Below are 60,948 nucleotides of genomic sequence, written 5' to 3' on the forward strand. Positions count from 1 at the left end.
CAAAGGTGTCCAGTGCCTTTAACCCGACTCTGTGTGTACTTGATTTCTCCCGTTGAGGCCTAAAATATTAAAGAGCATTGATGAAAAGGCCTTGATTAAAACAAGCGTATAAACACTGCGGCTAGATTAATTTACGAGTGGCAGTTAGGCGTGTAACATATATTATACAACGGGACTTGAGACTTAGCCCATATAACCAATGCACACAAATTATAATAAAATTTGAACGAAGGAATAATATTCTGTCTCCAAAAAACGAAAACAATCTATATTTTTGATATTTATGTGTTAATTCATTTTCATTTCAGTTTCATTGTTTGCTCACCAAGAATATTGTTTTAAAATTTATACTTCGTATTGTAAGCCATGTGTACGTCTCATACATGTTCACAATATCTGTCACTCTAAATATCAAACTCCGTTTTTCCAAGAGAAGTTGATGAAATAATATCACGTCGACTAAACGAACATAGCCACGAGTGCTAAACATAACATCAATAATTGTCACATTTTAGCATCAGAGTCCGTCAATTTTGACGCTCTTTGCACATGAACATTTTAACCCTCTGGCTCCCGGTCTTTGTTTTCACTCTTTTTTTTAGAGGCACTTTACACCTTTGGTAATTTTTCAAAGACCATTATTCTCACTTTGTGTATCCCAACATATATAGGCCTACATATTATACAAATATTGACTGCTTCGAGTGCTATGGTTAAAACTATGACTCCCGAGGTGATCCCCGGAGCGTTCTATTTTCCCGAGGCGAAGCCGAGGGAAAATAGAACGCTCCGGGGATCACCGAGGAAGTCATAGTTTTTAACCATTGCACGAGTAAAAGCAGTCAATATTTGTTTTATAACACCTCAAACATTTCTAAATACTGTACTATTATTATTAAGTTACAGACCTGAATGCTACAATCCACGGACGACGCGAATACAGATTGCAAACACTTTTACTTACTGTGTTCAATGTAGTGTAGTGCAGTCCGAAATGGTTACAGACTATTAATTTATCATCCTCGTACATGCAACGGACGTCTGGGTACTGCACGCCGTGTGCTAGTCTGTCGGACTAGCGCAAGGCGCCGTGTGCTAGTCTTCGGACTAGCGCATGGCAAACCGACGCATTATCACACGGCCGTCGTCTAGCAAAACTAAGACATGTCATGTGACGCGCTCTAAACCAATGAGCAGGCAGAATACTTGCAAGGGGTGTTATAAAACATTATATGCATAAGCCTACAATACCAAATTGTGAAAATTTGAACTCAATTGGTCGTCGAAGTTGCAAGAGAACAATGAAAAAAAAACACCAATGTTGCAGTAATTTGTGTGCTTTCAGATGCCTAAAAGGGGGCTCAGGCCTGAAGTTTTTTTTTTATCAAGGGGTTTACGCCAAACTGCTACCGCTAAATTAATCAACAGTATTCGCAAGGTTTAATCAAAGCTTTTTCATCAATACTTTAAAGCTCATTCATTATTTAAGCCTTATTGAGATCAGTCAAGTACATACAGAGTCGGGTTAAAGGCACATACGTATGGTAACTGTCAAAGACCATGGTGCATTCCAACACTATGCATAAAACATCATTGAATAGAGGTGTGTTCATTTAGTCATTGAAGTTGCAAGAAAATTATAAAAGAAAAAACACCCTTACACGTAGCTGTTACAGACGTTTTGTGTGTTTTCAGATGCTTAACAAAAGGCTTCCAGGCTGTTATTATTTGAGTGAGAAATTACCCCTTTCCCCCAAAAACGACCTTAATCTCAGTCAGAGGAGAAGCCGTACCTTACAATGTTTTATCCCATACCAACAGCTCTCCATTGCTCCTTAACAAGTACATTTTAATGCTGACAATTATTTTGAGTATTTTAACCAATGTCAAGTGTCTTTAAGCAATCCCAACTCCCCAGGCAGGGGGAATGCAATATACGCGGTTCAATATGCACGGCATCAAACTAAATCAGTGCACAATCTCTGCTCCCACAGGTATTTTGTTACTCCTCATGAATCCATACCGTCAATAATGAGCACAAACGGATAAATTGCGCAAAGGTTTTTAAGTTTAAAGTCACTGGACTCAAAGACCCCAGTCAACTCACTTGGTGTATTCAACATATGCATAGAATAACAAACCTGTGAAAATTTAAGCTCAATTGGTCGTCGAAGTTGTGAGAGAATAACGGAAGAAAAAACGCCATTGTTGCACGACCGTACAAGTTGTCTGCTTTCAGATGCTTGATTTTGGGACCTCGAAATCTAATTCTGAGGTCTAGAAATCAAATTCAAATAATTTAGTGAGAAGTTACTCCATTACTCGTTACCAAGTAAGGTTTTATGTTAATAATTACTGTGAGTAGTTACCAATAGTGTCCAGTAAAGACACTGGACACTATTGGTAATATTGTCAAAGACCAGTCTTCTCACTTGGTGTATCCATGGAGGAAGAACATAGACTTCATCCATGGTGTATCTCAACATACGCATAAAATAACATGTGAACTCAACGTTAACCTGTGAACTCAACTGGAAATTTTAACTCAATATTGGTCGTCGAAGTTGCGAGATAATATACTAAAAGAAATACACCCCCTTGTCACACAAAGTTGTGTGCTTTCAGATGCTTGATTTCGAGACCTCAAAATCTAAATCTGAGGTCGCGAAATCAAATTCGTGGAAAATTACTTCTTTCTCGAAAACTACGAGGGAGCCGTTTCTCACAATGTTTTATACTAACAACCTCTCCCCATTACTCATTACCAAGTTAGGTTTTATGCTAATAATTTGTTTGAGTAATTACCAAAATCCTTGAGAGTTATAGCCAATTCTATCTTTAGAGAGCACACTGCACCCCTTTTCAAGCAATTTAAAACACTCGATATTTTTAAACTGTATAAATATCATCTTGGGGTCCTTATGTTTAAGTTTGAATTTAACTTGTTACCAGGTAACATAGGACTCCTCTTTACACGAAATATTGACATCCATTCACATAACACTAGATCAGCTACTAAAATTCATATTGGAAAGGCTCGGACCACTTTATTTATGAAAACAGTCAGACATCAAGGCCCCCTACTCTGGAATCAGCTCACCCCAATACCTTCATTTAGAACTGTGCACAGCTTCAAAAAATACATGAAAAACCTACTTATAACCAGTATCGTCTAAAATGACACCACCTGTAACTACACGCGTACCATGATTATCCATTCCAAATTATCAAGTTTTTGTAATTTCCTAAATAATGTTCTGTTAATTTTCCTTTTTGTTATCAACTCTCAATATGTATTTATGACTGCATAGCAAACAAATTTTTTTCAAAACAGTTTAATTACAAACAATCATTGTTTTGTGTTATTTTTGCTGTATGCACTATACCTTTCACCGTACCTTAATTTCAATAATCAATATTGTTATTGGTATAAACTAAAACCTATTAATTTATATTTTAAAGGGTCCAGGCTCTGTACAAGCCTAGGCTTTTTCCTGGTGCCCTCCTCTTATCACTCGTTGTTCTTATTTCTTGTATGTTTCATGATTATTTATTGTGATATTTGGAAATAAAAAACAAACAAACAAACCAGCGATGCCCGGGCCCAACAAAAATAACAAGTTATATTGTAGAATATGTTTTTCGGTTTTAATACTGGCTACATACCGGTGGGGCAGCGGAGGGTTTTATAGAGCACCGTCCTGACCAGCTACTGGCTGACCATGGTTTATACGGAACTTCATGCAGAAAAGCTTTCAACGCACAAAATAAGAATGTTTTACTCTTCAAAACTTGATGATAATCTTCCTTAAAAATACCTGAATGGCAGCGGGAATTCAACTGGAAATAATACCGGGCAAATTATAGTATTTTGCAAGTTCGTCTGTCGACCACCACTGGCCCTAGAATCTGCCGTCCACTGATCTCTTCTTGTGTTTCTCCGACAGCAAATGATTTTCGAAAAGGCTTTCCTAAAGGACGAGTTAGTAAATGCGTATATGAATGGGTTTATGGCGCTGTTGATGTAACCTAGCCAGTAGGATAAATATCTGATGGCCCTGAGTGAGTTATACTCTCCGTTGAACAATGAAAGGATGATGTTGAGGGCGAAAAATGGCAACCAGCACAGCAAGAATGCTGCGATGACGAGCCCTAAAGTCTTTGCTACTTTGTACTCCGAATGCATGGCAGTGGCTCCCCCAGATGCACCGGGGGTAGCTGTGCTTCCGCCCCGGTGTATCCGCATAGCGTCTTGGCCACCGCCGTTACCACTTATCGCCATCCTACCTCGTTGTATTCTCCTGATATGTGCACGAGCTGTGAGGAACGTCTTCGTGTAAAATATCATCATCAAGATAGCAGGGAGGAAAAAGGAAACGCATGATGAAATAATACTGAAGAGCGGTGAGAAAGAGCCTGTGCATGTGTTCGTATTATTTTGGCCGAATCCCACCTCTGAGCCAACCCACAGGCCGGATACACCTAAAGCAAGACACCAAGCCGTTCCGATGAGGACCAGTGATACCTTCCGGGTCATCTTCGCTGGGTATGTCATTGAATGAACAATAGCCATGTATCGATCACCAGCTATAACACACAGGTGAAAAATGGAGGATGATGAACTAAAAATATCTACTATTTGAAAAAAGTAGCAAAGAGTCGCATCATCACCGGACCGTTGCTCATTATCACGGCCATAGTTTCCCAGTGTAAAGATTGGAATGACGATTGCTCCAACGAGCAAATCAGCAATTGCGAGGGACACCAGGTAGTTGTTGGTGATATTCCGTAGGCTTTTGTCTCTAACGAAAGCAGCTATAACCAGGAGATTCCCAGAGACTATGGTGAAAGAAAGCAATGCAGCACCCACTGTGGTAATTAACTGCACCGCTGACAATGGTTGACCAATGTTCATTGCATGATGAGAATTGTTTCCAACGGTTAAATCCATTGCTGATGAGGTAAATCCAAATCAGAACAACTAACGCACCACAACATCATCAAAGTTATTCGTCATCATGTCGACTCTCGTCGGACTGCAACAAAAGCACGCTACACACTTCAATTTCCTGCCCCTGATCTCAGCTGCAGTGAGGTGTAAGCTCAGTATCACGACGCAACTGCTCCACGTAGGTTGCGTCTGCCCACCTCAAGTGGCTACTTCTTGTGTGGGTTCCCAGAGAATGAGCTGGCTTTCACCGCTAGCTATACAGGCTGCATCGAAGACTACGATGACGTTTCCCTCATCGGTGTTTCCTCACTACATTTCAATGGTACAAACACAAGAACGAAGCAGACAGGTCGGTTGCCCAGGAACTGGTTCAAGGCACTGGACACTATTATTAATAACAACTGCATTTCTATAGCGCCCTAACAACACCTCCGAAAGAAAGTCTCCAAGTGCTCGGAGGAACAAATAAAGAATAATTATGTTTACGATGAATTAAATAAAAATGCTTTGAAAAGAGTCTTGAAACTTGAGATCGTTGTGGCTTGTTTGATGTGTAGAGTGAGAGATTGTTCCATAATGAGGTGCAGCAAACTGAAAACCACATTGACCGTTCGCTATTGGTAACTGTTCAAAATAACTGTTAGCATAAAAACTTATTGGAATCTATGAGTCCATTAGACTGGATTGTAATGCGCGAGTGAAGCGGAACGATTTTAATTAGTTTGAAGAGAAACAGGCGCGATAACCATGGGCAGCTGTGCACCGTATACATTTTGTTTATTGTGTTTATTAGAAAACATATCAGGCAACACTACAGCAAGCATAAACAAAAACCAAGTCGGGTACGAATGTTAGCAACAATTAAAAGAAAGAAAACATGAGGGGAACATCCTGACATAAAATCACTAAATCAATCAATCAATCAAAAACAAAGCGCCGACTTCAAAAATTTGCTTAAAGGCTGGGGACACTATTGGTAATTACTCAAAATAATTATTATTATAAAACCTCAAATGGTAACGAGTAATGGGGAGAGGTTGGTAGTATAAAACATTGTGAGAAACGGCTCCCTCTGAAATGACATGGTTTTCGAGAAAGAAGTAATTTTCCACGAATTTGATTTCGAGACCTCAGATTTAGAATTTGAGGTATCGAAATCAGCGTCTGAAAGAACACAACTTCGTGTGACAAGGGTGTTTTTTTCTTTCATTGTTATCTCACAACTTCGATGACCGATTGAGCTCAAATTTTCACAGGTTAGTTATTTTATGCATATGTTGAGATACACCAAGTGAGAAGACTGGTCTTTGACCAATAGTGTCCAGTGTATTTAAAGGCGCTGAGGTACAGATGCAATAAATAAGTCATAGAGAAAACTGACAGTAGAAATGAGACATAAATTACTCAGACAAGCAGAGCAGTATAGACGCACTACTGAGATAGATTTGCTATGTACAGTGGCTATATAAAAGGACTAGATCTCACAATTCAAACGTAGTCCCTCATACCTTTCAGGAAAATTACTGTGAGCCCTTTATGTTTGAATAGCAAAAAACAATTATGTAAGATTCCCTTTAAGACATAGTTCTCGTAAATGGATGGTTCGATACCTCTCGATACTCAGATGGTCGAGCAAGGCCCAATATCTGGGAGAAACGGGTTGGAAGAGAACATTTTTTAGAGCCAGTGGCTCGATTTCATAAAGACCTTAGATTTATCTTAAATGCAAATCACTCTTAGTTGCTAAGGAAAGTGTGATGTCACATCACAAAGCAGTATTGTGATAGCGAAAACTCTTGCACCTTAAAATATAGTGATGTGAAATCGGTCTGAACGATTATTAGTTAAACGTGCGTGCCTGCTGATCCGCTAGAGTCTTGCTGAGAAACACAATATGTGTTTTGGAACACTGATGGCACTTTTGTATCGCGGTTTTTATATGGTACACTGATTATCCTGGCAGCCTTACACTTTCGTATACATGTAATTATAATACATACATCACAGAGGAAGAGTCCTCATGGGGCCGATTTCACAAAGAGTTATAGGACTTTTCCTAACCTAGTACTAGTCCTATGAGATATTAGAAACGTCTGGCTAGTCCTAGTAACTCGTCCTAACCCCAGATAAGACTAGTCTTAACTCTTTGTAAAATCGACCCTGTTGGTAATGGTATCTATACACTATGGGTGCGTTCGTTTAGCTTCCCTGGGTCGACCCCGGTGTGTGGCGGTGTTTTTTTTTCAGGACGAACGTGAGTTATTATCTGCACACGTTTGTCCTGGAAAAAAACCACGCCACACACCGGGGTCGACCCAGGGAAGCTAAACGAACGCACCCAAAGCCTTAACCTGCGCCATCTTGGATTGAAATAAGAAGGTATGGCATCCTGGTAGAATTCAACACGAGTAAGTCGTTTCAGACGTCAATTTGCCAGACTTCAAAAAGCCTCTTCTGAACTCACTCTTACGACTCGTCTGGTTTTCTTGCTGAGACCATTGAGACGAGCCTTCTGGTTTGGTCAGAGGCAGAGCGATATCTCTTAACATTCTGGTCATTGTATTGTGCGTGGTGTAGTTGTCTGGTTTTGAGACGGGCTACCTGTTGCTTGGTCGAAGGAGGTCGTCGTAGGCTGACAGTTTCCTTTGTGTTTACTAATTGGTATGAGCTAAATTATTTCATCGTCATTAGCTTCGATGAAACTGTATTTATTCATCATTAATGATGATATTGTCGAAAACTAACGCCTTCGCATTTAATTAGTATGAGCATTGAGCCAGATAAAAGCCTTGAAAAGCTATTGTGTCCATTTTATCCTTACAAAAAAATATTCGAGAGCCGATTATTGTTCCCAATGGGAGCTTGTACTTTTATACAATCATTACCAAAAGGGTAAAAAAATGTGCACAAATATTAAGCTATCTTTTAAAAATTGAACTACGATTCCAGTTGTTTACTGCAAGAATCTTGAAAAATTGGTTTTCAGAAACTCGGGCAGTGCAGTGACTAGAGGGTTAGCTTACAACGGAGTTTGCACGTAGCCTGGAACTTTTGTCGAAGCCGGGAATAAAGACAACCATTTTTAAAATTTATGTTTTGGTTATGTAGGCCCAACCAAGTCTTAAAAATCACACATTGGAGGAAATGGATTTGGTTACACATCCACCCTTACTTTGCTTTTTAATCTGCAAAGGTAAAACCATTGTTAACCACCTACTTTCCTCCGCGGTTCCGCCGGTCAGCTCATAAGCTGGACCTTACAATGGCCGACCGGTCGCTCCGCGGAGCCCCCGTAATATTCATGTCTATTGACATGTAAATGAGCCGTCGTGGCCGTGGACATGCCCGGTTGCTACGGGTTCTTTTGGTACAAAAATCCGCGGACTCCCGCAGAATGCACGCGGAATGGAACAGCTTGGAGGTTTTGACAAGGCTTTTGACAAAAATTGCTGGCAGTGTATTGGCACTTGAATCAAGTGCCAATACACTGCCAGCAATTTTTGTTTTCATGAAAAACTAATTCTGTAGTGATTCTTTAAATAAAAGGTGTTCCGGGAAATTTTCACAGCTCTCAGTTGCTCGTTACAAGTAAGTGTTTATACTAACATTTTGAATAATACGCCGATTTCACGAAACGCCGTCCTATCTCGAGTTATATATAGGACGAGTAACTCATCTCAATTGCGATGAGTTACTCCTAAGGATGAGTTCAATACAAATGCGTCCTAACGTCTATGGCTACGGAACTTAAGTCGTCCAAGTCCTAACGATAAATCCTTAAGTTAGGAAGAATTTTGTGAGCTCGACTGCCCGTTGTGCCTTTGAAGCAAATTCGATCACTGATAATTATTGTGCATAGCCTACCGGAAATAAGTTGATGTATGTACTGTGAATTGAGCTGCAAAACGATCACCCTGTAAGTGGAGATTGAAATTGAGTGATAATGGGCCTAATAGGCTGAAATCCATCAGTCCCATTATTTTAGCGGGGTATGCACTATCTCTACATTACTTGCTAAGTGAACTGAAAATCGTTTTCATTAAAGGCAGTGGACACTATTGGTAACTACTCGAAATAATTCTTAGCATAAAACCTTACTTGGTAACGAGTATTGGGGAGAGGTTGATAGTATAAAACATTATGAGAAACGGCTCCCTCTGAAGTGATGTAGTTTTCGAGAAAGAAGTAATTTTCCACGTGTTTGATTTCGAGACCTCAGATTTAGAACTTGAGGTCTCGAAATCAACCATCTAAACGCACACAACTTCGTGTGACAAGGGTTATTTTTATTTCATTATTATCTTGCAACTTCGTTGACCGATTGAGCTCAAATTTGCACATGTTTGTTATTTTATGCATATGTTGAGATACACCAACTGTGAAGGCTAGTCTTTGACAATTACCAATAGTGTCCACTGCCTTTAATGTTTTAACTCTATTGGGTTAGCAATGCCAGAAGAGATGCCGTGAGACCTAGTCATAGCCTATAGTGCCTACTTGTGTTTAGTCCAATAAGGTGATTTGCTCTTTCGTTGCAACACACAATTTTATTTACCCTTTTTCTGTGAAAGCATTAATACACTTTAGGGCTGTAGTGACTCTGAATATAACCACCAAAACCCAAAATAAAACAGATACCCCCCCCCCCCCCTCAACAGAATTTAAAACAAAATAAAAAGGAAAAATAAATACTAATAATAATAATAATAACAAAAATAAAGAAAACAAAAACAACAAACGAACGGACGTCGTACGGACAGACAGACAGACAGACAAACATACAACACAGGTTTGCTTGTCATTTAAACCGAGGACATCCCTTTGTTCTCCTATTGTTTGGACTAAAAGTTTTGCTTTATTTTAGAATCGAAAAAGATACAATTTAGGTCACACAGAGAGAGCTACTTGGGGCAGTTCTGACGATTTTATCACCGAGGATAGCTAGCTCCATGGATATCATGCGAACGTCTAACGTGATCGTAGGCTGCGCTAATGACGGAGGTTAATACAAGAGGGCGCTATGTCGGGCAATAATGAATGGGAGACTTTCTGGGACGATAGAGGGCAGCAGACTTACCGGGTAAATCCATTGTTCTCAGAATTATGCGCATGTTCAGAACTACGTAAACAATGGAAATTTACCCGGTATGTATGCTGCCACCTAGCGTTGGAAAGTCTCCTATTGACTATCGGGTTGACTAAAAAAAACGATCACGGACCAAGTCTAACGTTTTTAAAGGGGCCGCTCAATCGGTTGACCTCGTGTGCGACGGCAAACTATGCAAGCGTTGTATAACACAACACCAAGTCATGTGTTACAGTATGTTCAATTACAAACTAAACCCAAAAGTTATACCAGTTTTAGTATCTCTCATAGAGTTCAATTTTAATAATTTCCCATAGAGATTTTTCCATAATATACAAGCTATTTTAATTTGTCATTAATTTGTTTTAGTTGTTCAAAACACCTAGAAGATCACCTGGAAGATTTGTAATAATTTTGAAGTGAAATACATTACTCATAAAATAACTAGCATTATTGTAAATAAACTACAACTTAATAAATGAATCTCCATAATCTTTTGATACGTTGGACAAAAAAATACACAAACTATGTCATTTTGTTTTCTGGGTAAATTTCAGCAAAAAAAGGTCAAAACATTTTTTAGTCAAATTTCCTTTAAAACTCAATCATTCAAACTATAGAGTTCCTATCTCAGTAAAACACCAAACTGTTTCGGTGCAAAATTTTAACTGTTAACTATAAGCAATCATTTCCAGTCGAAATTGACTGAGCCGTTTGTTGTTGAAATTGGTCCAGAAAACCTACATAAACTATCGCAAGAATTTGTACATCTAAGTCTAATTTCACAGCGCTGCTTAAAGGCAGCGGACACTATTGGTAAATTTGATTTTTGAGACCTCGGATTAAGAATTTGAGGTCTCGAAATCAAGCATCAGAAAGCACACAGTTTCGTGTGACAAGGGTGTTTTTCTTTCATTATTATCTCGCAACTTCAACGACCGACTGAGCTCAAATTTTCACAGGTTTATTTTATGCATATGTTAAGATACACCAACTGTTAGGACTAGTCTTTGACAATTACCAATAGTGTCCACTGCCTTTAAAGACCCTGAACACTATTGGTAAATGCCAAAGACCAGTCTTATCACTTGGTGTTTCTCAACATATGCATAAAATAACAAACCTGAGAGAAGTTGAACTCAATCAGTCATCGGAGTTGGGAGATCATAACGAAAGAAAAAAAACATGTGTCACACGAAGTTGTGTGCTTTCAGATGCTTTATTTCAAGACCACAAATTCTTAATCCGAGGTCTCAAAAATCAAATTTTTTGAAAAATTCAAATTTTTTCGACAAATCTAATACTTCAGAGAGAGCAGCTTCTCAAAATTTGGTATACTATCAACAGCTCCACATTACTCGTTACCAAGTAAGGTTTTATGCTAATAACTACCAATAGTGTCCACTGCAGCGTTGTGAAATTTAAACTCGCAAACAATGACCAGGCAGATCTAAACTGGGCCCTGTTTAAAGAGAAGGCAAGAATACAGAAATTTTAATAATTGTCTCAATTTAACGTTCAAATACATAATTATACAATTAGCAGCTATTTATTTAAATTTTCCCAAAAGAAATTATATACCATATAGAAAGATATAAACATTTTTATTACAATATGGAAGTTTCATTAAAATCTGTTTTCAGATTTGCGCAAAATTCCCCCCCCCCCACACATGCTAAGGTTTAAACATGCTTGTACATGCTCATTGCAAATAATAAATCTTAATTTTAACCAACTTGAAGAAAAAAAATTGATATAGAATATTATTACTGAAAATTTACAACATACACCTAAATAAACCATAATCGTCACTTTCATTTCTCCGAAATGAAAATTAAAAAATAAAATCAAATTGGCAAAATTAGAGAATAAACAGACGCAAAGAACAACTCTTTCAACCCTAACATAAATGTAGAAATATAGAAAGAAAAATTCACAAATAAAAGGAAATTAGATCAAGTCATGAAAAGGAAAAAATAGACTGTAATGGTGGAGCACTTGCAAAAGAAGGACAAGTTCAATAAATTTGCAAAAAAGATTGATGTCCCAAGACTATTTTCTGTTTTAAAATAATAATATGCGAAAAATATACAAATCAATATTCGTTGAGCTCAATTAAGCATTGTAAGCATAAAAACTCACTTGTTATTGTAAGACCATTATCCTTGCTCTATGGTAAGACATTGTGATAAATGTTTTTGAGAAAGAGGTTGTCTCACGACGATATTAAAAGACTTCGGCTGAAGCCTTTTACTAGCCATCTGAAAGCACACAAACTTGTGCTACAAGTTTTTTTTTCTTTTCACTATTTCCTTCCAACTACAATGACCATTAGTCAAAATGTTCACAGGTTTGTTATTTAACGCATATTTTTTTTTATGTTGGGATACACCAAGTGAGAACACTGGTCTTCTTTGGCAAATACCAAAGGTGTCCAGCAGCCGATTTTATGAAACGCTCGTCCTAACTTACGCTGTCAGCCATTTTATGGAGTCAAAATATTGACTCCACAAAATGGACGACCATGTTTCTTGGCGACACAAAAGTAAAAACCGTGCAATTTTGAGGCAATCTATCTAACCAATTGCATTTTTTTACGAACAGCTTCAAACATTTTTCAACATACAACTCGACCAATCCAACGCGTGTTCCTTCAAATCCACCAAGAACATATTAAATCCACCAAAGTGTATGAATTGCAAGGCAAAGCTAAACATCAACCTCATGTATCCCCAAAAGTAAAGACCAAAAGGAAAAATTATAATGACTAAGGCATAATTATTATAAACAATAAACATAGCCCATTAAGACCATTCAAAGTGAGGCACTATCAGAGATGCCATCATATGCATCTGGCAATCAGGGAGATTGTGTCCAACCATCGGGGAGATATTTAGAATTATATGAACATTCAAGGACAAAGTTTCTATTGACCCCTTGCACGCGTATCACACGCGGCGACTGATGCCACGCTCACCATGTTGGTGGGCAGTTAGGTTTACGTGTATTAACGCTGCGTCGCCTAAAATGCACACTTTACTGCATAACGCGCAGCATAGAGTTACCTATAAAAACGCACAGTGAAATTGCCCACCAGTATGGCGCATTCAAGATTTTCTGCTGCTGACGTCAGGTGAAATGGGTCAATAGTCAGATGGACTTTCAAGTTTGTTCATCAGAACTCGGAAAGATTGGTTTAACTTCAGGGCACTTTCTGCAGAATCAGAGAGTTGACAGCTCTGCATTATGCAACCAAAAGTTCTAATCAAACAGTATCAAACCAGAAGCAAATTGAATGCAACAAGTTCAAATGTTTACCGTTGTGCTAAGGTTTTAGAATTCCAAAGCTAACTCTAGTCTAAGTATTAATATAAACATTCACAAACAATTCTGCTTAAGATAGGATACCTAGCCCTGTTTACAGGTATTATCTGCCATGCAGATCTGAGTGAAAACATGTGCAAATACATTGGCCTTTTAAATTACTGAAGCCAGGCACTCATATCATGTACTGACATCTCATTAAGGCACACGTGGGCATACAGATACAGCATTACTGAACAAACCTAATTATTATTATTATTATTATTAAGCATTTACTGTGTCCTTGTGAGGGCAAGGCAGCTTTACTGTAACAAAGGGTTTGTCAATGGACAAAATGTAAATCTGTACCCGGGACATTTCAAGAGAAAACAAGGTGGTGGAGGTAATTGCCTCCTGATGTCTGTGAAGGATCAGGTCTGAACAACCCAGCTGACTCATGCCACGAAATACCCCAGAAGACTGGTGAAACAGAGAAAGCCCATGCACCACATTCCAGCATTATAAGCATAGAAGGTGTGGTACTTTGTGATAGTCTGTGGTATTAGTTTCCGCTATAGATCTATGTACAACTGAAGAGGCCCATGTACCCAATGCTAGCCTAGTAGGTATGGTACTCTGTGGCAGTCTGTGGTACCAGTACCAGTCATGCAAACGAGAAATCAATGAACCCAATGCTAACCTTGAAGGTGTGGTACTTGTTGCAGTCAATGAGTGGTACCAAGGTCAGCTGTGCAAACAATGCTGTCTGCAAGTACATTTATATCTCAAGTGGTTATTTTGCATCAATTGGTAAAAACATATTTTTCGTCATGTTAGGTTTGTCGAAATTGAAAACATACAGTGCATGTTCATCAACTGTAGAAATGTCTGAACCATTTTTAAAAGTTCCTAGTTAAAGCACAGACCTTATGCAAATGACACCATTTGAGTAGGGCGCCCTCTTTCATCATCACTGCACATCCAAGATGGCGCCTCAATGACTTCAATGCATAAGGTCTATAGGCAGCAACTGAACATTCTATCATTACATCATCAAGAAAAATATAAATCTATTTATTAATATATATTACTTGATCCATATATAATAACACATGCGCAACAAGATATTCCTTATATCATTTCCGGAAAAAGTACGAGATATGAGAAAATCAAGAAGTTGTGAAGAGAGAGACACCATGTGAATAACATTTCCTTTTGAGGTGTGGTGGTCCAGGGGTGGATTTCACAAAGGTAGTCCTAACTTAGGACTAGTCCTAGGCAATGCTAAGAGATAGGACCAGTCCTAACTTAGGACTTAGGCAATGCTATCTACACAATCATGACCCCTTGCACATGACGCGTCTTCCATTTTGGGAGTCAATTCCTTTGCGTACATTTTGCCTCCCTTGATGGCGGACAGGATAGCAGCGTGTGAGGACCCCTCCACCTTGAAATGGTTCAAGACATGAAGTTAGTTTTCATCTCCAAGGAATATTACAACGTGATTACAATTCAATGAGTCAGATGACAAATTTCACTAACAAGTAGCAATTGCTTTCCTTTTTTCCCAATTTAAAAGCTCTGATGACAAATCATCAAAAGCTGCGTTGCTGTTATTATTTGGACCCAACAAATCATGGAGCTAGGTTCTAATAAACTTCCCTGTTTGTGCTTCCCCAACACCCACAGACCCATGTTGTACCCTTCCTTAGCGAAGATTATGATACTTATCCGAAGACGGCACCGCAGTTTTGACATCGACGTTGTCTCATGGCCAGACAGCACAGAATGCCCAGAGGGAAGAACAACACAGCACAGCAAACACCAAGCAACGTGAAGTCATCTTCCAATATGCCGATACGACACGCCGGACAACCTCCGACCAACACCACGTTGGTTGTTGAGAGGGTGATGGGTTGAGCGGGGACGTAGCTGCCTTGTGGTGGTGGGGCACCGGTTGCTTGCTGGTAGCCCGGGGGTGCACCTGCCTGGTATCCTCCTAACAGAAATGAACAATAGATGTTAAATTTGCATCAGGGAAAAAGAATTATAATTTTGGTTTCAACCTTACTTTTTTTTATTATTATTATTATTTTATTCGCCATAACAGTACAAAACAAAATACATTGACAACATTATACCCCAAGATGGGCAAGGGACAACAAAAGCAAATACATACTATGATCCGTAGATCTGTTGCCCCACATCTGGGGTACACAATAAAATTAATATAGATTTAACATAATATAGTACACAAAGCAATAATAAAAGCAGAAATTTAAAAATCAATAGAAAATGCTAAATATATATTAAGAATAAAAAATAAATTAAATTATAAATTAAATTAAAAATAAATAAATAAGTAAAAATAACAGATGGGGTAAGGATAAACAATAAAGGGAAATAAATAAATAACAAAAACCTAAACTTGTAGATAAATTAAAACGACTTAAAATATTGCACAAGTGATAGGGCTAAAGCTACTATTCAGTAGATTCATGAGGTTGACAGACAGAAAATCTAAGTGATTTGAGAAAGCTGTGGAAGGGCAAGAGCAGTAGTGAATTACGAATGTTTTCTGGCAAACTAGACCAAAGTCTGGGAAAAAGATGAGGAGCAGATAAGTGCAGAGCATCGGTTCTAGCATACAGGTGTTTGAAGGTGAGAACATTAGGATATCTATGGTTGACAGAAATGATGTCTGCCACATCACAGTGAATAAGGTTAAACTTACACTTAATGATAAAATACAAAACAGAAAAATTACGACGAATTGACAGAGACGACCAGTTGAGGGACTTAAGTCTATCGGGGTAGGACATCTCACCCATCCTCTGCCCAAGAATAAACCGAGTAGCACGTTTTTGTACCCGTTCGAGGGCCTGAGTCTGGAGAGATGTATGAGGGAGCCAAGCTGGCATGCCATATTCTAAAATTGGGAGAACTAGGGATTTATAAAGACAGAACTTAGCTGAAACAGAAGAATTGAAAGCAATGGTCTTAATAAGGCCCAATGTTCTGTTGGCACTTGAAACAACATTTTTTACATGGTTATTCCAAGAGAGCTGAGCATTCAGAGTGACTCCAAGGTATTTGACAGAGGATGTGGGTTGCACAGGAAAACCTGAAAGAGTGTAAACAGGGGGGTCGAGAGAGTGTTTACGGGAAATATGCATGATTTTGGACTTTGTAGGGTTGAACGTCATACCATTGGAAACACTCCAAGTGCTTAGCTCATCGAGGTCATGCTGGAGGGAACTTACATCTAAACAGGAACGGATTGGACGATAAATTAATACATCATCAGCGAAAAGAACACAGTTAGAACTGAGGTTGTAAGATATATCATTGATGAATAAATTGAATAACAGAGGCCCAAGAACACTTCCTTGAGGAACACCAGAGCTAACTACGGACCATGAGGAGTTCATACCAACAAATGTGACTCTTTGTTGACGATCAACCAGAAAATCTTTTATCCAGCTCCAGAGAGATCCACGGATGTTAAAGTTACTGGCAAGTTTACGAACAAGTATATGGTGGGGCATACGATCAAAGGCTTTGCTCATATCCAAGAAAACTGCATCAATCCTTGGGGGACTACGCTTATCTAAAGTTGTAGCCCATGAATGATACACATTCATAAGTTGGGTGACACAAGATTTGTTAGGAACAAAACCATGCTGCTTATCAGACAATAAACAATTAGAATTTAAATGATCTTTAACAGCATTAGCTAACAGTCTCTCCATGATCTTGCTAACGAGAGAAGTGAGAGCAATAGGCCTATAGTTACTAAGAAGGGAACGGTCACCAGATTTAAACACAGGGGTGATGTTGGCAAGCTTCCAACCACGGGGAAGGCGTCCACAGGCAATGGAATCATTGAAGATTCTACAGAGAACCGGAGAGATTGTAGAAACTGTGTTACGCAAGAATTTAGCGTTGATTCCATCTGGCCCAGGAGCCTTCCCCAGAGGTAAGGAAGATAAGGTACGCTGAATATCATCAACTGAGAAGTTAATACTAGACAGAGCTGGAATGGGAAAATCACATGTGGGAGGGTCTTGACAAACGGGGACATCAGCAGAAAAAACTGAAGCAAAATAAGTATTAAAAGCACAAGCTATTTCATGGGGGTTGACTAGTGTTTGGGCTCCATGTTTAAAAGACAATGGGGTAGGTGATCGTTTTCTACTACGAACAAAGGACCAAAACCGTTTTTTGTTATCCTTAGATGAAAACATGTTATCAACAAAGTGTTTATAAGCCTTGCGGGAGCAATATTTTAGCTGATTACGTACAAGTTTGTAAGTGTTCCAATCAACAAGAGATCCAGAGCGCTTAGCCTTGGAAAACAGTTTACGCTTTACAGAGCACAAATGTTTCAGGTCAGCATCAACCCATGGAGAATTGTTTCTTTTCCTTGTCCGCTTCCTAGAACCAGGAATGGCGTCTTTGACAGCAGCATTAATCAGATCCAAAACACCTTCCCATGAAGAGTTGATGTCATCTTTGTCAAAAACAAGATCCCAGGGTGCATATTGGAGGAGAGCGTTGAGATGAGAGATAGAATCAGGATTGTAAGACAAAAACTGTCTAACAACAGAGGGATGCGGAGGAGAAGTGTTCAGACGAGTGACGAACTGAACGGCAAGGTGATCGCTGGTAACAGGGTTGGGAACAGTCTCAACGGATACAAAGTTATGTGGAGAACTACTGAAGACCAAGTCGATAGTGGACCCAGAAGAAATGGTATCATCACTACAAGGGGGATGAGTGATGTCGGTGACAAGCTGAAATAGGTTCAACGAGTCGGCAAGTTCAAACAAACGAGAACGGTTCGGGGAGTCGGCTACCGCAGGATTACAGTCAATGTTGAAATCTCCCATGAAAATAATACAGTCAAATTTGGGAAGAAAGTGATCCATACTTGAGACCACGGCGTTGAGATCATCCCAAAACGAAGTAGTGGCACAGGGAGGGCGATATAATGTGCCAAGAAGACATCTACCTCGCTGGCAGGATAACGACACCCACAAGAGTTCAAGATCGGGGGAGTCAAACTCGGCATGGTGGACAGGATGAAGGTTTGCTTTGACTGCAGTCAAGATGCCACCACCGCGAGAGGGACGGTCCTTACGGAAGATCAAGTAGTCGTCAGGGAGTCCCAAGATGGCGTCTGAATCATGTTCCTTGAGCCAAGTCTCCGTCAGAGCCAGGATGTCAGGTGGGGTCGAAGAGGCGATTGAAGTGGCAAGATCCAAACCCTTGTTTCGGACACTGCGAGCATTAAATAACAGCCCAGATAGGTGACTACGGGATGCGGTTGGGGCTGATAGGGTGCTATCGGATACACTTGGAAGTCTTCTGATGTCAACTGATGGATGAGAGGAGTTTGGCAAGTCGGCAAAAGCTTCTTGGAATGAAGTGTCACTGCATGAAGAAAATGGCAGTGATGCACTCAAACAGTTGGGACAAAACCAGTCAATTGTACTTGAGATGAGCAGGGTGTACTGGGTAATGTTCATCTCAGGAATACACTTCTGATGCCAATACAGGCTGCAATCTTCACATAGGAGAGATCTTTGGTTGGATTTGACTGGGCGATTACAATTACCACAGGGGTCCTTAACAGGACCAGGATTGACTTCAATGTCTCCAGACATTGCAAGGGGTAGATTAAATGTAGCTGTAGAGTTTGGATAATAGTTAATTGAAGCTTTGCCAAACTTACTTCTAGAGCTGTGGTATCCAATAGATAGTTTGATGGTCAGCCATATTGGATGCACACAGGCAGGTACATGTACATGTAGCTTGGTGTAGTCCATTGAATGCAGGAGTGGACAAAGGGTGGCATGGTCGTGACAATGGAATCGGCCAGGTGTGGACTGCATGATGCAACTGCCTTTGAAGACTGGTAGAAGTTGAGGAAATTCTGATGGGAAAACACGACATAACCCATCTTTCTCAGCAGCAAATCCATCAGGAAAGCAACCATTCTGATCAGCAACCACTAACCTTTCATCTGGTATAAAATTTACACTGCATAGAGGGCTGTGGACAGCAAAATTTATCAATAATGGGAGAGCCAAACACAGAGCATGCAAGCAAGTAGCCATCTTGTACTCACCGATGTGTGTTAGCAATACCACACATTTTGAAATATATTAAAATCGTTGCGGTACCCACTGCTAAAACTGTGGAAGTGTGGTGGCGGAGCGGTTAAGAGCACTGAATTCAAACTCTGGTGGTTTTGATCAGCAGAGTTTGGGTTCGAATCCCCAGTCGTGATACTGTGTCCTTAAGCAAGACACTTTACCATTGTATTCATCCTTCTGATGGGCAAAAAGGTGTTGGTCCCATGTGTTGTGTAACGCATGTAAAAGAACCCAGTGCACTTATCGAAAAGAGAAGGGGTTCGCCTCCTGGTTGTGGCTGCTTACTGCTCCATAACACCTTGTAAACCCTTACAAGGTGCTAAATAATTGGGTCTCAGAATTCATCACTGCAATAACCTATCTTTCTGAAAGTTTGTACTCAGCGCCTTGAGTACCTTGTTTGGTAGATACGTGCGCTGTATAAAACGTTGATATTATTATAATTTATAGGATGTGAACCACCTCTAGCTACCGGGCAATCTCGGTGGTTTAGTTGGTACAAGACACTGCTCTAGAATTGCAAGGGTCATGGATTTGAGTATAATGCTTGTGATTTTTTTCACAGGACTCGGGAAATTATCGAGTACATGAAGGATGGTGCCGTTGTATTGCGACACGGTTTTGCGTGCTCTCATTATTTTACTCTTAGGCCTATCGTTTTTTATGAACACATCCTTTGGAATTTACGCTTATGGGACTGAGAGAACGACGAAGATTAAGCTGTCAAAAGAGGTACTTTCACATCTCCATATCTCTCTCGAGTAAAAAAGCGCTCTCTATAGTAGATGACAAGTTTCACACAGCACATGACCTCTTAAAGCCCATGCGGTCAAAGAATCGATTCCATTCAATTATATCTGGATCCAATAGTACTTTACAGTTTTAATCCCACAGCTGTTTGTGTTCTTAATGAAGGATTTTAATCAAATGTCTATTTCTGATTTTAATTCAATCCTGCTGTTTTTATCTTTCATATAATAATCATTGTAATACTTTTTAGATTAGCAAAACCAAAACGCATTTCACTGTACAATTTTGTTTTACATGCGACAATAAAACATTAAAAGCATTAGTATATCACTTTTTTTTTAAATGCGTTCCCATTCTCAATTACATATTTTTTATCTCTCTGTAAATTGTTGGTCCCATTTTATAGTTATAATTATAACAATAATAATATTTGATGGATAGAACAAAACATTATGATGGACTTATATGGAATCAATAAGAGTTGATCAAAATTTAAGCTTCAAATTTATGTTTTCCTGTGGCATAGGCCCAAGCCCTATATATATTCTTTAAAAATATTACATCGCATTTGATCACCATGTGTTAAAGGCAGTGGACACTATTGGTAATTACTCAAAATAATTATTATCATAAAACCTTATTTGAATACGAGTAATGGCAATGAATGGGGAGAGCTCGATAGTATAAAACATTGTGAGAAATGGCTCCCTCCGAAGTAATTTAGTTTTCCAGAAAGAAGTAATTTTCCACGAATTTGATTTTGAGACCTCAGATTTAGAATTTGAGGTCTCGAAATCAAGCATCTGAAAGTACACAACTTTGTGTGACAAGGGTGTTTTTTTTCTTTCATTCTTATCTCGCAACTTTGACGACCGATTGAGCTCAAATTTTCACAGGTTTGTTGTTTTATGCATATGTTAAGATACACCAACTGTGAAGACTAGTCTTTGACAATTACCAATAGTGTCCACTGTCTTTAACTAACTCAAAATATTACCTTGGTATGGTGTCCCTGCTGGATAGTTCACAGGTTGGGGCTGTCCATAAGGTTGTTGGCCACTCGGAGGAGGTTCTCCGTAAGCCTGACCACTTGGTGGACTGTAAGCGGGAGGTTTGTCTCCGCTTGAGTTGATTGGGTGAGACATCGGGGGAGGAGAGGAGGGCTGAACTTGACAGTAAAATTACTAGTTCTTGCTGCAGTCGCTCATCTAAATGTATGCAATCAACAAAAGAGAATGAGTGTGTTTTCATGAACTCTCTGAGGTATTTATAAATGTGTGTTGTACTTTTTCGAGCTGAGTACTGTACATAGTAATATAGGCCTCTTAAGAAGCATGTTACTACAATTAGTGGTATACCATACATAGGTAGGCCTACTTTTCACATCCCCTGCTGGTAATTACTCAAAATAATTATCAGCATAAAACCTCACTTGCTAACGAGTAATGGGGAGAGGTTGATAGTTTAAAACATTGTGATAAACGGCTCCCTCTGAAGTGATGTAGTTTTCGAGAATTAATTTTCCACAAATCTGATTTAGAGACTTCAAGTTTAGAATTTGAGGTCTCGAATTCAGGCATCTGAAAGCACACAACTTCGTGCGACAAGGGTGCTTTTTCTTTCATAGTTGTCTCGCAACTCCGACGACCAATCGATCTCAAATGTTCACAGGTTTGTTATTTTATGTGCATATGTTGAGATACACCAAGTTAGAAGACTGGTCTTTGACAATTATCAAAGGTGTCCAGAAAAATTACAAGCTAACAAAACAAATATACCCAACACTTGAAAACTAAGTGAAACTACCACAGCAGCTTAGCCCAACCAATAAATCATTGAATGTAATGTCGTCGTCGTCCTATGAGTCATGGCTGACCCTTTGTGACCCTGGTTATGATGGAGTTCCACTTCTGTCTATCCAATGCAGATTGATATGCAATGTTTATTGTAGACCCGGTGACTGGGGCGCTAGATTCCTTTTTTCGAAATTTTGACATTATCAGTCATGCGAAAATGTCAATTTTCTTTCAAAATTTTGACATTATCGGTCATGCAATAATGTCAAAATTTCGAAAAAAGGAATCTAGCGCCCCAGTCACTGGGTCTACGTTTATTGATAAGCCTCTGAGTGATTCACAGAATGTATTTGAATAACCACAAAATGGCAATTTCCCCCAACTGTCTCAGGTACAAGTACAAACTTTACTACGCAGTTCGGTATCCCTCACACTTACAGTCACAATGATTTAATATTTAATAATTAATACATCATGATCAATACATTATTTATACAACAATGGTTATTTCGTGACAATAAAATCAGGATATTTATTAACAAGTATTAAACAGCACGACAGTTAAAAACAGCAGCCAAAATGGTGGAAAAGTTTTCGTATGGCGCCACCACTTTTTCATTCGATATGAAATAATATAGTATCTAATTTACCTCAATGAGATATCCTTTTTGTAAAAATTAGTGAAAAGTGGTGGCGCCATACGGAATGTTATCCCAATATCATGACTACCCGATCTAATTCTACCTCCATGCCCGACCCAACCATTTCATTTCCATAAATAATGACAGAAAAATGACAAGTTGCTTTACCATACCTGCATCAAACTTTTGCCTGGTTCGGGCTGTACGTCAGAAGAATACCACGTTCCCAAGTTTGCACAGTCTTTGTGTAGATTAAATTAATAACAAAGGTTGATAATTTCACGAACGTAAGCACACTCTATCAACGAATAAAAATGGCCACTGTTTACGATGTTGTCATATGACAATGGTGTTTTGGCGAAAATAATGGTATGACATTGACACACAGTTGGTGCGATGAATCAGTGTCACACGACGTCTCACACGTTCTTCCCCAACTGCAGAACCTGCCTAACTACAGTTGGGCATGACCCGATTACGTATTCGAGACGGGCGCTGCCAGTGGACGTCTCGAAAGAGTAGACACGTGCTCTTTCTCGCCTCAGAGAGTCGATGACGTAATAAACGAAAGTTCCAAATGGTCGCTGACAAAAACTTTAAAGCTATGTGACAAGGTTGCTTTGGTCCTAACTTTTTAGAAACCCCTTTTGAGAGTCACGCGTCTGAAAAAATAATGAGAAAACAAAACAAAACAAAACAAAGTACTGAGTATACAGTGCTAACACACATCGGTGTATGGGTAAAAACCAAAATTAATATTCTTTATCCCCGATGCAAATTTAACATCTATTAAAACAAAACAACAAACCAATCCTTTTTACAGTCATTTCTGCGGCCCGCGCGGTTTTACGCTCTACTGATGAACATGCCGGGGGTACGTAGCCGCTGCCTGGAGCTAGCTGCAGCAGCACAATTTCAATTCATTCATTCATATTTGTTTATAAACACGTTCACGTTACATATGAAGCCGTAAGTGGTCTTTTAAAAATTTGTTTTATGTGAATGAGTGTTTTCCCCTATCATCGCACATTTACAAAATGGTATTGAACATATTGAATATTTTAAACTTTTAGTTTTAAATAGAAATTCTGCCGGAAAAAACTCCAGGCTGTTGTTGATGTCACCACCTCCCGGCCGGATGATGTCACTGGGCATATTTAATGCAGTTTCCATGAAATCACACTTTAATAATTTTCTGCGCCGTTTTCGGTTCGGGCCTATATGCAAAGTGCATGGCGATTGAGATTTTCGGGATCCACTGGATGTCAATTTTACGCGACGCAGCTATAGAGCTCAATAATAATTGTTAGCATAAAAACTTGGTATCATGGTAATAACGAGCACTGGATAGCTGTTGAAACATTTCTGAAGTCATAGTTTTTGAGGAAAACAAAGTTTCGAATAATAAACCACGCACTTAGCCTTTTCATCGACACACATTATTTGGTGGAACAAGGGTGTGCTTTCTTTTTATTTTGTTTTTTGGGGTTGAACAAAGAATTGACTAGAGTGCGATGGGATTCGAACCAACGACCTCCGGATTAACGTGCCGGCGCTCTACCAATTGCTATCTATTATTGTCGGTATCCCTATTTTGTCAATATGTTTTCTTGCAACTTCGATGACTTATTGTGCATGAGTCCCACATTTTCAAAGAGTTGTTATTTTTACCAAATGTGTCCATACAGTGCCTTTATTTGGTGGTGAAGTTACATTCAATCCGGTTATAAATAAGATTCAGATTTTCCAACAGAAACACCATTTGGGCTTTGGCCCAGCTATAGTTCGGCAGATTCTATGATTGGGATGTAACCAATTGACAACTACCCGTATATTGTGTACGCGCTCCAATGCATTACGCGTGCAGCCTACTCAAAACGCAATTATGTGATTTTTTTGTGTGTTTTTTAGGAATGGCACTTTTTGAAACAAATGCAGATTTACCAACATTTCTGAAATTTGGATGTGGTATGTTTTTGAGCCACGTTTGTGTGGGGAATGGTGAAGCTATTTGAAGCACGTGACTAAGAATTGACCTTCAAAGCCTGCTGCTCCTTTGACCTTTGTGAATTGGTCAAAGTTCACCGGATGCGTAAACTTTATCTGATCATCGTTGCTTGGCTGGTGGATGGATGGAGGTTGTTCCGAATAATCATGTTCAGGTAGTATTCTTCTTTTAATGTTTACAAATTCATGTTGAGGTCGATGATGACAATTTATTGTGGATCATTCCCGCCACCGTGTGTGTATTGTATTCCCATAGAAATAATATTAAATTGTAATTGCCGATTGTAATTTTTCAGTCCAGACGTGATGGTCGTTTTAATTTTAATTTCAATTCAATCACCATCCTCATGAACATCAACATCACTGCACACAATATATATCAGTAACTCCACACACACGCATTATGACAGGGCAGGTGGCTTGTAACCCATGCATGGCAATGGACAGTTGGCATTATTTTATAAAGAAACTAAATTACGTGAGGTTGGATGGGACACAGTGGTGGTGTGATGTGTTGTGTTTAGAAATTTGTTTGCCGGCTCAACTACACTACAGAGGCTGAGAGTGAGACAGATACAGACAGTCAATCGAGAGAATAGAGTCTCTACTAGACAAGCCTCCATGAGACAAGTAACTTCGGCCGCTGCGGCTGTGCTCAGATAAAGAATGACACCTCTGATGATTATGAATGATTTTTAAATAATTTCTGCAATGATGATTTAAAGAATGATCTTCTTTTGCAAAGTTTTGGTCTACACACACAACACTGGGGTAGACCTACGATTGAACATGCCAAAAATGTCAAACAACTTGTTTCTAAAAAAAAAAAGGAGTACAGCACCCCAACTTCTGCTGCACGTCTAGACGAGACCTTAAAATCCAGGTGGCAGAAAGATGCAAAATGTGGCCGCAGTGACGCAGTAAAGTGTGGTTACTCACTGTACTAACTTAGTTTGCTGAGTCATGAGTATCCTTTTAAACGGGAAGGTCATGTAAACAAACAAACAAATAAATAAACAAAACTCTTTTATTTTTAAGAAAGCATGGCGAACATGACTCTGTATAGAATGCAATAATTCAATAGGAGGTTGAAGTATTTGTTACTATGTTTCTCAAATATAATGAAGGACCAATAAGGGGCCTATTTCATCCAATTATGATTTTGATTTTACTTGTTACACAAAAACATTGCCGTTTTATCACAATAAATGCTTTTTTAATTAACATAGAAAATATGATTCATTTGTACAGGCTATGAAAGTATGAACCACTGGTCAAGAAAGTAGCCGTTAACAATGGCATCCCAAAACTACCTTTGGGCCGTGGATAACTGCGGCCACACCCACACCCTGTCCACCAACTTCCAGCTCTGGCAACAGCGAAGCCACGCCTCAGACGGCCATCTTGTTGAGTTTAAGAAGGTGACGTCGAGCAGACGGTGTGCGTGGGCGCTAGGATGTGACCAAGAGCTGTATGCTTATGTCTTCCCAAGTGACGTGCCTATAAGATGTCTTGAGTATACCTACGAGAATCAGGTATCCCAGTCAAGCCCGGCTCATACTCGGGCCTGTATGCTTTAATTTTTAAATAGCAAGGGTACCAAGGCATTTTCTCCTTGGTAAAGGGCACCCATTGAGCAAAATGTAATATTCTACTGGAGCATTTCAAAGACACCAAGGCAATGACCAGGGGCAATGGAGACCTGCTTCTTGCCTCTTTAAAGTATCAGGCCGTCACTTCCTGCTATTATGCACCGCAAATTTTAATGTCGAATGTTTTGCAAAAGTTGAACACTTTTAAACTGTTGCGAATTATTCGCTGTGAATTTGTTAGGTCAAATGTGTATCGTGTTCGCATTTCGCATATGTAGAAAGTATGAACCAGACCTATAATCACTCAAAATTCTGTGCATATTAGTTTCTCAAGAAGACAACCTCAAGACAGTGGTTACCTGGCGCTTTTATCAAACCTTGGCTAAGGCTCTGAAGCACCGGGCAAAGCACTGTGCAAAAACACACTGCTCACAAGAAAGGAGCATTAATTTTGCTAATCCGGATGTTATCTCGCTTGACTCAAATTCCAAGCAGGGCTAGTTATTTCCCAGGAGTTTGCAGGGTAAGCAATTTAAGTACATGTATGAACATGTCACTCAAATTCTTTCAGAACTTTTTCTGGCAGTTTGTCGAGTGTAAACTGAAAGGGATTAAAACAAGAACACTCATTATCATTATCCTAAAGTAAAAATCCAGAGATTGTTTCTTTTTTTATCTGCAGAGGTGGAATCCAGTTCATGGTTTTTCCGAGAAGGGACTGTTTCCGACGGACCGCGGAGGCTGGACGGATGAGAAGGGTGCTCACCCCCTGCCAAAGCCCCACGGTATTAAGCTCCCGTCGAGCCATTGGGCGTGGGAATCGGACTGGCATGTTGACGAGAGCATCAGGGGTAAACCAACTGGAAAAGGGGTAAGAATAAGGCATTGTGACTCTTGAACAGAGTGTTGCTGTTTGCTTTTACTTTGTAAAATAATTTGGGGTTAAAAAAAAAGTTACCAGAGCAGGATTTGAACCAACAACTTCCGTATTAACATGCCAGAGCTCTACCAACTGAGGTCTCCTTATTTTGTCAATATCTTGTTCGGGGTGCCAGTCAAAACCCTTAAAACCGTTAGTTGTCTTGAACACCAAAGATCACGCCAGTTTACAATACAACTTGGGAAGCAGCAGCCAGGGGATCCCCTTAAAGGCAACGGACACCTTTGGTAATTGTCAAAGGCCAGTATTTTCACTTGGGGAAACCAAGTGGACATAATCGCTCCGGATTTTCGGTGATATCTCAAAAAAGCAACCCCCTTTTGAAATAAATTTTCACAGGCTAGTTTTATTGTATGTATCAATATTTATATAGTATTAAAACAATCGAATAGTTCTAAAACCCAAGGTATATTTTTTCTTTTATCCAATGGGGGTAAATGAGCAATGAAATTTTTATTCTCAATTTTTGTTTTATCTCAGGGATGGCAATATGCAGTCAATTTTAACTCCAGAGAGAATTTCACTCCAGAGAAGCATTGGAACTCATGTGTCCGACGGAGGAAGTGGATCCGCTATAGACGGTTTAAGGCCACTGGTGTATGGGCCGCGGTAAGTGGGGATAACTGGGTACAGAAAGGTACCTCAGCTGATATGCAACACTTTTGATGGGTATAACCGGGTGTCATGGGATACCCTGCACCTGGAAGAGATGGTATAACCAAAGATTTCAGTTGAGTATGCTCTTGTTAGCTTTTCATATACACTGGCTAAACAAGACACCTCACCAATATTGCTTTGTCCTTCAAATGGCACGTATACAGTTGGTCCCGTGCATTGTGTAATACACGTCAAAGGGCCCGTGACATTTATCCCTAAGAGAATGGTTTTGCCCTGGTGTTTGTACCAGTGGCTGTTGAGTGTGCTGTCCAGCACCTTGTAAACCTTTACAAGATGCTATGTAAAACGTTCACATAATTCAAAAACCGGTCTTAAAATGTTTCACTTTGTTGGAGCATCTTGAGTACCTTATTGATAGGCACCTGCACTATAGTACACTCCAGAATTATTTTACTAAGTGTAAAGCATAATCATGACTCAAGGCGTAAAGCATGATCTAAAGGTCATTAAATATAACATGCATGTGAACAAATTAGCCACAATCTTCAAATAAATGTTTTACTGAATTAAAATTAAATTATCTTTCTGCCCAAAACAAAATTGGAAGACCACTCTTAATTTATAAACACTATTTAAAAGGAGTTACCAGGAGCTCCAAAAAGTAAAATTTACCTTTTAGTCCTGAGCCGCATAACTGAAGCTTATTTTCACATCACTTGGACAGGTACCTAGTCTGTTCCCGGATGCACTGGAGGAACCTTTCCATGACATAGCTATAGGGGGATACGAGTTACCAGGCCAACTTGAAGGATACCTCTCTGTATGGACAATAACAGCTCTCGGCAAGGTACAGTAATTTAAGAATTTATTTGTCTTCATCCATTTGTTTGAAAAAATAAACAGTATAGTAATTCTCGGTTTTGATTTGTGTTTTCTCTTCTTATTTAAAGAGTTATTTGTTTGAATCTTTATTTTTGCAACAAATTGCTTTTTATATTTCCTTTTGTTGTTTGATGTTTTGTGTGTGTCATAGAGGCACCTGCATTATGTGCCATATAAACTGTTGTATTATTATTGTTATTATCATCATCCAAGACACAAAAGAAGGTTCCCAGGCCGGTTTGCTTCGTTTTGAAAGTTTTCTCCTGGGATAAACTTTGGAGTGAAGTGGTCTTGCGTGACGTGGCAAAGTAGCCTAGAGCATCGAACTTAAGTTCTAACAGCTGAGTTACCAGAGGGTGGGTTCGAATCCTGGTCAGAACTCTTCTGTTTTCAGGCAAAACACTTAACTATACTATTGCTTCTCATAACCCAGGAGTAAATGGGTACATTTAGGTACATGTACGTGTCAGTGTAGAGATTGCTAAAGTGAACGATTAGCAAACGAAGCATCCATTTGGCTGCCGGTGCTGCACACTCCAAAGGAAATTAGATTGTTCAGAAATGCCAAATAGCAGACATGCAACTTTCTAATTGCAAAACAAAAACGAAAGGGCTGATCACACTTAATTTCTGTACAGTGTTTTTCTGTTTTCTATGGCACTGTTTTGAAAAGAAAAAGGAAATCAGCTGAAAAGTTACATGCCTGCATTAAACAGGGGTAGTAAAAGTGTAAGGCGCTTTGGTATGATGTTTAAAAACACCTTATAAATACCTTATTTACCTACATCATTTTTGAATTATAAATTTATTTGAATGTTGGCTGTACCTCGTACTAATGTCTAGGTATATTGTCGTACTGGAGTGAATAGCAAGTGCCCAGAAGGGATAGACTGGAATGAGATAAAGACACCGGAGAATAAAGGCCTGGTGCAGATATCTGTGGGACCTACTGGTGTTGTATGGGGTGTAACATGGGATGGTCTTGGCATCGTGAGAACTGGTGTTTCAAGAGACAAGCCACTAGGTATGATCAATGAGCTGTATTAACCAAGAGTTGTTTAATAAGAAGACGATTAGAGCAAACTGATTGAAACGTCGAGTTGAAACCAACGGTTCTTTTCAGAACCACCCAAACTCATTGGAGATTGTCATTACATGGTGTTACCGCAAACCTTACCATACCGGATTTCCAACTTGCAGAGTTTGAAATCCTATATAAAGGGTATATAGGTACTTTTTGTGGGACACAAAACACAAACTCTCACAGTTTGAAGATATTGATGGTAGAAAGCTTCCCTTAAAATATTACTAGCTGAGCTGCTGTAGTTTTTGAGCAATGAGTAAAACAAGTCACACAAATTATTTTAGCATGTAAAACGTATTTTCGTTACATTGTTTCACTCATTTCTCAAAGACTACAGCACCTAATATTTTAAGGTAAGCTTTCAACTACCATTATCTTCAAACGGTGTAAGTTTAATGTATATCTGTGGACATTGTGTTTTGTGTTATAAAAAGTACCTAAGTCCTTTCATAAGAATATATTTTGTTTGCTTTATGATAACATTATTTCTATTGTCTTAGTTTGACAACCATAATAGTTTTTATGTACATTGAAGTTTGAGTATGTTTTTCTGTGTTGTTTGAGCAGGAACTGGTTGGCAGTATGTAGCACCCCCTGAGGAAACTGGACTTGGCCAGGTGTCTGTAGGCGTCAATGCAGTGTGGGCAATCAGTAGAGACAATAAGGTATTCGCCATACTACCACTACTACTACTACTACTAATAATAACACTGGGTTCTTTTAATGTGCTCTATCACACCTCTAGGGGCGTATCAAAGTGCTCAGTATTTTGTCCTGCAAGGTATTTGGAGCTACATTTGGTAGTGTATGACCAATTCCTTTACATACAAGTAGCACCATGTAATGGTTTACAAGGTGCTGTGGTGCAATATGCTGCCGATCTAACTAGTAGGAACACCAGGCAAACGCCTTCTCTTCTCTTCTACTATTAAATATGACAATTACACCTCCGACTCAGAAATTATATAATCGGCAAAGCATCTTGATGGAAACATCACACCAACTGTTGTTAAGAAGACAATGAATATATTTTAGACTAGGGAGGAAAACCCAATGAAAACCCTATCCAAATGCAAGGCCTTGGTCCAGTTAACGAACTGGGTCCACACAGAGATGAAAGGCAGGGACAGAAATCACTCAAAAGTAGCTATATATATATATATATTTTTGTTTATGCAGGAAAATCAACTAGATATGAATGAAAAAAACAAACCATACAGTCTTGTAATATTGCCACAACTTTCAAACACCATTTGAAGACACACCTGTTCTGTTAATGAAAGTCATCTATGATTGCTTTGTTTATCTTTATTTATGATTGGTTTGCTGTGTTTATTTTCACAATTTTTGTGTAACTATTTTTTCAGGAGGATTTCATTTTGTAAAGCGCTTTGATCATGCCTCTTTTGAAAAAAATGCTATATGTTTGAGCACATAATATTATTTATTATTTTGTTCTGCCTCCCTTAGGTTTTTTTTCGTCAGGGTTTTGAGGCCATTCGAGCGCTTGTAGACAATGAAGCATGCACGGGAACCAGTTGGGTTGAGATGGTTGGGAAGATGGCAGCAATATCAATTGGTCCCAATGACCAGGTAGGTTTCAATTTCTCCGTTTTTAATCAGAATTTGTTTTTGTTAAGCCCCACCCTCCAAATTATTTTTTTCATTTAATATCTTAGATCAAATTCATTGGAAAAAGACAAAACCATGTGGAAACAAACCCAGATTGTAGAGTAGGGCTTTCAAAATCAAAGGTAAATGTATGTCGGCAGGCTTCGTACCAGCAAGCTTTTGCCCTCGCAAGCTTTCACGCTTTGCGCTCGTAGTTCAAGGATATATTTTAACAGCCTCACCTCCCTGACCCCTTGCATGTGACCTCACAAGCTCAAAAAGCATTACAGAGATAAAGGAGGTTCTTTGTGCGTAAAGAACAACTTCTTTATGGAGTCAAAATTTTGACTCCACAAATTGGCATGCCATGTTAGTCTTCGACATTTATACGTAAAATCGTATGACTTGAAGCAAAGCCCACCAATTTTTTAAACAATTTTTATCAAACTGTACCCAATGATTAATGTTTATATTCTTTACCTTCTTTAGGTATGGGCTCTTGGGTTTGTGGACAGACAGATTTATTACCGAGCTTCCGTCACCCACGACGAGCCTTGCGGTCGCTCATGGAAACTGATTGATATTCACGATAGGAAACGAAGTACCACGGGAAGCAGCTACGATGAGAGTAGTCTGTATGGAAGTATGTCATCGCTGTCCATACTCAGTGAGAGCATGGGTCGAGGATTTGGTCGGGAGTCACCTATCAACAGTGAGGATTTACAGCGTACAGCACGCAGTGTCACCATGCCAGCCCTGGCATTGGGTGCCAGACCGCTCAGAAGGGGCAGCGAGACCGTCTCGAGGAATCAATCAGGGAGATTGGTCAGAACTTTGGCCATTCAGACAGATGCCGTGAAGGCTCCAGAGGTATCTTGTGTGGAGAAAGAACCAAAGGCAAAAGTTAATTTGCATCCGATGCTCGTTCGAGCAGTGTGGTCGGCGTCAAATGAAGGCAGCTTACAAAGCGACGGTATGAGAAAGGTCACCAAACCAGCATTTAAAAAAAGGAACAGCAGGGGACTGTTAGGCAGAGAGACTCATAAAACAGTTGATGATAGCGTGGACATCACCGAAGACATCGAAGACAAGACTTGTGGATTGGCTCGTAACACTGCCAGTGACCCATCGCTAAGCAGTTCAGCTGAAGACAGCGGTTTTGCCTCGGAGCCTTCTAAAATTAGCTATAATGCCTCCTGTGATGGGTTGACGTTGAATCAACTCCACGAGGAATATCAGAAGCCAGAACGGAATAGACAAGACTCGTACTCATCAGAGTTCTCAGACACAGTCATAAATTTTGTTGGGAGCCTCGGTGAGAGTGGCTCATCAGAGAATCTTGATACTGCCAACAATAAAGCCACACAGACCGAGGTCATGGACACTTCAGAACGTGCTAATGAAAACTCACTTGAATCTTTGAACTCTACTGCCAGCGCGGAGCAGATCACTTCCTACAGGGGCCGAAGCAAAACCTGCCCCATGTCAACACCGGCGATTACCGTTGATGACAACCAACCCCTGTCTGAGTGTACCCCACCGACCCTTTTGAATAAACCCATGAGAAGTATTAGCTCTGAGATGAATGACGTCCAGAGACAAGACAGCTCAGCGTCGGATATAAGCTTACTGGCGCCCTACCAGGACAGTAGCTTGTCTGACTTTACATCATCGGGTGAAGGTGGCTGCTTGTTGTGGGTGTCTGTCAGTGGAGCTGGGTGTGTCATCGACCCATTGGAACCTCCCAAATGGTTCGAACAAAGTACGTAAAATACATTTCAGTGTTATCAAATTTTTGCAAGCATTCTTTCAGTGGCCTTTGGCTCAGCACCACTACAAAAGCACACAGTAACTATCAAAGACCAGTTACTGCTCTTTATGTGACCATGAAAACATTAAATTTACATAAAATAACATCAACCGATCACCAGAGTCACAAGAAAATACTAGAAAACACCCTACATGTTTTCATTGTTTTCAAACTCGTGAGATCAAAGCTATTGTTTTACCAAATTTACAAAAACTACAGCACATCAAGCAACAAAATTTGAAGGCAAGTTTTCCTGCACTGACCATCTTCAAGTACCAACCATGCAAGTTTGTTTTCAATCTGACCAAAGTTTACCAAACCCTTTAAAGAAAGTACACTCCCGAGCAACATCAGTTGTTAACATCCCTTGTTATAAAGTCATAACCTCACACGCCTTGTGAAACTTTTGTACATTTCGGGAATGTTGTTTCTTTTCTTACAGCTGTTGTAAGTAATGCGAGTTTGAAACACAAACTGAGAGACGGATCCTGGAGGTGGCAGATATTGACGTTGCTTAAGAAGCGACATGACAGAGAGACGACTGGCTTTGCAAATACACCCCTGGCTGTGGAAAGGGTAGGTCATCAAGTTTCAAGACGATGGGGTATTGAATATCAAGTCTTGTCGGGTTGTTTTCTTTCTTTTTTTTGGTTAGTTTTGTCTCCACTTTTTATTTGTATACTGGAATTGGTAAATTGAACATCTTTACTGATTTTAATGGCCAAAAATTTATGGGCAAGTCACCTGACACACAAGGCCTAAAGGCCACTTCAAGGTGTGGACTACAATCAACTATTTTTTTCAAGGGGCCGTTACCACTCACTCCTAAGGCCGAATCAGGGTTACCCCCTTTACAATCCATAAACGGATGTACATGTAGGTATCATCCCCCAGAAGATGGATGAATCTATTCAAGAATCTCTTAAGTTCATTAACAGGAATCTATATTTGTATACCTTCGGTTTTTTAGAAGTGTTTGAGTTCTTAAAAATCCTGTGTAAATTTAGAGAAATACACAATAAAACTAACCTGTGCAAATTTCATTTCAAAAGGTGGTCCCGTTTTTGAAATTCTGTTGAAAATCTGGTATGGGGCGTCCATAACTCATGAATTCCTGACATGTTATGTGTGTTTATTGTTGTCAGACGTCGTGGGTGAAGGTAGGCCGTATGCAATGGTACACTGAAGGGAAGCGTAGACTATGGACTGACTGCACAGTGGAGCTACAGAGAGGAATGGATGGAAAAGGATTAGAAGAAACAACGTTTACATGTCACTACAACCTCTCAGGGAAAGTCAAGGTACAGTCAAGGATAATAATTGTTGCTATTGTCATCACCATCAATCAAGATATGTTAAAGAAATTAGCGTGTCATGGCCTAGCCGTTAAAGAGCACCGAATTCAAACTCTAGTGTACCTGATCAGCAGAGTGACGGTTCGAGTCCCAGTCGTGACACCTGTGTGCTGGATATAGCGCCTTATCCGTTACTCGATGACACCATGGAGGAAGGAAAAGAAGGAGCTCGAACGACCCACAAAACCGCAGAGTAACAAAAGAATACTCTGACAATGCCCCTGTCTGGCCAGTGGAAAAAGATAGGAGACCTCCAGCTGGACGGCCGATCAAAGAGTAGGATTAAATCTCTTTGTACAGAACGTGCGGTACCGCCAGTCTGCGCTCTTGCCTGCGTGTAAAGTTGAATCATTGGAGAAAAGAATTGTGAATATACACGTTTTCATTTACCGTTTGTGGTGTTTCGCTGAAACATCATGGCATATTTTTACATTTTTTGTGACTTTCCGGTCAATAGCGGTGGATCAAAATTTGGGTATAGGCAGAGGTATAGGTATTCAATTGTGTTTTTCGATTTGGTGAGCACAAGTGTACACAATTTTTATCAGGTCTCAAAAAAGTTGTTTTTCTGTATTATATCCATACGACATACGACACCATAGTTGAGTGAAGAACCAAGTGCGCACGCGCAAACTCACATACGCCAGGGGTCGCCCATTGTCTGTGTAAGGTATGTGGGTGATTATGAGGTGTCGTTAAACGACCGCGGTACCGCAGGTTCGACTTTTGAAGTCCCTCCGTTCGAACTCCTTCTCTTCCTTCCTCCATGATGACACTCATCAGGGCACTTTGTTTATGAGACCTATACTCCTTTTACATAGTACAATGTAATGGTTTACAAGTTGCTGTGGGGATGTTAGCTCCATTTGTACCGTAATTATTACATTATTCAGTACTATCATAACTGTTGTTATTAATGTTTTTTCAAGTTGTGCAAATGGAAATAAACCAAACAAACAAACAAATTTGGTTGTGAAGCTCCATTGGGACAAAGTGGCTCATTTAAAAACGTTTTGATTTTTTTTCTTTTCTCCAATCTCAGCAAATCCAGATTTTATTGAGTGAAATAACCTGTGTGCTTGAGGTGAATAACTTTGACCGTCCAGCTTTTGCCATTTACACCGCCAAGCGTGTGCTAGAACGCCGCCCCGTCAAACTGAGGGTAGGCAACGAAAAAGAGCTCCAAGAATGGGTGAGTTGTTAAACAGTCTCTCAACTCATTATTATTGATTATTAAAAAACATTCGAACTTGGCAGCCAGGGGCTGATTTGTGTATAAAATTACAGATTATAAGAAAATATATATACCATTTTTAAAATTACAGCAAAACATTAAGAAATATAAAAATATTTATTTAAGTACAATTTCAAGAATACAAGATTTCCAAAGACAAATACAAAAATACTGTCCACTGGGAAGGGATAACATACTTCTTGCTGCATAAACTCTGATAAGTGCTTCTATAAATTTAATATTTTTTAAAAGATCACAAATAGAAGCACGATAAAACTCAGTCAAATTAAATAGTACATGTATAACTCGTAACTCCTAACTGCCATTGTTTTAACAGGTGGGCAATTCCAGCATTATGGACATTACATTTTAAACAGTTTTCAGAAGCTCAAAAGCTCAGCAAACACATCTGCCAAATTTGTATCTAAAATCTTTCGTTACCACATCATAGTAGTCCGTATGGAGAGCATACACTGTGAATTCCAGTCTGTATCTCTTATTTAGTTATTAGATATTACTAATTAATGCTGCCGTTACGGACATTACATTTTTCAGACTTGAAGCCATTTGACAACCCTTTACATTTGGACAAACGTCTGTGAGTTTTGGGTTCCCATCAATGTATTTTTGGTACCAAAATAGTACCAAATAGTCAATTAGATACTGTGTAAAAGATGTGGAGGTACATTTGACAGAATTTGTCGCGTTGGTCTCTATACAGTAGCACAAAATATGGCGTTAGGGACAACACATTTGGAGCGTTTTATACTTTACACTTTAGACCTCTGGTTTCTTTCAGTAGCTGAAAAAGTGTTGAAATGATGCGATTTTTATACTTTCTTCACTTAATCATCAAATATAGACTGTCTTCATTGAGTTTCAGTTGAATACTAAGCTTTTATACAAATTCGTTTATCACCTTGATGTATCATTTTCTTCTGAATTACCCAGGTGTCAACCATCAGTCTTGCCTGTTGTGAGAGTAGAGGTATCACAGGTCCACCCTCGCCAAGAGCTGCTTGGTTTATCACATGTAGAGGTGACATCTTTGTGTATGATACCTTGCCAAATATGGAGACTGCCCCATCATCTCTTATGTAAGTAGACTGGCAATTGAGAAAATAGAATTATACTGTTTGTAAACTGCATACCAACCAAAAAGGACGTTTGGTATAAATGCAAACAAATAGTAAACAGCCTGACCTTGCCACCCTAGCAGAGTCTTTCTAAATATCACGTCATATCACGTGGGTCCGATCAGTATGTTAAATACAAATAAAGAACTTGATAAAGCGCCTTTTCCCAAGGATACAAAGCGCAAACGAGAAAGAAGGAACTTAATGGCTGAAGAGGTAAGTTTATAAGTTCTTTCTGAACTGAGAAAGTGAGATGGAATTCCTGAGAGGTTGTGGCAGATCATTCCAGAGATACTAAATGCTTAGGTACTAAATTCAGAAACAATAACATACACATAAATACTTCTTCAGGTTCTGGAGGCAGATCGGAGGTCACATGACCAGGATAGAGGCGTGTCCAGCGGGCGTGGTATGGGGACTGGGCATGGACAACACCCCATGGGTCTACACTGGAGCGTATGGTGGAGGTCTGTTTAAAGGTGAATACACACAGCACTGAATAGATTTTTAAAACCCTTTCATACAGCATATATGTGACCTGCTACGTGAAAATGAGTCAGATGTCGCCCAATGCATTATTAAGTTATGGACAGTTTAAAGTTGAGAAGAAAAAAAAAAGAAAAAAAAACAATTTAATTTTGTTTTACTTTTTAAGATCTTTATTTGCATGAGAAACACTTATTCATAAAGCTATGAATACAACAATTTTTTGATCATACTTATGTCTAATTTGTATCCTTTCGTGCGCAATGGTAGGTTAAAACATCACTTTACTTGTAATTTGTTTTTCAGAAAAAATGATGATGGGCTAATTTCAAACGGGATTTACTCAGCAACGCGACACTCCCCAAAGCTTAGACATATACCAAATTACTGCTGCTGGTGTGTTCTTTCCAGCCATGCGTACAACTCAATTCTTGAAATTGTCAACATCTGACTCATTTTGCACGTAGCGAGTCACATATTTTAGTGATAAATTGATCTTGTGAATATATTAACTGTTGACTTGACTCCCCAGGGGGCTGAGATGGTTTAAGGAATGAGATGCATGGACCAGTGACATGGGGTAGTAGTGTCAGGAGCGCTTTGATATGCCCTTCAGGCTGTGATGAAGCATTATATAAAAATAAATTATTATTATTATTACAAATGACAACCCAACTCAAAACTGGTCACAGTAAAATATCATCCTCAAGAGTCCTCTTCACTACTCTGAAAACTGTTGGGCTGGCGATCTGTATTTTTTTACCTTACAATTATTTGTCTGAAGGCTAGCGACTGGTCAGCACATGAAAGAGTTCAATCGTAAAGTGTGCTCAAGAAAGTTCATCTATAAATTTTCTCCTGAATAAGTATATGTTTCCATTCCCTAACTTGATTATGATTTTGTATTGGGACCAACTTCTCTGCTTTGTGTTGTTTGTAATAGACCCCCTTTATGCGATGCCACTCGCTCAGAGAAGTCAAAAGGATTGATTGGCATCATTTATTTCCTATGTTTACTGGCACGACAGACCATAACATGACCTACCAGGCTTTTGGTTAAAGGATTTGGGTACTTTTTCAAAATGTCCATAGATTTACATTAAACTTACAGGGTTTGAAGATAATAATAGTGGAAAGCTTCCCTTCAAATCTTACTTACTGAGGTGCTGTAGTTTTTAAGAAATGAGTAAAACAATGTCATGAAAATGTGTTTGTAAATGATTAAAATAATTTTCGTCTCATGACATTGTTTTACTCATTTCCCCAAAACTACAGCACCTCAGCACGTAGTATTTTTAGGGAAGCTTTCTACTATCATTATCTTCAAACTGTGTAAGTTTAGTGTAAATCTGTGGACATTGTGTTTTTTGTCCTACAAAAGTTACATAACCCCTTTAAGGGGAAATTTCTCTTTCTGCAAATCAAGTATTGTACCTATGAACACAAGCATACCGTATTTCATATTGATGATAATTTGTTGTGGTTGTTTAAGGTGGATGCAGTAGCGGCAATGGTATTGGAACCCAGACTGATCATAAATACGTGTGTATCTATGAAAACCAACGCTGGAACCCTATTCTGGGATTCTCTGATAGGTAAGCTTATTGTATGGAACTATTAGACTAAAGTCGTGGTAGACTTTTTCTTCTGCTGCCTTGCAGAAAGTTACTGTGACTGGCTTTGGTGTAGTTCGATTCTACCCTGCATACACACCTGGACTTATATTCGCAACATTTTCATAGCGTTCAACATATTGAACTTATTAGCGGCCCCGTTAAGTTACTGTGGTTGCGCAGAAGTCTTCCGCACCCTTTTTCGACCTGTTAGTTTTAATGTTACGGTAAGTTGACATGGAGGTCAGTTTGCCATGCATCCCCATAATTGGATGAAAATTGTCCAGAGACATGGCTTTTATAGTTTCTTTGGGTTTCACAATTCAATGATGAGTATTGAGCATCATTTTTTAAATCAGTGTGGTAAGACACTTCTCTAGAATTGCAAAGGTCGTGGGTTCGCATCCGATCAAGTGATATGCCTGTGATTTTTTTCACAGAGTATAAATACAGTGCTAACACACAGTGTACATGTACATGGTTTAACAAATTAACATCATTTTTGTGTTAACCTTGTTTTATTTTGCCTTTCCCTTTATCCCTACCAGGGCCTTTCCCATTAATGAAACGGGGTGGACTGATGAGGCGGGCAAAATAGAATGTTCCAAAGAAGCAGTAAACCCCCCTACCAGGCACTGGCAATGGGTGAGTCCTAAAAACTTACATTGCACATGACTCTCTGCGATTTTAAAGGCAGTGGTAAGACACTATTGGTAATTACTCAAAATAACTTTTAGCATAAAACCTTACTTGGTAACGAGTAATGGGGAGAGGTTGATAGTATAAAACACTGTGAGAAACAGCTCCCTCTGGCGTGTCTGGAGTGATGTAGTTTTTGAGAAAGAAGTAATTTTCCATGAATTTGATTTTGAGACCTCAGATTTAGAATTTGAGGTCTCGAAATCAAGCATCTGATAGCACACAACTTCGTGTGACCATGGTGTGACATGGGTGATTTTTTCTTTCATTTATATCTCAGAACTTCGAAGACTGATTGAGCTCAAATTTTTACAGGTTTGTAATTTTATGCATATGTTGAGATACACCAATTGTGAAGACTAGTTTGACACTTGCCAATAGTGTCCACTGTCTTTAATTTGGATGCTAGAGTGTCATAGCCGAGTGGAAAACAGCATCGAATTCAAGTTCTGGTGGTTAAGTCACCAGAGCGTGGGTTTGAATCCCGGTTGTGACATTTGTGTCCTTGAATAAGATACTTTAGAATAGTTGCTTCTCTTCACCCAGGGGTATAAATGGGTACCTGCGAGGGTAGAGGTTGATATTGTGAATGAAAAAACCTTTGGAGCGCCATGGCAGCTCGGGGCTGTTTCCAAGATTAAAGGGATGTTATGTGCCCAATGACCAGGGCACTAATGTAAAGCACATTGATACGGTTATTATGAATAGCGCTATATAAGAAAGGTAATAATAATAGTTATAGTGGCCATTTGTAATGCGCCATGTCTATCTCTAAAAGACATTCCTGGCACATTAGAGAAGCAGACGCAAGTGGGCCTACAATGATTTAAAAAGATTAACATTTAAGCACAAAAATAGGTTTTAAAATAAGTTTGGAAGCTGGTATAAGTAGTGACTTATTGGAGATTTTATTTATTTTTTTTTTTTTGGGGGGGGGGAGTTCGTTCCATGGTGATGGGCCAGAGTGTGAAAAGGATCGGGTTCCCCATGAGAAGTGTGTGCTTGGAATGTGAAGAAGGTTGGTGTTGAATGATCTGAGCTGCCTAAAACAAAGGAAGTAGCACTACATGTGCCTTTGTTTGGTTGGTTATTTGTTCAACTTGATTGTTTGCTTTTGTTTGTGTGTTACAGATAACGGAATGGAGGATAGATTTTACTGTGCATGGTAGTACTGACAATGCAGGCTGGCAATATGCCAAAGACCATAAGAGGTAATAACTGTACAATCACTATCAAAAGAAATTGTACTACACGATTATTCATGATTTGGACTAAGATATAACAATATTAGATATAATCTCCAAATAATTGGAAAATTCTAAATGCTAAGGTGACATGAAGTTAGGCAATGGACACTATTGATAATTACTCAAAATAGTTATTAGCATAGCAACGGAGAGCCTTTGATAGTATTATATATTGTGAGAAACTGATCCCTCTGAAATAACATAGTTTTAGAGAAAGAGGTACTTTCTCACTCAAATATTTGAATCTAATAAATGACATGAACCACTTCAGGCCCGGAGCCTTTTTTAAAGGCAGTGGACACTATTGGTAAATACTCAAAATAACTTTTAACATAAAACCTTTCTTGGTGACGAGTAATGGGGAGAGGTTGATGGTATAAAACATTGTGAGAAACGGCACCCTCTGAAGTGCCATAGTTTTTGAGAAAGAAGTAATTTTCCACGAATTTGATTTCAAGACCTCAGATTTAGAACTTGAGGTCTCGAAATCAACCATCAAAACGCACACAAGTTTGTGTGACAAGGGTGTTTTTTTTCTTACATTATTATCGTGCAAGTTCGATGACCGATTGAGCTCAAATTTTCACAGGTTTTTTTTTTTATGCATATGTTGAAGGCTAGTCTTTAACAATTACCAATAGTGTCCACTGCCTTTAAGCATCTGAAAGCAAATTTTGTGCCACAAACTCTGGAACCTACCCCTTCTCTAATAGTGATAAGTGTAACTTGGTCCCTTTATGTATGTTACACAACACACAGGACCTAGAGCTTTATTATCTGAAGGACACAGTAATAGTGGTTAAGTGCTTGCTTTTAAAGGACTCAAGTGTCTGGGACGCAAACCCACACTGGTAATTAGAAACTCCAGTGCTCTTAACCACTCAGCCACAGTCTTGTCTCCCGGAATCTGAAAATCTACCCCACCGTAGTAGAATATATAGCAAGACAGTTCTCTAAAGAACAAAATCTACCTGGCAAGTAGACACACACATTGGTGTCACCGCAAAACCGAACGTGTATTGATACCTCACCATACAATGCCTCGAGTCCTATAATCTTGTTTCATTTATAATATTTATTATTCTGTTTCAGTCGGAAGGGTTATCACAAAGACAAACGATGGAATGACTATGCTCGAAGGAGACGCTGGATCAGGTACAATATTTTGTGAACCATTTAAAAAGTCACAATGAGCTTTCCCCAGTCGTTCAATGTATCTCAACCATGCAAAGTTTTAAATTCAATAAATGAAACGAAAAGGAATGAAGTGAAAACAGTCTTAACACTATCCCAGATGCACTGGATCGTCAACAATACTCCCCCATTGTTTGATTTCTTACAGAAAGTGCCAGTTACTAACCACAGGCCCTTGGCAAGAGCTACAAAACCTGTCTCTGATTGACGTATCCATGCAACCTGATGTAGATGAGATGTGGGTCCGACCTATTGTACTTTGGGCCATCAGCTCAAATGGTGATGTAGTAACGAGACTAGAGGTCACCAGACACTGTCCAGAGGTAAGAGGTCAAAGTTCATTTTTGAAGGGGTGTGATTTTTCTGTTTTTAACCAGATATCTGTTTTTTGAAACCTCAAAAATTAAACATTAAATAATTTGTTTAAATATTTTTGTTTTTATATTTAACTACTGAGATCAACTTCATAATTCAAAAAAACCATATAGAACACCCCAGTTTGCATAGTATAATGCTTTCAAAACCAAAGATAAATTAATATAAGCAGGCTTTGCACTCTAAAAAGAAATTCTAAAAAGCTAGCCGATATTGTTGTGTTCTGGCCCTGTGAACAAGCAAGCATACTGGACTCGAGCTCTGATGTTTCTGACCATTAGAGTGTGGGTTCGAGTCCTGGTCTTGATCCTTAAGCAAGACACTCAAACATTGTTGCTTGTCCTATGGATGAGATGTTAAGCCAATGGTCACTCATGTTGTGGAATACACATAAAAGAACCTAGTACACTCGTCGTTAAGATAATGGGTTTGCCGCAGTGTTTTTAATTTCATGTTGCTGCCTCACCTGATCATTCTCATTACGGCACAGTTTACAAGATAAAAAATTGCTTTAAAACTTTGAGCGTTATTTTTTTTATTCAAACAGGGTCATAGCTGGATCCATATTCCAAGTGATCAGCCATTTCAATCTATCTCCGTCGGGGGGAATTATCGCGTCTGGGCCGTCGCTAAGGACGGCTCTGCGTTCTTCCGCAACGGGATCCATGCTCAGAATCCAACAGGTTTGTACATTGTTTCATTTTTGATCAATTCGTAATCAATAGGTTTAGCTGTATGACCTTCAGATGGGACGTAAAGCCGTTGGTCCCATGTGTTTTGTAATGCACGAAAAATAACCCGGTGCACTTATCGAAAATAGAAGGGGTACACCCCAGTGTAAATAATACACTTTTATTTTGATTGGTTGCATATTGCACAACAGTACCTTTTAAATCATTACATGGTGCTATTTAAAAGGAGTAGATATCACAATTCAAACGAAGTCCCACATCCCTTGCAGGAAATACTGTATGTAACAGCACCTTCTGCGTCACTAAGTGATGGATGTGCTATATATAAAAGCCACCATTATTGTTATTATTTTTATTATTATTATTATTATTATTTTTGATAGGTGATACTTGGTTCCACATTGCACTACCAGCGATAGCTCCTCTAATACAGATATCATGTGGAGCTACATCAGTCTGGGCTATAGACAGTCAGAGTAAGTCACTTCTATCAATCCTAGTAGGGTTGAAAATGTTACAGGTGTATTCCTTTAAAGGCACTGGACCAATGAGTAATAAGCATATTCGGAGTTCCAGCTGCGCATGTCTGTTACTGCTGACAACGCAATTTGTTGCTCTCTAGTGACCTTTTGACAATACCCGTGGGTATTGTCAAAAGGTCACTGGAAAGCAACAAATTGCGTTGTCAGCAGTAACAGACATGCGCAGCTGGAACTCCGAATAGGCTTATTGTCAAAGACCAGTCTTCTCACTTGGTGTATCCCAACATCTGCATAAAATAACAAACCTGTGAACATTTTGGCTCAATTGGTCATCTAAGTTGCATGAGAATAATGACAGAAAAAAACCCTTGTTGCACAAGTTTGTGTGCTTTCAAATGCCTAAAAAAAGGCTTCAGGCCTGAAGTTTATCGCTTTATTATTTGAGTGAGAAGTTACCTCTTTCTCAAAAACTACGTTACTTCAGAGGGAGCCCTTTCTCACAATATTTTATACAATCAACAGCTCTCCATTGCTCGTTACCAAGTAATGTTTTTATGCTAACAATTTGTTTGAGTAATTATCAAACGTGTCCAGTGCCTTTAACCGGCAGGAGCCAATGCGCAACTCTCAGTAGGATACCTCTGTGGCGTTACCGCAAATCGCATAATCTCATGAAAACCATTGGGTTGGAAAATTGGACTTGCTTTTCAACAGTGCCGTTATACCTTCTCTTATAATCCATTAAGAAATACATTCACTCATTGGGTGAACTCCCTGTGGGGTTGTACTCGATTTCATTCAGCCCCTGGGTAGTTAGAGTCAACATAGCGGCTTACCGTATTCATATTAGATACATCATCAAGTAATATGTGAAGTCATATGAGTCACGGAGACTCGGATATGATTTGCATTGAGCGTGACTTGCTAACAAGCTGCTATGCTATTAAAGTGGTGAACTGCAGTTACATCTTAAAAAATAACAAAAAAATAGTAATAAAAAAGAAAAATTAAATGTTGGTGCCCCTCAACATATGCATAAAATAATAAACCTGTGAAAATTTTAGCTCAATCGATCATTGAAGTTGCGAGATAATAATGAAAGAAGAAACACCCTTGTCATATGAAGTTGTGTGCTTTTAGATGCTTGATTTCGAGACCTCAAATTCTAAATCTGAGGTCTGGAAATCAAATTCGTGGAAAATTACTTCTTTCTTGAAAACTACATCACTTCAGAGGGAGCCGCTTCTCACAATGTTTTATACTATCAACCTCTCCCTATTACTCGTTACCAAGTAAGGTTTTATGCTAATAATTATTTTGAGTAATTACCAATAGTGTCCACTGCCTTTAAGACTATTCTTATCTTGAGTTAGGACGAGTTACAGGACTGGTCCGAACTCTTTGTGAAATGGACCCCTGACATTTTTACGTTACATGTCAGGAGTACCGTGCTTCTCCTCAATGAACCCAAGTCTCGACACTCCTGGGATGACAGGTCATTTTCTTCAGCTGCACCATGCATCTTGAACTCTCTACTACATAATCTTAGATCTTGTCTTTTTACCACAAAATTCAAAACATGTCACAGGTTTTCCAGGAATAAGGAGCCAAAACTCAATGTGACCAAGGAGCCAAAACTCAATTTGACCATGGATAAAAAAAACTCAATTTGACCATGGAGCTAAAACTCAATTTGACCAAGGAGCCAAAACTACAACTGACCTTGGAGCCAAAACTCTATTTGACCAAGGAGAAAAAAACTCAAATTGACCATGGAGCCCACTCTTAAAGGCAGTGGACACTATTGGTAATTGTCAAAGACCAGTCTTCTCCCTTGGTGTATCTCAACATATGCATAAAATAACTAACCTGTGAAAATTTGAGCTCAATCGGTCATCGAAGTTGTGAGATAACAATGAAAGAAAAAAACACCCTTGTCACACGAAGTTGTGTGCATTTAGATGGTTGATTTCGAGACCTCAAGTTCTAAATCTGAGGTCTCAAAATCAAATTCGTGGAAAATTACTTCTTTCTCAAAAACTATGGCACTTCAGAGGGAGCCGTTTCTCACAATGTTTTACACCATCAAACTCTCTCCATTACTCCTCACCAAGAAAGGTTTTATGCTAATAATTATTTTGAGTAATTACCAATAGTGTCCACTGCCTTTAATTTAACCTTGGAGCCAAAACTCAATTTGACCTTTGAGCCTCTCTTTAACATGGTGATCCAGCTGGAGTCTCTTAACTTAGAAACATCCTTAAATCGAACTTGCCTTTGTTTTCTTCACCTATTATCAGTGAATTTGTGGTATCGTGAGAACATCACACCCACCTTTCCTGAGGGAACTCGCTGGATACTCGTCAGCAACAAGGTCAGGAAAGTTTCTGTTGGACCCGAAGATCAGGTAATCATTTAGATGCTTTTGTTTTTATTGTGGATGCCTTTAGACAAATCTGAGTGACAATGCTCAGAACGACACATTGTACAGACTTGTCTTACAGTTGCATAAACATTAGAGGTCAGTATCTTTTGGGGAAGTGAATGCATCACAAAACTCAGTTTGACTTTGGAGCCAAAACTCAATATGTTTTAAATGCACAATGATATAAACATAAATAAACATTATAGTACAGAAAGAAATAGAAAATGCAGATAATTATACTCAATTTCACCTATTTTGTTGGCGCATGTAGAGTATATTTGTTACAAACTGCCAACGAAGGGCAGTTTTAAGAGTTAATAGATATAAAACTGAAGATTCAAATAAATGCATGTACCGTGCATTATGTACATGTACATTTGTGTATGTTATGAGCAGTATTGATGATTGTGCCTGTGGTCTGGTGCCTGCCTCCCTCGCGATAAAGAAACCCCTATTGGAAATCTTGTGGAAACACCTGTTCAACACGTACCGTACCATGAATGATAAGCTCACATGTGTGTGTAACCATCGGGGTGACTTGAAACATCTTAATGCTTCTTCCTGTCAACACTACCTGCCGAGCCAGCCCATTCGGCGCCGACCTCACGACTCAACGTTTCCAAATTACCAGATCATCAAAACCCCTCGTACCGGGCCTGCTGTGTGTCCAACATACCCCCTCGCTCTGTTGGGACTTCCGCCAGAAATAGGAGCTGATTAGGTTAATTTCCTTGATAACACAACAATCAAATTAATACACTATTGAGATGTTCCTGTGGTTTCCCCCGTGAATTAATAGCCTTGTTTGACAAACTAGAGCGTGTGCTGGTTTCCCCCCTCCCCCCTCCTTTTGTCGGGAGTATCTGAGCCGATTTTAGAATCCAGTTTAGCGAGTGATTGATGTTGGGGTAATTATGGGTTTATTGGATACAAGCGACGCAATTTAGTTTGTTCTTAATCATTCAATGTATCATTCCCTATGAGTAGCTTGGGAAGGATATGTACGTTGGTTATCCACATGATGGGTTTATTGAGGGCTCTGTGGTGACCAAAGTTTAGGTAATTTTCTTTCCTGATCGTGACTTTGGAATTTTTCACTCACTGGAGCCATCCAACAAGAGGGGAAAAGCTCCTAATAGAATCATTCCAAATTGTCCTACTTCATTGCCTTACTACCAATAAATTCTCAAAAAAAAATTGTGGGTTTCATAAATACGTGTAAATCTCTTTTAAAACAAATTATGTTATTGATGTCTGTATTACAGATCCTCAATCCCACTTCTTTCCATTAAAAGGATACAGAATAAAAGCCATGAAATTTGTTGAAATGATTAAGCAGCTCAATGAAGTTGGGACCAGACCATGAGTAGACAGTGGCCACATATGAAGTCAGTGGCAGTGCACGGTGTCTATACATCATCATCATTATGCATCATCGTTGGTTATGAGTGGGATTTTCCTGATTTTGTCTTGGAAGCTATTCTTATCACTAATAAAACCGAACAAACAAATCGTTTATCTGATTCAGAGAGTAATTGGCATGGGATTAACCAGAACATAGAACATACATGTAGGACGGCGTTATGGTAAACAGAAGACAGTCTTTGGGTTGATTCTATAATTTCCTATGTGGTGCTTAATGTTAAGGCTAATTTAGCCTGCCACACACTGGTGAATGTGTTGTATCAGGGACGACTTTCATACAAGCAGTGGGTTATATTAAATGCCTGACGTGGATTATAACAGCATTGTGGACTCAGACATGGGATATGTTTCATGTCACCCTTTTTTTATGTGGCTTAAAGACACTGGACACTATTGGTAATTACTACAAATAATTTTTAGCATAAAAACTTACTTGGTAACAAGCAATGGAAAGCTGTTGATAGTATAAAATATTGTGGGAAACGACTTCCTCTGAAGTACATGTAGCGTAGTTTTCGAGAAAGAAGTTATTTTCCACCAATTTGATTTTGAGACCTCAGAATTAGATTTTGAGGCCCAGAAACCAATCATCTGAAAGCACACAACTTTGTGTGCAAGGGTGTTTTTTTTCTTCCATTATTATCTCGCAACTTCGAAGGCCATTTGAGTTCAAAATTTCACAGGTTTGTTATTTTGTGCATATGTTGAGATACACCAAGTGAGAATACTGGTCTTCGACAGTTACCAATAGTGTCCAGTGCCTTTAAAGGGTTTCAAGATCAAGTTTGTGGCCATGACTTGAATCCCTACTCATTGTGAAACAAGATGTATGTAATATAATTTACCTATAGGAGGTTCAGGTTCATTAATCATCAAGTTTTTGAGAGAAAAAAGATGAGAGTCACAGAGCCATGTTTTCAAGAGAGTCGGAAAATTTGCTAAACATGCTAAAATAATGTTCATCTCATCAGGACAAACATACTTTTGTGTGTGAAATTGTTGTACTCATTTTTCAAAAACACCTCGTCGAGTAATAAGCTTTCTTACATCATTACAGGTAAACATCTACTTTAATGTATAAATCTAGATGATAGATAGAAAGATAGATAGATAAAAGGTTTATTGACAATAGCCATCACAGCATAAAAAACTGAATTGCAACTATGATACAATATTTTAAAAAGATTAAAAGGACATCATTAAGAGAACAACAATTTATATACAAAAATTATTACATAAAATTCATTATAAATTCATAATTCATTATAAATATAAAAGCAAAAGGGGGAGTAAAATTAAACAGCAACCACACACCTTTGGCAAGACACACACCACACCAGCACACACAAAAAGGAACAAAAACGCACGTACACACTTGAACTAAACAAAAAACAGCATTTTACAAGAACTCTGTGTTTTTTTGTCGTACAAATTACCCAAACCCTTTAAATTACATGTACAATGTAAAGAAGATTCTTGCCTGCACATGGATCAGACTCGATGACTGTACATTTGAAGTCACATTTTAGATGACATTGCTGTAATGGTTTGATTAAGGCAAAAAGAACATTTGATTAAGCTCTGATTGATTACTCATGAACACATGTGGGTTGTTTTATATGTGTGGTTAGTGAAAAGTATAAAGCACTCATCACTGTTTTCAAGTATTACTGTCTACAGTATTTATACGGGATGTGATGCATTGCATGGTGAGGTATCAATATTATAAGTTATCACACAAGCGCGAGTGGAATACGGAAAAATATAGCGCTTCTGCGTCCCATATCCAACGGGGCCGATAGCCGAGTTGGGTATGGGATGCAGACGCGCTATATTTTCCGTATTTCCACAAGCGCGCGTGTGATAACGTATTTATCTTCAAGCCAACTTGGCGCGTGACATAGAACACACAAGATGCATGGTAGTGATATAAGCCGTGCAATATAGGTTTTTATCACCACTCCATTCTGCCAATCTGATTGGAGGATTAGCGCGTACTTGAAGATAAATTTGGTTTGTGACATCATGTGTGTGTCTACTTGCTAGGTAGATTTTAATTTTTTTACAGAAGTGTCTTGCTTTATATTCTACTACCGTGGAGTAGATTTTCTGGAGACTTCAAAGTTCTGAAAAGAACTGTTTTGCTTTTTAACTACTTTGTGGAATGGACAAAATTGGCTTGGACTACTACATGAGCTTATAGGCCATGTCAACTTTGTTTACAATAAGTGTGACCTTGTGCATTCTTTGAGTATTCTGGCAGGCACAATACTGCACAGGTCATATGAGAAAGTTTACATTTTGTGTCATAATTTCCACATAAATCCAAGAATTATGAAAGTAAAAGCTGGAAAAGTTTTGAGATGTGCCCCCTTTCATCATATCAAAAGTTGATAAAAAATAGACAGTGCAATCTCCGTACAATATAAGATTTTATTATTTTTTCTATTAGGATGTGTACAAATGGTGCCTGCAGGAAGTCCAGGCTCTGTGGCTCTTTTGTAAACATGTGATGTCACAGGTCACATCGTCTATATGATCATTATTAACTGTATTTACATGGAGTGAGTTCTTAATGGTCTCAACGCTTGTTCTAGTCATTGTCAGGAGACTGTATTTACTTGTATGGGGAAAGTTTTTAAGGTTGACTGTGACCTGTGTAATTCAGCACATGATATCAAACTTCAGGCTTTCATAATTCATCTATCATTCAAAACCATACATAAAGATGATATTGAATGGTCAGACAGTAGGAGGGTTGACTTTGTCCTGTGTAATGCACCACATGATATCAAACTGCAGACTTTCATAATTCATCTTTCATTCAAAACCATACATAAAGATGATATTGAATGGTCAGAGAGTAGGAGGGTTGACTGTGACCTGTATAATTCACCACATGATATCAAACTGCAGGCTTTTATTATTCATCTATCATTCAAAACCATACATAAAGATGATATTGAATGGTCAGAGAGTAGGAGGGTTGACTGTGACCTGTATAATTCACCACATGATATCAAACTGCAGGCTTTCATTATTCATCTATCATTCAAAACCATACATAAAGATGAAATTGAATGGTCAGACAGTAGGAGGGTTGACTTTGTCCTGTGTAATTCACCACATGATATCCTTGCAGACTTTCATAATTCATCTATCATTCAAAACCATACATAAAGATGATATTGAATGGTCAGAGAGTAGGAGGGTTGACTGTGACCTGTATAATTCACCACATGATATCAAACTGCAGGCTTTTATAGGTCATCTATCATTAAAACCATACATAAAGATGATATTGAATTGTCAGACAGTAGGAGGGTTACTTCAAGTCGGTGCAATTATATGTACACTAGCATAAAGATGAAAATAAACCCTCAAATCTCATGAGAAAATGGAAGTTCTTAGCCAGTCTTAATATTCAAATGTGATTGTTTTAGTTCCTAATCATTTCTTTCCTCCAACAGGTTTGGATAATCGCTGATGAGTCAAATGGCTCGAGGGGTGTAATATGCCGGCGAGAGGGTATCACGCTCAAAAGACCCACAGGCACGTCCTGGGACAAGGGAGCAGGGGTAAGTGCAGGATGTTAGAGATACACCTCATTGCTGTCACTGAGATTGTTTTTCTTATCCATACAAAATCTCTCAAAATGCGATACTAATTTGGTCTCTTTTCTATTTATTCGTTATGTTATCTTATACTTTAAAACCTCGTATTGACTTGACTGGTTACGAGTAAATCAATTATGGACAAATAAACAATACAAGAAATTACTAGAATGGGATTTGAACCCACAATCATCAGGAATCGTAAATCTGTATTTCAGAACGACTTTCAAGTAATAAACCACAAGCGTACTTGACTGGTTTTGAATTGTGGGCAATTAAAACAAATTATGACTGGAACGAGATTTGAACCTGCAATTTTTTTTGCACTGGTTCTCTACCAACTAAGCTATCTGGCACTGTTTTGACTGGAGGCACCAGTCAAGGGATCGAGCCTGTTTCTACTGGTTAACCTGGGAAAGTAGCAGTGATGGGGTCACCATGAGGGGATGTGACTTTTTCTTTTTAAATATCAAATAATAAACAACAAGGGAAACTGACTGGACTTGTAAATATATTTTGGGAGTGTGGTCAGTGCGATGTGATTGACTGGTCAATGGTCATTTTATTTGTTACCGTTTGTCATGTGTGTAGCAGGCCTTGAATTTAATCACTAAAAGGGCAAGGTCATTTTGATTTTTTGCGAAGGACTCTTGAATTGGAAAATCGTGAAGTCTATGGGAAAGGGCACTTCCATTGGAAAGGAAAATCTTTATGTCTATGAGAAGGGGCACGTCTTTTGGAAAATCTTAAAGTCTATGGGAAACTTTTGAAAGGGCACCAAGACCAGGGCCCAATTTCATGGCTCTGCTTACCGTAAGCGCAGAATCGGCGCTTACGGAAGCAGGGAATTCTGTGCTTACGGCAAGCATATTTCACGGGTTAGCGGCGAATTTTGGCTTCTGTGCGTGCGTACTCCCCGTTACTAGGCATTCTAGGCTTACAAGGCTAGCGCAGAAATTCGGCACTTGCACGTAAGCAGGGAATCGTGATCCTAAGCGCAGAGTTTGGCGGTAAGCAGAGCCATGAAATTGGGCCCAGGGCTCGATTTCACAAAGCAATAAAATCCATCATAAGACAAATGTTCAGTATCACCATAGTGATTTGCACTGTGACATCACACTTTACTAAGCAACTACGACTGATTTGCAGTAACGATCAATTTTAGCTCTTTGTGAAATCGGCCCCAGGGCAACGAAGACCATGGCTTCCGTGGCCTCTGTGTGATTCCAGACCTGGTACATGCTCCATATCTTGTTTACAGTGGAAATAAACTTTGCCTCTGATTTTGGCACTTAAAGGAACACGTTGCCTTGGATCGGACGAGTTGGTCTATAATAAGCGTTTGAAACCGTGTGTTATGAAATGCATATGGGTAGAAAGATGTTTTAAAAGCAGAATATAATGGTCCACACAAGTATCACTCAAAATTGCACAGTTTTCCTTTTACGTCGCGAACTAACACGGTCGGCCATTTATGGGAGTAAAAAATTTGACTCCCATAAATGGCCGACCGTGTTGACGAGGTAAACAGAAAACCACGCAATTTCGAGGCATATTTGTGTAGATCATTGTATTCTACTTTTTCAACATCTTTCTACCAATATGCATTCAAACAAATGGTCACAAATGCTTTTCAAAGACCAACTCGACCGATCCAAGGCAACGTGTTCCTTTAAGTGAGAAACCGAGACCACAGCCTGACAGCAATGGAGCTTACTCTCACGCACAGTGCACTCTAGGGCATTGGCCAACTTAGCCAAATTATCTAAAATAAACAAACCGCCAGAATTGATCATACTTGATCCATTGATGGATCAATCGCGATCGTTTTTTTTTCTTCAAAGTTGTTCCTGTCCCGCGACGATTGACAGATTCAGGAAACTGATGCCGCTGATGATATCAGGAAGACAATTCATTATTTGTAAATGATTGGTATCCTTATGGTGACCAGTGACTCGATACAAATATGTGGCTAGATTTAATGGTACTGACGTGTTTTGTTTTTCAAAACTTCCGGCCTGTGCGCAGATGTGTATTCGCAGCGCACAGGATCAGCCAATGAACTTTGACCTCTAGGCAATGTCATAATGCATATTGGAGATTGCCTTGAACTGGTTGCCTGTAAACTTTCGCATGTGACATGGCCTTTAGGTTAACTAATGCACAAACGTATGCCAGATTTGTAGTCCGACTGGGGGCTACCAGGTACCAGTGCATATGCCAGGACTTAATGATATACACCTATAGGACAACTCATCTTCCAATCTAACCCATTCATTAGCAAAGTCGTTTGTGACATTTTTCCCCCTTTACAGATGGATATAAAGGACATTGTTGTCCGAGCGTGTTCTCAAAGGTCAACTGAGGTCATATGCAAGTAAGATCAGAGCTGCTGCACTTAACATTGCCTAACGCTGCACTATAACATGTACTCTTACTGTGCAAATCATTGTTTGTCAGCACATCAACACAAGCTGTGTCGTATATAATGTGTTTGTAGTGTTTGATTAGAAAACAAAACTAAAAGGAAATGTGTAACTTTGGTGTTCAACAGCCGTCCAAAGCACTTGCTTTTATATTCAAATTATTTCAATTTAAAAAGGGAATAACAGTATGATCAAACACATTTTTCATTGAAATATGAATTGATTTTGACATTGAATCCTTTGAAATTAACAATTTCATAAGTAGAAAAAACCTGTAATTTCAATAAGAACAAAAACAAATATTGGTCAGCCCTCTTTATTTCTCACTTACGTGCCATTTTTAGACATCTGAAGGCATACAAAATTTTGTTTCAAGGGTGTTTTTTCTTTCATTATTCTCTTGCAACTTTGATGACCAATTGAGTCCAAATGTTCACAGATTTGTTATATATGTTGGGATACACCAAGTGAGAAAATGTTGACAATTACCAACGGTGACCATAGCTTTAAGAAATAGGCGGGATACCAGTGTTACACATTCCCTATTGGTTTGCAGTGAACTAACCTACTTACTCAAATCTTCATGGTGACCAGTTTCTGAACTCAAACCAGGGTTAAAGACGTATCTGACATATCCAGGGTTTCGTCTGGCATTCTGCTCTGCACATTCGCTTCACAATGTAGACCTACAAAATAAAAAAAATAAAATTTAAGTGAATTTAAAACACTGCATGTTGGGAGTATAATCAGGTGAGGTTACCGGTAGCACTATGTTCAGAAAAAGGTTGGTTGACAGCTCTACGTTTTGATCAGTAGGCTCTGATCGTCTTTAGGGGAATGCTGTTTTTAATGTGTCAATGTTTTTTACTGTATGCGAGCATTTGAATTATCCTTTTTGGGATCTAATAAAGAGTAATTGTATTGTATTGTATTGTATTGGCTGGCTGCAGTTGCTAGATGCTGCTTTAAAGAACTGCCTTGGAGATTAACTGGTAGTTATGTTTGCAAAGGGGAAAGCAAGAACATGATTAGCTGGGCTTAGCTCAGTCCCAGCTCAGGCCTACACGCTTCACCGAGCTAATCCGAGCTTATCATTTCCTGGCAGGCAAGATAGTACACGGGTCATATATTGGAAAGTTTACATTCTGCGTCAAAATTTTTCCCATAAATTCAAGGGTTGGACAAAATAAGGACTAAACAAGTTTTGAGATGTGCCCACTTTCTTCATATAAAAATATATTTTACACAAAAAGACAAATTAAATACCGAGCTGAGTGCAAATCTAGCAAGTCAGGCCGATTTCACAACGAGCAAAGATCGATCTGAACTGGAAAACAAAGTGTGATGTCACAATACAAATCACCATGGTAATACTGACAATTTTTCTTACAATGAATCTTATTGTTTTGAGAAAATCGGCCTGTTGCAGGTGGTGTGATTTACATCTGCTACGCTAACTTAATATCCCTGGTTGTTACACAAACTTAACCATATTACTCCCTTAAGTGATTTACTTTGGATCCTTCCTCACTCCAACAAAATTTAACACCTTGTGGTGGATAGGATTTGAAACTTTGCATGGTGGAAAAATGGTAACACCATGTAATGATAATCTTTTAATGAGTCGGGTGGTTCTGAAAAGAATGGTAGGTTTATACTCGACATTTCGATCAGTATGCTCAGCTGATCGTCGTCTGGATAAAGCTTTTCTTCAGAAGACGATCAGAGCATGGAGGTGATCAGAGCATACTGATCGAAACGTCGAGTTGAAACCAACAGTTCTTTTTTAGAACCACCCTAACTCAGTTACATAGAGATTATCATTACATGGTGTTACCGCAAACCATTACTGCAACCTCACAACCATGGGCAGCTCGCCGTATCACGCTAGCTCTGCTTACGTCTCTAACCCCTGGGAGGGAAGCTCCGATCCAGGTCTTTGATCATATACGCGCAAAATATGGTTCGGCGTCTTCAAAAAGCTCCATCTGCCAAAGCGCGTGCAAATAAAGATGTACGCATTCACTTTTTTGTCATGCAACACTATATTGTCAATATAGTAGAGATCAATGCACGGTGCAAGTTTACATTCACGATATGTATTCTACAACTTTCCACACAGCGCATCAAGCCTGTGCGCGACTAACGCCCAACACAGAGTGGATCAACCACAGGACTAATTGCAATATCCCATATATTTGGATATTTTGGAGTTACACTTCCAGGGGTTATGATCGAGCAAGGCATGCTGGGAAAAAATGGCGCGGCGAGATCGATCACCCCTGGGAACGAGGTTGCCATTACTGTACCTTGTGGGAGCTCAAAACCCAGACTGCTGGTCTCTGATTACAGTGGTGTGCCTTGAATCAAGCAAGTCACTGCAGTTGGATTTTGAAGGGTTGGGGCTACTATGGTTAAACTTTCCACAGAACTTTCTGAACTACCGGGAATAGTTACAATTCTTAGAAGTTGATCAGACACCGTAACCGCATATGCAGGTCACCTCCATAGAGTTATATATAAGAACTAGAGAGCGAACTGGCCGTTATACGCCGTTCCAGCATGTGCGCATGCGGCCATTTTCTAAGTTGACAAAACAGCATCGCACAGCGTGTGTTTGTGCGGCCATTTTGTAAGTTGACAAAACAACATCACGTAGCATACAATAAACACAAACTCCAACGTGTACTTAATAATCACAGAGCTTACAGAATGGCGCGCTTGTCTCTTTGCGGTCCCGTCGCGTTTGTGCAAGCAGATGGTCACCTCCTAGTCGTTCAGATAGCCTCATTTCTTGAGGGTTACTTTGCACTGCAGGGGGTCAACTGAACCAAAAGCACCTAATAAATACCGATTGTAAATTTGTTTATGTTTTTAGAAACACTCAATTTTTTTTCACGAAACTGGTTTGAAAAAAAAAAAAATTGGGTTGTGATCTCAACAGTGAATTATTATATTTTTCTTGGGTGGAACCCTTAAAAAATTAGCGCATGGATGTGGTGTTTCCTTCAGCAAACATTAAGCCTTCAAAGTATTGTGGTGTGAATGGGGCAGATAACCAGACGATTTATGGTATGGTGGACACTGTGTAGGATACACTGTGCCATAAAAAGAGTGATGAATTCGTTTTTGAAATTCTCGTTTTTTTTTAAGTCAACAACCTGACAAACTGCACCTTTAAATCAATTTATTGATTGAATGAGTTGATTTATAAGATGTTGCTGTGAAACCCAGTGAATGTATCGGTCTTTTATAGTTAGGTAATACTCATAAATCATAGTTAACTAATGCACTGCGTCAGCCATGCAGCTACACAAGAACATCATTTCTATGTGTCCTGTTTAGTTGTTTCGTCCAGCTTATTATTTTTGCAGGCTTTCTTCTACTGTAAAGCGATGTGCTTAAAAAGTATGTTTTCAATCAGTGTGTATTAGAGTAGACTAACTTTATGTTGTCATAGTGTAAATGTAGCTGGTTTGTGGTATAGAGAGATAAAATCATGTGTCAAAACTTTCATTAACCAAAGTGACCTGATTCTGTGTCTGTGTTATATCTCTCGTCATACTCTTTGCAGGGATAAGTATTTAAACAAAGACAGATTGCAGTCAACTGTCTTAAAAGGGGTCATTCAGACACAGTACTAAAGTCGGTTTCAAGCATGTTTTAATCATTTGGTTTTAATTTTGTGTGTCTGAACGCTCTGAAAACTTTAATAAATCGGTTGGCGTGGGTGGTTCGACTCTAAACCACTTCAGGTTTATCTTTTAGCACAGTGTGTGGACAGAATAAAAACCACTACATCCGAGCTCATACCATGTTGCAGTTATGGTTTCCCATAACTGCAACATAGTTGTTCCCATAACTGCAACATGGTTGTATCTTTGTGCAAGTTATGCACATGAACAAAACCACAGTCAGGAATATGCTGTTCTGCACACATCTTTCGGAACACAGTGAGTTGTTGTTGGTGGTGATGGGATGAATATACGCAAGTAAAGTACTCATGCATCGTACTAACCTTAAATACACCTTCATCTTTTGAAAATTATGCCCAGTCACGAATATTTAATCACATGCACATTATTCAAACCACATTTTAGTTCTTATTGGTGCGGGCGTTGTGGTATCAGTAGATACATTAGCTAATTATTACTAATAAGGGAATAAAAGAGTGTCGACAAGTTCTTAAAATGGCTGCTTAAATCCAGCATGGTCATGGCTGTGTGATAAAGGACCGATTGTCTTTATCGCACGGCCATGAACCTGTGAATTTGTCAGAGTATGAAAAAGCAGGTAACATAAACAAACTGATGTTTTGAAGGTGTTATATACACATATAAAGAGGTTTGTGGTAGCATGTTGTGAACTTGTCATAAAAAAGAGCAGGTAGCATAAATAACCCTTCTTTTTTTAAAGTCACTTTGTAAGTTTTTGTCTGCAAAGAAAACGGCAGATAGAAAAACAATGTTTTTGTCTTTTTGTTCAGATATCATAATTCATGTAGAAAACATCCCACCTGAAGATATGTCTGTGATATTTGCATCTCTAGGTATTGGAGATGTTTTCTGCCAGGAAGTTTAGAAATCCTAAGACCTCCCTATAAAATGATTTCCATACCAAGAGTCGTTTCATTTTTTTTTCTGATTCTCTTTATTTTTTCTGCAGGGAGGGGTCAAACACTTGACGATAAGGGCATGTGCAAAGGAAAGGTCACCAGAGGTCAAGATGGATGACATAGCTCAAGCCACAGTACAGGGTCAGACAGAGATTACAGATGAACTCTTCAAACCCTACACTAGCTCTAGAGACAACGTGCTTTGCTGACTGAAATAAGAAATCATACCTTCAAATGTTATATGTTTACCACTAAGCTTGAACGAGATACACTGAGTTGACTGAAATTACAAATAGGATCTTAAAGGAACACGTTGCCTTGGATCGGACGAGTTGGTCTATAAAAAAGCGTTTGAAACCGTTTGTTATGAAATGTATATGGTTGGAAAGATGTTTTAAAAGTAGAATATGATGATCCACACAAGTATCACTCAAAATTGCACGATTTTCATTTTACTTAGCGAATCAACACGGTCGGCCATTTATGGGAGTCAACTTTTTGACTCCCATAAATGGCCGACCGTGTTAGTCGACGAGGTTAAACGTAAACCACGCAATTTTGAGGCATATTTGTGTAGATCATTGTATTCTACTTTTACAACAGCTTTCTAACCATATCAATTTTATAACAAACGGTTACAGACGCTTTTCAAAGACCAACTCGACCGATCCAAGGCAACGTGTTCCTTTAAGATGTTACTATACAAGTACACTTTCCCAAGTTCTGTGAACAAGTGATCTTGCCTTTGGATTTTTTAACAGGACTCAGGAAAGTATACAGTGCATATACATTGCTATCAGGGTAAAAACAATATATTCTTAATCCCTGATGTAAAACTAACATTAAATGAAGATGTAACAAGTCAGTTTTTAGTGTTTCTCTTTCACAGAGGATGCTGTTAAAATGTTGAACCCTAATAGCTTTAATTCGACTAAGTTGCATTCCTCAATCTTTATGTTTACTTAAAAGAAAAAACAATGTTCTCCTGTTTTTAAATGCAGTAGGGCCTATAGTTAAACTTATGAGGTCGAAGTAAGTGTCACAAACTATTTGTGTTTTAAGTTTGTATTTCCAGCCTTGCCCTATAAAATGATTTAACACTGTGAGGCCCTACACAGTGTCAGCATTCTCACATGTTTTTTTAATAATTTCAGACTAAAAGATACAATTGTGTGCAGTCCTATTATTTAAACACGTTTTGGACTCCACTAATATTTCATGATATACTTAAACTGACATTGATTTTAATATGCAGTATAACAATGACAAGTAGTTTATTTAATTGTGGAGATTTCCTCCTTAAAATGAACTGTCTGCCTGGTAAGTTCAGCCAAACCTTGGACAAATTTACGAAAACACATGCTTAGAAAAATTATATAGACCCCTCGCATAACACTCGGTGCTTAAAGGCAGTGGACACTATTGGTAATAACTTAAAATAATTATCATCATAAAACCGTTCTTGATTACGAGTAATGGGGAGAGGTTGATAGTATAAAACATTGTGAGAAACAGCTCCCTCTGAAGTGACGCAGTTTTCGAGAAAGAAGTAATTTTCCACGAATTTGATTTCGAGACCTCAAGTTTAGAATTTGAGGTCTCGAAATCAAGCATCTGAAAGCACACAACTTCGTGTAACAAGGGTGTTTTTTCTTTCATTATTATCTCGCAACTTGGACAACCGATTGAGCTCAAATTTTCACAGGTTTGTTATATAATTTTAGGCATATGTTGAGATACACCAACTGTGAAGGCTAGTCTTTGACAATTACCAATAGTGTCCAGTGTCGTTAATGCACAAAGAACAGCTACCAGCTGTATGTAAGAACAGCTTTAATGTCAACAGTTATCGTGTGAAATAGAAACTGTGTTAATAGCTGCTTTGCTCTGTAAGCACAAAACTTGTAAGATAAAATTATGAAATAAATTGTTTTTAAGTAGTTTATTGATTAAGTTTATGTACTGCAGAGATGTTCTGTTGTAGTACACACTGGCCATACAAGTGATTAAAAGCAGTTATATAATTTATAAATTAAGCATTAGTATGGAACATTCCATGCCTAACAAACTAACATATTTACTTGGTTTAATAATATTGTAAACAATTATTCACCGATCACTTGTTTTGTCTTAAGAGATATATTTTGAAGTGCAATGTATGGTATCTTTCAGTCACCTCCAGGGGGAGGTTGAACTTATTATGCATGTACATATTTACAAAATAAATTAACATTATTAATATATTTTATTGATATGGCTAACGATTATGTAAGTGCAACACCTTGCAATACATTGTAAATTTTGATCAATTATCAACGATAGCATTTTACATATTAGTGTTGGTTTTACCCTCACACTGATGTGTGTAGCACAGGCATTGTATTCACAGGACTCATGAAAGCACTCTCTTAATGTAAAAGAGTGAAAGTTTCACTCTCTTCTCGTGAAAGTCAATCTGTGTCACTCTTTTTGAGTAAAATTTGTAGTGAAATTGGAACTAATTCACTCTAAATCGAGTTGAAAGTACCCGTATTTCACTCCACAGTTGTCCGTATGGCTCTTTGCAGGAGTGGCATGGTGGACAAAACGAGTGGTTTTCACTCTTTTACATTAAGCTATTAGCATAAAACCTTACTTATTGATGAGTAATGGGGAGAGAGTAATGGTATAAAACATTGTGAGAAACGGCTTTCTCTGA

The 60,948-nt window shown here is 38.9% G+C and overlaps 3 protein-coding genes across 4 annotated transcripts; 1 reads left to right on the forward strand and 2 right to left on the reverse strand.

Annotated features, from left to right (window-relative positions):
- Window positions 1-3,767: 3,767 nt before the first annotated feature.
- Window positions 3,768-4,951, reverse strand: LOC117292411 (5-hydroxytryptamine receptor 1A-alpha-like). Its single transcript, XM_033774442.1, has one exon. It carries the CDS (start codon window positions 4,949-4,951, stop codon window positions 3,809-3,811), a length of 1,143 nt encoding a protein of 380 aa, XP_033630333.1. The 3' UTR covers window positions 3,768-3,808.
- An 8,160-nt stretch (window positions 4,952-13,111) lies between these two features.
- Window positions 13,112-23,089, reverse strand: LOC117292659 (brain protein I3-like). The gene is made up of 3 exons (XM_033774794.1): window positions 22,862-23,089; window positions 21,249-21,459; window positions 13,112-15,339 (listed from the first exon to the last, which is right to left on the reverse strand). The coding sequence occupies exons 2-3, from the start codon at window positions 21,394-21,396 to the stop codon at window positions 15,068-15,070; spliced, it is 420 nt and encodes a 139-aa protein (XP_033630685.1). The 5' UTR covers window positions 21,397-21,459; window positions 22,862-23,089; the 3' UTR covers window positions 13,112-15,067.
- Window positions 23,090-24,802: 1,713 nt separating this feature from the next.
- Window positions 24,803-58,615, forward strand: LOC117292925 (tectonin beta-propeller repeat-containing protein 1-like). 2 transcript variants are annotated; one of them, XM_033775100.1, is made up of 25 exons: window positions 24,803-24,850; window positions 25,947-26,230; window positions 26,970-27,158; window positions 27,708-27,836; window positions 28,570-28,692; window positions 29,571-29,751; window positions 30,379-30,476; window positions 31,282-31,404; window positions 31,912-33,184; window positions 33,675-33,808; window positions 34,378-34,533; window positions 35,630-35,779; window positions 36,773-36,918; window positions 37,309-37,436; window positions 38,936-39,038; window positions 39,605-39,701; window positions 40,887-40,966; window positions 42,095-42,157; window positions 42,345-42,519; window positions 43,119-43,254; window positions 43,647-43,739; window positions 46,046-46,152; window positions 51,066-51,173; window positions 53,525-53,586; window positions 58,301-58,403. In XM_033775100.1, the coding sequence occupies exons 2-25, from the start codon at window positions 25,991-25,993 to the stop codon at window positions 58,317-58,319; spliced, it is 4,113 nt and encodes a 1,370-aa protein (XP_033630991.1). In that variant the 5' UTR covers window positions 24,803-24,850; window positions 25,947-25,990; the 3' UTR covers window positions 58,320-58,403. The 2 variants fall into 2 exon arrangements, with proteins under 2 accessions (XP_033630991.1, XP_033630990.1); XM_033775099.1 differs by lacking the exon at window positions 53,525-53,586 and having other exon boundaries at window positions 58,301-58,615.
- Window positions 58,616-60,948: the final 2,333 nt, after the last annotated feature.

Source organism: Asterias rubens, chromosome 7, assembly GCF_902459465.1.
Source record: "Asterias rubens chromosome 7, eAstRub1.3, whole genome shotgun sequence".
Lineage (NCBI taxonomy): Eukaryota > Metazoa > Echinodermata > Asteroidea > Forcipulatida > Asteriidae > Asterias > Asterias rubens.

Coding starts and splice junctions, on each gene's coding strand:
- LOC117292925 (XM_033775099.1), top strand. CDS start 25,991: ATGGCATCCCAAAACTACCTTTGGGCCGTGGATAACTGCGGCCACACC. Junction 33,809..34,377: donor CACCCCTGGCTGTGGAAAGG/GTAGGTCATCAA, acceptor TATTGTTGTCAG/ACGTCGTGGGTGAAGGTAGG. Junction 43,740..46,045: donor CTGGGCTATAGACAGTCAGA/GTAAGTCACTTC, acceptor ACCTATTATCAG/TGAATTTGTGGTATCGTGAG.
- LOC117292659 (XM_033774794.1), bottom strand. CDS start 21,396: ATGTCTCACCCAATCAACTCAAGCGGAGACAAACCTCCCGCTTACAGT. Junction 15,340..21,248: donor AGCAGGGACACCATACCAAG/GTAATATTTTGA, acceptor CATTTCTGTTAG/GAGGATACCAGGCAGGTGCA.
- LOC117292411 (XM_033774442.1), bottom strand. CDS start 4,951: ATGGATTTAACCGTTGGAAACAATTCTCATCATGCAATGAACATTGGT.